Below are 72,089 nucleotides of genomic sequence, written 5' to 3' on the forward strand. Positions count from 1 at the left end.
CAGGGAAGAAGAGTTCTCAGCAGGAAGGCAAGGAAGGCTAATATCCCCCCCGAAAGAATAAAGAGGAGGAATGCTGTGCAGGATAAAACAGATTATGAAATTTTAGAGGCAAAATGATTTTTACAAATACTCTATTTTAAGTATCTCATGTTACAGATGAGAACCTGGTAGACTGCTTGACTTTCCACAGTTGTGTTGTAAGCAGTGACACCCGCAAGAAGAGAGTACTTCCTTCTGGTTGCTCCTTCTGAAACTTTGCAAAAATTTTTGAAGATAGTATATATGGGGCATGTTAAGGAGAAAGTTATTTGCTTTATTTATCTATTTGATTTATACTTAGGTTTTTCTATGGGATGCTTCCTTGTATTTCCTGTACTCACCTCAGCCCAAGCTTACGTCTACAGGAGTGTATGCATTATACGTATGACATACTGTGTAGCAGGTTCACGGTGCCTGCTTACCCTCTTACCTGAGTCCCATAAGACAGAACGCACTGACACACAGCATGCTGCTTGAAGTAGGTTTAACTCACAGACAGGCAGCAAGGGACAACAGAGGCCTAGGATTCACTGTGAGCCAGTCTCCCAAGGCTCAAGAAATCTGCTGAGGGAGATAAGAGTCTCATCTGAACCTACCCCATTCTCACTGCTGCTGAAAGCAGGTTTTATACTCTAGGGTCATGTGATTCTCTCAGCTACAGTGTTGAAAGATTTCCTGTTTTAAGGGGGAATTAGAACAGAGCCCAGGCTGTTGCTGCCAGCCCAGGATGTTGTATTTCCAGCACATTCTATGGTTATTCTTGAGACCTATAAGTGAGAAAGGAGGGAGAACTTCCTGCATGTGTGTGTGTGTGTATGTATGTATGTAAATGAGAAAGATAGATCAATCCACATGGTGATTCATTTATTTAATGCCATGAAAGATAAAGCAATTATAACATTTGCATCTAGAACTTAAAATTAACGGCCCTTGCCATTGAATAGATGACTTTTCTCTCTAAATTACTTTCCAGCAGTATTTCCACACCTGTAGAAACATCTCTCAGAATAGAAGAATGAGTTCAAACAGATCGTTACCACAAACTCTAATCCCATCCAGCTGCTTATGGTAAGACACAAATATGTATCATCCACATAGACCCACTGATGTGTATTGAAGATCCACATATACAATGGGAAGAAACATCCAATTTTCCATATGCCTTCTATCTTCCCCATTTCTGATCCACAGGCCTTGTAGATTGACAGAGACATAGAATACAATACACATTTGGCCTTGAAATCTTTCTAAAAAAGCCTGGAGTCACTGAGCTCAAGGAATGAGTTGGAAGGACAAGTTCATTAAACTGAAACACTGAACAAACACCGACGAAATAAACCAGAAGAATTTCGAATAACTAGACATTTTCTCTGAGCCATCCCTGACCCTTTCAATACCAGGTCCCAAATGAAGAAGTAAATACACAGCATTTTGAGGTAAATGTCAGCACCTTATTGCAGAAACTTCTATTGCAAAACGTATCTTCCAGATGTCCAATAAAGTGTATAACAACCCCAAGCATCACCTGATCTTATTGTCACAACTTTGAAAAATTTTGGAGTATTTATACTCAACAGTACAAATGTGTGTGAGCATAAACACATGTACACATATATAAATAACTTTGTATATGTATATATGGCAAAAGGTGTAAATATGTGATATATCCAAACCCACTCATACTCTTTGGAGAACTCAGCAGTAGAGAGCAAAGGTGTGACGCCTTCAAGATTCAGCAGGTCCTGCGATTCCACAGGAAACGAGCCAGTTCAGCAGTTGACAGGCACTGCATGCCTGCTGCCATGGCCAGGTGGGGAGGATTACCTACAACATTACAGAGCCAAGCGGAGAGAACCAGCAGCCAGCCTGACAGCAACTTGTCCTAATCAAAAGCATGGGAGGTTTTTCACATCTTGGTCTGTTTCCTGTTTAACACGCGATTTGGATGTTTTGGGGAAGAAATCTAATTTCAAAATTGTCTAAATAAGTTTAATGACAACTCCCATGCTGTTGGAAAGTACACCACTCTGAATGACATCTATCTTGTACGCTACCTACTGGGATGCCCAGCAATCTTTTTTTTCTGTAATAATTTTCTTTCAGCAGAAAATATGACACTGTTTCTGAATAACTAGCAGTTACATACTATATAAATTGTGCACTACATATACTATGCACTCTCTGAACCAACTGTATCATAAATGTTGGCACTGCACGTTTATGTCAAATTAATGTGATTTACTGAATTTTTCTAATCCCCTTGCAGGGTAAAACCCAACATATATAAATATTTCTCCCTAAGTTTTCCCTCTCTGCATAAGCTCCAAATAAACTGTAAAAGTATTTTCTTTATTTTAGCATATTTCAACTTCATGTGTAGAGACATGTACCTAAGATCTTGGCTTACCCTATCTAAATCTCTCACAACTTTCAGAGTAAAAACTTTGATAATTCCCTACCAATCATTACCCAAGAATAAAACTAAAAATAACTTGCAGTTATTTTTATCATGTATCTGAGTTTCAATACCAGACACAATGCTCCCTAGACTGAGAGAAGTTGCAATGAAATTCCACTGCGACAAGCGTGTCATTCAGGTAGGAGAATGCAAAGCAACCACACACTGTGGTCTTTGTTCCTTCTCAACCTTAATATGTGATTCAGTCTTTCCATAGTCTGGGAAATTCACCTAACTAAACCTAATGAGGAAAACCTATGTTATTGGTAACCAAATACCGAGTGGGAGATCAGAGCTCAAATTCCTGCTCTAAAAGTTATCAGCAAAAGAAGTAAGTTACATATCATTGCATTCATACACGTATTTATAATTTTTTTCTACTTTTATCTATCAACCAATCAACAGCTATTTTAATCTACTCTGTGAAAGGCCCTGTGCTCATCCACCTAGCAGATACAGAGAAGCGTAGAAAGAAGCCTTGTTGTCATGGAATTTGTGAACTAGATAAGAAGATACAGTGACAGCCCCAGTCCCATGTTGACATCTGTAAATGTCCTTCCACGTGCTTCTACAGTCAGTGCACACAAGTACAGGATAATTACAAGCTAGTGTAAAGCTATATGTAATTTATAAACACAAAATAAAATAAGCAATTAATGTTGTATGATCTCAGAGTTGTGAGTAATGTTTAAATTAATGCATGTAGAAGGTCAGACATAAATTAGGCTCTGTGGAATGTGCGGGGCTGATTTAAAGGTAAATGCCCCTGAAGTGTCCTCTCATGTCACTGCTGACTCTGCAACATCAATCCCCATAGGAATTCACATTTCTGGAGCTCCCTTTTGGGTTGTTTCCAGAACGGCTTGTTTCAAGAAAGTGAATTGGAATAATCATGGTTGGTTTTCAGTTGTATGCAACAGATCGGTTTTCATGTGATGACCCTTTGTGCTCTTCCTATGACCCCACACAACTACACAACTTGATTATTCACTTAAAGAAAGAAGGCTGAGTGAGCAAAGAGCGGCCACAGCGTCCTAGTTCATGAAACTTTGCAGGGACAGGAAAGTGAATTGCAATGTTTACTAGAGAGAGATGTGTCCAGCAAAATTCATCGAACTGCTTAAGGTGAGTTATTGTAGGAACTACATAGCAGCCTTGCCGAGGCTCGCAAGACCCCACACTCAGACCCTCCTTCCAACACTTCCAAAGTAGTCCAGCCTCAGAGCCTTTGTGCTTACAGTTTTCTCCACCTAGAACACCTTTCCCCAAGATATCCTCTGTTCTCATTTCCTCATTTCCTTCACTTTGGCTAACACGTCACCTCTGCAGTTAAGACTTGTTTTACGTCCATCTTAAAAATAGCCAAGGGCACAGCTGCTTTCCTTATCAATCACTGGCCTCACTTTATTTTTCTTCGTTGCATGTATTGAATCATGACCTTCTACTTTTTAAATCTGATGTTTCTGTATCTGCTCCTCTCTGTCACCACCACCTGCCCCCACACACATACCATGAAGCCATGGAAGTTAGGTATTCTGTTTTCCATTGCTCTTTCCCTAAAACCTGAAATATTGACTGGCACCTACCGGGGTCTTGAAAGTACCTGTTAAAAGAATGAACTACAAGCCAGCAGGAATCAAAAAGCAGTCCATTTGGGGGTGTGTGATATTTCCAAAACACTGAAACACTCCAGATCAGAAACCAGAAAACTGCGCGAAGGCTGCTGTTGTCACTTGCAAGTGTCTCTTTCATGGCGAAACACTTAATCTGTGAAACGTTCACCAAATCCCACCCTTTGGATACTTCGATTGATTTATTGTGTCTTGTATGTTGTTCTCAGTGATGCTGCACTGAATACCGGCACACCCAAGAAGGAACACGGGGTCATATAGACACAGGTTGTTTTTATCGTGGTTGTTAACTACATGGAGATGACTTGGAAATTGGATTGATCTATTATTTATACGAAAACAGGGTCTGTTTGCTATTACTGCCCCTGCTCTTCAGGGCTGCTCTGGTGTCCCTGAGAATTACTACATCTCCTTGCATGCTTTGCATTTTTGGCCCTTCCTTCCAGTTACCTTGACCATCAGAGGTTATTCTTCCAACCAAAGATCACTTGATAGGATACCTATAAAATGCTTTCCTCTTACTACAAAGAGTCACAGCTGGCTTTGTCTCCCAATCCCTGCGGCTATTTTTCCATTCTTTTTAAATAGAACTATAAAGAATACCTAGCATATCTACAGATGCTATTGTTTACATGAAAAGAAATTAGAATGTCTATATGGAATGCCAGAGACTCCTTCAAGTAAAATTATATTATTGTATTCGTGTATTCATTCATTCCTTCACTCAACAAACACTGATTTTGTCTCTGGCATGAGTCAAGTGCTATGGTAAGTGCTCATGCTTAAAGATGGATTAAGATGCAATCTCTGTTGTAAAACAAACCATTGTCTGAATGCAGGTGGGACTATGGTAGCCTAATTTCTTCTTTTTGGCGAAGACCCAGGCAGAAGAGTCCTGGAGCCAGAGGAGTCATTAAGTCAGCCCTCTCTCCTCTTCTTGAAAGCCTCTCAGCTAAGCAGGTAGTACTCCAGTGTAGCCACTCTGTGATATCTGATTTGTGTCCCTTTTTTGCCCTTGTTCAGTATTGGCCCATACTCCTTCAAAGTCACCCAGACCCTCCTTTCAGCCATCTGTTAAGGTTACAAAGCAATTCAATCATTCCTTCATGTAGTGACTGTCAAAGATGTTTGCGTTACATGTCACAAATTTAACCATTATTAAGGACTCCCAAAGTGCTGTGCTCTACCTCAACCAGGCACTTTTAGTGATGCAAACTTGGGGGCTCCTGGAAGACAGTCAATAAAATAATTTAAGATGAGGGGAGCCTCATTCTAAACATGATTCATCCTTCAGTACCACGGCGGTAATCTGCCTTTAGGAATCAAGTAATGTCTCATTGAAATTTGAGGCCAAGGCTGGAAGCATTGGCTTTTGCCTATAATCCCAGCACTCTGGGAGGTTGAGGCGGGCTGATCGCTTGTGTGCAGGAGTTCAAGACCAACCAGGGTAACATGGTGAATCCTGTCTCTACAAGAAATACAAACATTAGCCAGGCATGGTGGCATGTTCTTGCAGTCCCAGCTACTCGGGGACTGAGGAGGAAGGAACACTTGAGCCCAAGCAGTTGAGCCATGATCGTGTCACTACACTCCAGCCTGGTGAACAGAGTGAGATTCTGTCTTAAAAACAAAAACAAAATAAAAGAAAGAAAAAGAAAATTGAGGTTAAATGAATGCTACGTTGATCCTAATAGTTATTCTTAAAGGTACTGTCTTTCAATATCATCACCCATCTAATCCATAATGTTTTCTCCTCTCTTTAAAGTATTTCTTCAGTTTCCAGGAGGCAAAAAGATTACTGAGACTGCTCTGAAGGCCAATAGTCATAAAGAAAAATATAAAAGTGGCATCTCTGCTAGGCAAAATTTATATCCAACAAGGAGATTCAGGCTTTCACAAAAGACAAATTCATGGCTTCCTGTTTTCAAAAAGGGAAGTGAGTAGGTACCTTTCTGTATAGGTGTGTGTCCAGCTGGACTTGGGAGAAGTGTAACAACCAGGCAAGGGCCAGGGGATGGGGTAGAAATAGAAAGCCCCATTATCTTCACCTTTGCCACCTTCTCTAATTGAGATCTAAAATTTCTTCTTTTCTCTCATTCACTTCTGGTAAAAAATCCACGTACACCAGGAAGGCATGACACCTTGATAGAAGTAGTCCTTCATATTTCAGTGTGAATTTAAAAAGCTGATTAAAAGTTTAACAAAAGGAAAGAGTACGTCGGGAAGTGGTGCTCATTTGACAGGAGGATACTCCCTGGTAAAAAAGGAGCTATGAGTATAATAATAAGTGGTATTCAAGACAAAACACACAGGGAAGTTGCTGAAGAGTCACCCAGCTCATTGGAACAACAACTCAAAGATCATATTAAATGGTAAGCAGAAGTAATTTAATTCCTTACTCGAACGAAAGCTAACATGGCCCACATTTACATGCTTGTACTGCATTTCCAAAATGATAAAAACATTCCCCTTTTGTTGTCAAGATAGGAGTGCTTGCATTCAAAACAGGCTTAACTCCCATCAGTCCATTGAAGCTCATTAGCCAAGAGATGATTACTACCTTAGCACGAACGATGTATATCTTAGCATGCATTATTCAGCTAAAAGGAGTTTTAATCCTCACGCATTCTGACTATGATCTGATAAAAGTTTAATGATACATTAGAGTGGATGCTTTAGATTTATTTCTACGACTACCAAAGCAAGCCTTGGTTGAAATAATCTAGCCATTATCTTTTTGGGTCTTACACAGTTTTCCATGACTTATGTTATTATTTCTGTGTTTTTGCAGTTATCAGCAAAAAGTAGTTTCCATAACTTTATAATTGGTTATTTGTGTTTGTTGTTGGCCTTAAAATACTATATTAATTCACACAGGGACACAGACAGATGTATGATTGGATGTTGAGCTGTAATTTTTCATGAGCTGTTATAATAGAGTCTCATGGCTTCCGCTCAACCTTCATTTCCCTCTTCATGGTTTAAGTGAATATAAAACAAACACAAATGCTTATGTGCAGCAATTTTCTCTCACAAATAGGTCTACAGTTATCTCATCAGGAAGATATATTGTATTTAAGACCTGATTCACCCTCTTTCACACCCAGGCAAGGTGGTTTAGGGAGTATCATTGTATGAAGTAGAATTAGAAGCACTTGGAAACTTGCTCATCTTATGTATAAACCTGAAATTAACTTGTCGAATAGAAAGTAATGAGAAACTGATTCAGTTTATCTGATGCTTATTTCTTGTGACTAACCTATCATTTAAAAGAATTAGTAAAACAGGCATTTTTGGCCTGGGTTAGCTATATATTTACAATGGTTTTCTATTTCTTTTTGCACTTAAATATTTAGTTCCCTTACTTTTAAAATAGAATGTATTTTAAAAAATATTCTGGGAATGAAATGTAGAAAGAACATATTATACGCACTTCTATACTTCTGCCGAAGTTTGTAATATTCCACTTCTTAAATACCATTTATGATTTTACAATATTGTTATTTTCACATGTATATTTTACATGTATATCATTATAGTGTTTTGTGGATAAAAGCCAACATTGCATTCATTTGGGATCCTTCTATCACAAATAGCACAGCACATAATCAGTAAATAGTAAATAGCTAAACAAAATTTATAAAAAACATATTATTCTGCGTAAGTACTACGTGCTAGGCTCTGAATAAATAAAAAAAAAATTTTCAAACTGAAGCTTAATTATGACATTCGTTAACTGTCTTGCTTTTGAATCCATAAACAAGCAACTTATATGAAGAGGTTAAGTGATGGCCGGCCCTGGGAGCCTGACTTGCAGAGTGTCCTTCTTTGAGAGACTTTTTCACTGGAAGCCCAAAACCCTGTCCAGGGAAATCAGAGGCCAAATCCAGGTCCTCAGACGCAGACATAATGCTCTCTCTGTTAACTATGCATTATAGTCATTGTACCTCCTCCTGGTATTTTTGTGAAATTTATTTAAATGATCTATGAACCTTTCAGCAAAACCCAAAGAAGAGAGAGAATTCAATTTCTAAAGGAAAATCATACAAGAGAAAATAATTTAGAAATATTTAACAAGATATATTTACCTGACTCTGAAAACTCAGACCTGAAAAGAAGAAACACTCAGGTTTTTTAGTTCAGATGCTTTCGGGGGAGCACATAAACGGAAAAGTCACATACTGTTTTGAGATAACCTCCATCTCTTCAGAAAAACATTTGGGGGAACCAATGTAGCTTCTTCTTGTTTATAGGTAAAAGCTTTTGCCAATGATAAGTGAAAAGCAATATATTTATTATTTAAACCTCTAGCATGCCTTAAGACAAAATTAGCAATGAGGTAGTGAGGTTGTGAAGTGGCAATGGAGGTGATGCTGGTAGAAGAAATAAAGAAGGAGAGGAAGGAGAGGAAGATAAATGGCTAATGTTTAACGAGCACAAATTTTCTGATGGTCATTGTTGTGCTAATTTAGTCCTCCCTGCCATCCTGTGAGATAGGTTCTTACTTTTTTTTAATCTTCAATTAATGGATGAGGAAGCAAAGTTTGCAGCAGTGACCAAGTCACTTAACTCAGGTCATTTAGTTTGTTCTCTCTCGCCCAGGGTCCTGACTCTCTAACCTAAAGCATAGGCCCCATGTACATAGGGTTTTGCATTTTCCAGCATCTCTCATTTTCCCAGCTGGTTTTTATATTTTAAATGTTATGCCAAAATAATTTTCAATGAAGTAAGTGCCTCTCAACAGTGCTGTCTCCCCTGAGGTTACTTTTAACCCAGGGAAATAAAATTCTAATGATCACATTTGTGTCAAGGCTCTGGGAAGGTTATCTGCTCAGAGGAACTTTCTAAGAATTTGTACCTTTGTATTCCAGATGCAGTTGCCCAATTTTGTCTATTCGTTGGCTATTAGAATATTTTGTCTATTCGTTGGCTATCAGAGAATACTAAACAAGGAAACAAGCAAAAAATAAACCAACAGGAATTTTACTGTCCTATTATGTCCTAGTTTCTTAACTGTTTCTGTCTACTTCCCTCCCCACCATATTTCTTTTCATATGTGAGTTTTTTAAATATTTAATGATGGTGATGGTGCTGTTGAAGTGAAAGATTTATGCATCACTTTTATAGTCCAAACCAATGCAATTTTCTTGTGATGTTAAAATATTAAAGTCAACTATATTTAATTTTAGCCATCAGTCTTTCCCTAATCCTGTTTTCAGGATTTTTTTTTACAAGAAAAAATGAAATTTACTAGTAAACATTGTTAAAATTTTTTTAGTCAGATTAAATTAATAGAGTTTAATTGAGCAAAGAACAAGTTGCTGATTGGGGCAGCCTCTGGAGACAGGGTAGGTTCAAAGACTCCAGCACAGCCACGCGATGGAAGAAGATTTATGAACAGAAAAAGGACAGAGATGTACAGAAAATGGTCGAGAGGTGCAGAAACAGCCGGATTGCTTACAACTCTGCGTTTGCCTTATTTAAACATGGTCTGAACAGCTGACCCCCTGTGACTGGCTGAAACTCCATGATTGGCGCAAGAGTAGGTAACAGTCTGTTTACACGTCCAGTTAGGTTACAGTTCATTACATACAGAGAAACGTTTAAGCTGAACTTAAAATAAGTAAGGAGGCAGCTCTAGGCTAAACTTGATTTAGCAAAATAATCTACTAATTCTTTTTGTAATAAAATTATTTAATTTTCAGGTGGTAAGATGAAGTATCAGTCTCTGAGATGTGTCATACCCAATAGAATCTGGAGTGGATATTTGCTTTTGTGAATGGTTGTCACATTAGGAAAGTGCATTTAGGAAAATCAGATATTACATTTTCATGGTTATTTGAGCTTGACCATTTTCTTCCTTTATGGGACAAATCATGTGGTACAAAGATCAACTAGAAAGAAAGTTTCACGTTTTGAGTTTTTGGGAGGGGTTTTTTAAAATACTATTAAGACTACTCCTTCTTTACTTAGTAGGGGGAGGTAGGAGGGGCATACCAGAATTCAGAAGTGTGACCACCATAACCACTTCATTCTTCAATTCATTTTTCGGTTCTAGGACATGTAAGCAGACAAGGATGGTCTCTAGGAACCATAGGAGTTTCATCCATGTGAGCCATCCGCCTGGTTTACAGCCTCCTGCCCTGCAGGCTGGTCTTCCCTAAACCCTGGGTGGAATATAGTAACCTAGTTGGTTGGAACCAGTTCCTGACAGACCCTGGCAACTTAGAGATGAATCCTGGTGAATCTTCCTCATGTTTGTGTAACACCTCCATCCTGGAGGAACTGTAATTCCGTTATCATAACATGCAACCCGTGTGCTGCCATGATGACACTGTGTCTGTGCCCCTGGGACGCCTCCTCTACATGCAATGATGCACCCTCTCCCCTCTCCGTCACCCCATCAAACCCTCCTGTCACTTTCCCTCAGGGACACACTGCTTTGGAGAATACACCCAGTGCTCCCCTTGCTTGAGCCAAGTAATAAAACTGCTATTGATCAAAACCTGCCTTCTTGTGGAGAGTCGTTTGTTGCTTGACAGGTGAATGAATCTTGTTTGGTTTTTTTTCAGATAAAAGATATGAAAAATTAAACAAACAAAAAACCCCAGACTTGAGACTTTCCCTTAATAACAACAAAGAGTCCAAGTAAGAAGTCTACAGCTTGCCTTCATCTGTGGCGGACTTGCATGAATCATTTTCAAATAAAGATAATAACTCAGTTGGTCTTGTAGTCCAAACAAAATGTGCTACTTCAGGAACATTCTCTTCCTACGTGGCCTTTGCTGCTGAGTCAGTGTGAGACCTTGAACAAGTCTCTGTTTGTTTTGTACTATTCAGATTTCCTCGTCTGTAAACATTAAGTATCTACGTTCCCTAAAAGTAGTTCTGAATGAATGTTATTTAATGGTGCCAATGATGTTGGAGACACCCTGTGGTAAGTGGTTTAATTTATTTTTGCAAGTTGGTATAATATCAATACTATAATGACCTTAAAATAAATGGAGAATGTGGATATGTGGATGCTTTTGTTATTGAGAAGGGGGCTGACTGAGAGTCAAGGGCAGTTCGATTTGTTTTTCTACATTAGTCCTATTCATCTGGCAAATGTGAAGTCTCCATTTCATCATTCATGTTCCTAAGGCGGGTACTAGCTTTAGTTACATTTTCTTGCCAAAGTAAAACTTGCATCATATACTTAGGAACGTGTGGAGCACTTCTCAGAGCTGTGCTTAATCTCAGGTGCCCAGAAATGTTGAAACTTGTTTACAGAACTCTGGACTCATCTCTGATTTACTAACTCAAGTTATTCCCTGGACCTATAATTAACAACTTACCAGGCTGATATTTTCCTCAACCACTTAACACAAAAGAGTGATTACGGAGCTTCACATGCAACATTATCCCTTAAAACTGACTCTAAACAAGGATTTAAAATAAGGTTATTTCCATGCGCACAGGTGATCAAATCCATTGTGTGATAAAACTATAGATCTTTTTTTATGATGTATTTTCATATCTCTGTGACCTTTTTTGTTAGAGAGGTGATACCATTGAGTCTCGGCAGACTTGGGGTGACTCTTAATATACAAAACGATAAATACCTTCTTCTTCAAATAATTCCAAGCTTGTTTGACTCCTTTAAAATAATTTTTAGATATACTTGTCAAATTCTGTGAAATATCCATGTATGAATTTTGATTGAAACTTCATTAATGATGTATTTATCCATTTCTTTTTCTTTTTAACTTAAAATTTATATTTGTTTATATAAAAATTCTGAACATACTATTTTTAAACACTAGTTATAGCTACTTTAGAGTTTTTGGTAGCTATTGTGGAAAGTTTCCTTGTATTATTACTTTATTATTATTACATTATGTAATTGTTTTCATTGCAATATAGTGATATTTATTTGTATATTGATCTGGCACTGTAAAACTTGCGAAATTTTTCTTTTTGTTTTAGTTGCTTATTTATATATTATCTTAAAAGTTCCATGAGGATGGTCATATGAGTCAGCAATAACGATTTTACTAATACTAATTCCTGTATTAGTTTCCTAGGCTGTTGTAACAAAGTGCCATGACTGGGTGGTTTTGAACAAAGGGAGCTTATTCTTTCTTGGTTCTGGAGGTCAGAAGCCTGAAATCCAAGTGAAAGTAGGGCCCCCCCGCCCAACCAAAACTCCAGGGAAGAATCCTTCCTCACCTCCTTTAGTTTTCTCAGGGGCCCGCAGTTCTTGGCGCCCTGTGGTTTTGGGGCGGCATCTCCACCTCTGCCTCCGTCTCCACCTCTGCCTCCGTCTCCACCTCTGCCTCCGTCTCCACCTCTGCCTCCGTCTCCACGTGGCTGTCTTCACTATGTGTCTGTGTCCACATTTCCCTCCTAGGAGGAAACCACGGATACTGTGCATTCGATTATAGATCCCTCTAATCTATGATTACCTCATCATTAAATCTGCAAAAATCTCATTTCCAAATAAGGTCACATTCACAGGTTCCAGTTGAACAGGCATTTTTCCACGGAGGAGGGTGGCACTAATTAACCCAGTAAACTCCACCAGCGGGCGCCCCAAACTTCATGTTCTCTCATGTGCAAAATACATTTACCCATCCTAATGTCCCCCACATTCTTAACCCATTAAGCATTAACTCGAAATCAAACATGTCACGTTAATATCAACTCAAAGAGTTACAAATCTCATCATGGAAATGATCTAAATTAGGTATGGGTGAGACTCTTCGTTTTCATCCACAATGGGGCAAAATCCCTTCATCCACAGAACTGTGAAGCTAGAAAACAAGTTATCTTCTCCCAAAACACGATGGTGGAAAATCTGAGGTTGTCTCTATCTTGCCCTCATATTCTGAAGAATACATCTGTTGGATGTAGAACTGTGGGTTGGCAGGTTCTTTTCTTGCATTACCTTATCATATTTTTCAACTGTCTTCTCATCTCTAAAATTTCTGACAAGAAAAAGATATTTGAAACATTTTTTGGAGGTATGTAATATGCCATTTTTCTCTGGCTTGTGAAAACATTCTTTCTTTGGCTTTAAATACTTTGACTATTACATACTTGCTCGTTTTAATGATGTTTGCTCACACTTGGAATTTGCTGAGTTTCTATAATCTATATTTATCTTTTACCTAATTGAAAAATATTCAGTTTTTTTTTTCAATAATTGTGTGTCTGTTTCTTTCTGTTTTCTTTCTCTTCTGCTGTGGAACTGCAGTTACATGGATATTGGAACTTCAGAGATTATTTCACAGGTCCGTGAAGCTTTGTTCACTTTGCTTATCAACCTTGGTATTGTTCAGATTTTAAAAAGTTCTGTTGGTCTCTCCAACCCCTTTCTTTGTCAATTCTATTCTTCTGTGAAGCCCAAATTATTGTGTGCTTACTGCATATTTTGTATTTTTCCATTCTTGCGTTTCTTTTTTGTTTTGTTTGTTTGTTTTTGTTTAAGACAGAGTCTCACTCTGTCGCCCAGACTGGATTGCAGTGGTGCAGTCTTGGCTCACTTCCCAGGTTCAAGTGATTCTCCTGTCTCAGCCTCCCAAGTAGCTGGGATTACAGGTGCATGCCACTACACCCAGCTAATTTTTGTGTTTTTAGTAGAGATAGGGTTTCACCATGTTGGCCAGGTTGGTCTCGAACCCCTGAACTCTGGTGATCCGCCCACCTCAGCCTCCCAAACTGCTGGGATTACAGGCATGAACAACCACACCTGGCCGATTCTTGCATTTCCATTTGAGACTTTTTCCTAGTTTCTATTTTCTGATGAAACTATTTGTATTTTGATTATTAAGAGCATATTTCTCTTTACACTACTGAGTGTAGTTAAAATAGTTAAAATAATATCCTATGTGCTTATTTCAACATATATTCATTTGGATATTGTTTTCCATAGGTTGTCTTTTCTCGAGAATGAGTGAAATATCCGTCTTTCTTCACCTGTTGACTGGATTTGAATTGCTTCTTGAATATTCTGAAGATGTAGAGACTCTGAATCTTGTTACAATCCTAAATAGAGTATTGATTTTCTAAACTTTAGCAGGCAACTATCTTGGACTCAAGAACATTTTATTTCAAAATTCATTCCAAAGTGCCTTATGTATGTACGGTTTGAGGTTGGTTAGTTAATTGACTGAAATTTGTGCGTAGGATCTGGCTCCCCCTCTCTGGCCATCTCCTTTTTGGAACATCTCCCTCACTTTCTAGTGGCAATAATTATTCCAAACTCTGTTCTCTGGTTCTATAGAACAGAAAAAGTACAGATTTTCTATCAAGGATTTACTTATTAGTGCTGACTGCAATCTGCCTTGGGGCTAAACTCATTAAGAACACAGGAAAATTACCCCATGCCATTCTTTCTTCCAAATTGATTCCCTTCTATAATCTTCCAGCCTCTGGTCAATCTGCACTGCCTCCAGGCCGCTATTCAAAGTATTTATCCAGGATTTGGGTTGTTATTTGTGGTGAAATTGGCCTGGCGGGAACATCTTTGGCCATGCCGAAAGTGGAGCACATACACCATGCTTTTGCATTGTCTTTGGCTGAAGCCACTAATATTTCATCTTCCCCAAATATGTCTTCTCTTCATGTATAACTTGGGACTTTCACAGTTCTTTTGTATTATTAATTTGAACTACATATTTGTGCGAAGATCGAAGTGGAATATAATTTGTTGTAAAAAGTATTTTCTCCCCCAACTGAGTCCCATTCAGATGGCTACTTCGCTTGGAGTATTTTTGTCCCTATTCGGGGGCATTTTTCTGGTGCTCTTATTATTAATAGTCGCTTTTCAATAGTCCCCAAATTTTGCAAGTATGTCTTTGAAATTCAAGTATAAGCTTAAGACAGTAACTAGTCTCTTATCTCCTCTTCTCTTATGGGTATTAAAACCCCAACCATTGCACATTCTTCTTCTTTTCATGCTAAGAAAATTACCTTACACCCAGTAAATATGCAGAATCTTTAAAGGACTGAAAAAAATAGGAAAATGTTTAACATAGTTAGCAAGGTAGCTGCCTCACACAAGAAACTGCTTGATGATTAACATTTAAGTTTTAAAGCGGTAAAGATAGCCCTTGTGATGAAGGTGATTAGAACGTGATACAAATGACGTTTCAGTGGACCAGAGTGACAGTTACTGGTTAGTTCAACAGGTGAGACTCAACCACAAAGAGTTTACGGATCTTGCTGAAAATAATGGAGACAGGTACCATGGCAGAATCACCACCCTATGCACAACTGACTCTCTGAAATGAGTGCCTAAACCACATGGCAACCAAATGTGTATTATAATTAGTTTCTGAGAAAGTAGTAATAGTACTTGTTGCAAATCTTGATGTTGTTTTATTTTAAAAAAAACCCTAAAATATGATTTATGTAATATTAAAATAATGTTGTAAATATCATTTGATGTAAAGTTTATTTGCAGAATCAAAACTCCTATAAGGAAGCATTATAATACTGGGAAGAAAATTATTTCAAGACAGTGACTCATGAAAAAGTGTTATGTGCTATCTGTGAAAATATGCCAATACTCCCTTGTGTGAGAATATGCCAAGAAAATCTTTGTAGTTTTGAACATTGTCTTTATTACTCAATTAGCCACTTCTTATACTGTAAAATGTAATTTAAATGGCTAAAAAATGAATACATTAAGACAATAAGCACTTTAGGCATTTATTATGAACCTGCGGTATTTATGGAAATGCTTATCAGCCTATTATTTCTTTCAAACTCTAGTCAATACCAGATCTGATTTGTGATTTATGTTTTCCTAATAATGAATTCTTTATTGAATTATAGTTACATGACACTGAGAACAAAGATTTTGCCTCTGGCTGTTATCTAAGCAAGGAAGCTCAAAAAATATTATCTACATACTCTTAATTAGAGAAATCCTTTAAAATATTTTAAACTTTGTGAAAATTCAGACAGGCAGGAGATGCATTTATTATTAAGATTATTTTCAAAACCAAAGCCTTATTAATAAAAAATGAAATTAACAACTTGACTTTTGAGGTTTCACTCTGTCCACAGTGAGTCTATAACTTTGGAAATGTTATTTAAGGTCTCCATTTCCTAATTAGTAAACTAGAAATTCTATTAATGTCTTCAAAAAATTGTTGTGAGGAACATATAATATATGTATAAAATGTGGACACAGTATTTGGGCCATGATAGTAAATTGTTCAAGAAAAAATTATTTATAAGCTTTCTTCCCTACATTCACAATTTGTATTGCAATTTTAAATATATTTTTCAGAGTAAACCATGACATTTTATTATACATTTGTTTTCACTTCAAATGGATTTTAGTCACAAGGTTGTTTGAACAATATAGTCTATTCTAATCCATCAAAATAAAAGACCAACAAAATATAAACTTGAAATTTCATAATGAAACACACTAGCAATGAATTCAAAGATATAAAGAGAAATCTCTTGTAGGAAATAATAAATCCAAGTCACGTTGGCTTAACTGATTTCTGGAAATGGAAGAGAATAGGCCACTCTTATTCGCCTGGTATTCCTGGGGATAAATTGTGCCTTTACAATGAAACTAGTGGTGGCTTGCTCTGCCTGTCCTCAATAGTATAATGTCAGTGACTGCCAAGAATGCAGCTTTCCCAGGATCAAGAATGGAGCCTGCTTCTTTACCATATTTCCAGAATGATATGCATGTTGCTTAGCCAAGTAATTAAAGACTCCACATTTTAAGACTTGTTGTTTTCTCTGATTATTATAAACACAAAATAAAGAAAATATTTATTAGTCTGAAAAGATATGGTAATGGAATGTCAGGGGAAATGACAGAGTAAGGATCTCTGAAATTTTTCCAATCTATAAAAACAACGAGAGTGCTTTCAAAAATGAGTGGAATCAATCTTTTCAGTACTTGGGAAATTAACCAAAGGCTTGCAACAATTCAGCAGGTTTATTCAAAAAAACTAATTTAGTCTTGGTAAGAGCAGCACATTTTATTGAGTTTTAACATTACTTTTTTTTTTTCTCCTCATTTCCCACCCCCACCAGGGCTGGCAGTCCTAAAAATAGCACACAGTAGTGGGACAACCAGCAGCCTGCCAACCACTGGGGGCCAAAACAAGTTTGGTGCTTGGTCAAAACCCAATTCCAATAGAATCATCATTATTTTAATTGTCTGCTGGTTCCTGGAAGACCCTATTCACAAGGCTTGCTTTTATTTGGCCTGACTCAGAGCTTACTCAGAGCAACGGTCTTTCTGCAGGGCATGTATGGAAAGCAGTTAGGAAAACAGAAAGTCACATATATGCATACAGCTGTGGACGTGCTCTGAAATCATCTGAAATGGCCGTAAGCTCTCACCTCTGGCTCACCTTTCAGCCTTACTCAAGCAAAAAGTGAAGGGTAAGGCAGAATTACCAAGTGCCTGGTGGAGTCTTGAAGGCATGCCTGAACACATATGCAGAACCCATCAGCAAAGGCTGGAGGACTGATTGATTCCAGGCATTTAAGGAAATGTCTTTTGAATCTTTGGGTGACCACAAAGCTAAGCAAGCAGAGACTTCAGTGATACAGGTAACAAAGAACAGAGACTTGATAGAACTGATTTGGAAAATTAATTAATGAGAAACAGCAAGAGAAACAAGCAGTGGCAGCAACAAACACCAGGAAGGGAGAGCATCTGACGTCCAGTGTTTACACATTATATTATTTAAAATTTCCGTTTTCAGAAAACACTTTAAGCTGACTGTTATATATATGCTTGAACTAGGTTGAAGAGTGTCACCCCCAAATCCATGTCCACTCAAAAACTCAGAATGTGAGCTTATGTTAAAATAGGGCCTTTAACTATATAATTAGTTAAAATGAGATCATTCTGGGCTAAGATGGATCCTAATCCAATATGACTGGTTTCCTTATAAGAAGAGGGAAATTTAGTCTCAGATACATATAGAGAGAACACCAAATGAACACAAGAGTAAAGGCGGAGGAATACAATTACAAGCCAAGGAATCACAAAGATTGTCAACAACCACAAGAAGTTGGAAGACAGACATGGAATATAAATTCCTCTAGAGCCTTCACAGGGAGCATCACCCTGATGACACCTTGATTTTGGAATTTTAGCTCCCAGAACTGTGAGATGATAAGTTTCTATTGTTTTGAGCTACTTAGAGTGTGGTAGTTTATTAAGCAACCCTAGGAAGCTAATACAATGCACAAAGATCTAAATATAATCATGTCTAAATAATTAAAATGTGAGACTATTTAACCAAATAAAGACAATCAATAAAGAAATAGAAGTTATATTTAAAAAACAAATTCAAATTCTATAGTTTAAAATTGCATTAGCTAAAATAAAAAATTCACTAGAGAACATCAACGGGAGGTTTGAGTAGGCATATAAAAGAAATTAGCAAGCTAGATATAAATCAACTGAGATTATCCAGTGTAAGGAGCAGAAGGGAAAGAAAACTGGGAATATCCTCAGAAACCTATGGAATGCTGACCTGCACAGCATTATACACAAAACGGAATTCAGAAGAGAAAGGGAAAGAACGAATATTTAAAAATATAGTGGTCCCAAAAGTAACAAATATAGTTAAAAAATTTACACATCCAAAAAACTAAAAATATTATAAATAAATGCATACATTTATGCATAGAAACATTATAATCAAACTGTTGAAAGCCAAAACTAAGAGAATCTTGAAAACAGCAAGAGAAAAATATCCATTATGAATGAAAAAAATCTAAATAAAATTTAGAAATGACTTATTTTCAGATGCAAAGAGGCCAGAAAACAAGATGGAGACATAATCGAAGAGCAGAAAGAAGATACTTTCAACCAAGAATTCTGCATCCATCAAAAGCTATTCTTCAAAATTAAAAGAGAAGTTAAGATTTCTCAGAAAAACAACTAAAATAATTTGTCACTAGCAGATCTGCCTTATAAGAAATAATAAAGGCTGAGTGCAGTGGCTGGCTCATGCCTGTAATCCCAGCACTTTGGGAGGCTAAGGAGGGAGGATCGCTTGAGCCTAGTAGTTTGATACCAGCCTTGGCAACATGGAAAACCCTTGTCTCCACAAAAACTTTTTTAAAAAATTAGTCAAGTGTTGTGGCACACTGCTTTAGTCCCAGCTACTCAGGAGGCTGAGGTGAGAGGATCATTTAAGCCCAGGAGGTTGAGGCTGCAGTGAGCCAAGATTGCATCACTGCATTCCAGCCTGGGCAATAGAGTGAGACCCTGTCTCAAAACAAACAAACAAACAAACAAACAAACAAACAAACAAACAGAAAACTGAAGGTAGTTCTCTAGGTTGGAATGACAAGACACTAGTCAGTAATTCTAACCCACAAAACTAAATGCAGTGAATAAAGAGCACAGGTAAATATAATTACATAGGTAAATATAAAGAACAGTATAAATTCATTCTTGCTTGTAACTAGTGTAACTATTTTTCTTCTGTATGATTTATAAGACAACTACATAAAACAATAATTATAAATCTGTTTGACATGCATGCATAAAGATGTAATTTGACAATAGTTCAAAAGAGAAGTCAGGGAAGAAACTTACAGTAGCAAAACTTATTTTATTATTGAAACTAAATTAGTGTTAATCCTGACTAGCTTGTCATAATTTAAGATATTAATTGTAATCTTCAGGTAAATAACTAAGCAAACTTTTTTTAAGTATTAAAAAATGACAAGAGAATTAACATAATATATTTGAAAAATTATTTAATTTAAAAAGAAGGCAAATAATAGAGAAATAGCAGAATATACAAGCCATAAGATTTTTAGAAAACATATAACAAAACAGTAGATGTGAGTGATATATTAAGAGTAATTACATTAAGTGTAAATGCATTAATAGACCAATAAAAAGTCAAAGATTTGCAGAATAGATTTTAAAAAGTGATCTATGCTGTCTGTAAGATACAGATATTAGATGGAAAGACAGATGTTATAAAGAAATGATAGAAAATGATACAATATGTAAGCAGTCAAAAAAAGAGAGCTGAAATGGTCATGCCATGATCCAACAAAATACTTTAAAGCAAAAATTGTTACTGCAGAAGAGTATTTTGTAATAGAAAATGGTCAATTCATCAGGAAGATATAAAGATTAAAAACATATGTGCACCTAACAACAGAGCCCTAAAATACATATAGAAAAAACTGATAGAATTGAAAGCAAGAAGAAACAACCTGATAATAAATTACCAATTTCAATATCCATCTTTCAGTAATATATAGAACATTTAAACAGCAGATCTGCCAAGAAATAGAAGACTTAAAGATAATATAAACTAATCAGACCTGAAATGTATGTATAGTAGTGTCCATTTGATGACAGAAGAATACACATTCACCTAAAGTACACGTGAAACATTTTCCAGAATTGACTATAAGATTATAAATTATAAAACAATGATGAAACAAAACTATTTTTAAGTTAAAAGTATTAAAGTCATATAAGTTTGTTCTTTCACCACAAGGGAATGTAATTTGAAATCAGTAATAAAAGAATGAGAAGGTCACAAATATATAGAAATTAAACAACATACTCCTAAATAAACAAGAGATTAAAGAAGAAATTACAAGGTCAATCAGTACTCTGAGGTATATGAATTCAAAACTACATCAACTCTTATGGAATACAAGTAAAGCAGTGCTTATACGGAAATTTATAGCTGTAAATGCCTATATCAAAAAATAAGATTAAAAATATCAATAACCTAACCTTCTGCCTTAAGAAACTAGAAAAAATATTAAGCTAAACAAAAGCTAGGAAAGGAAAGAAAGTATTAAAATTAGAGTAGAACTAAATGAAATAAAGACTGTAAAATCAAAAGAGAAAATCAACAAAACTGAAAGTTGTTTCTTTGTGATAAGATCAATAAAACTGACAACCTATAGCTAAATTGACTGCAATGGAATGAATAATTGTGCCCCACACTCCCCAAATCATATGCTGGAATTCTACCCCTCAAAGTGGTAGTACTACGAGATGAAGTATTTGACAGGTAATTATGTCATAAGGGTGGAGCCTTCATGAGTGGCATTAGAGCCCTTATAAAAAGGGACTCTAAAAAACTCTTGCCCTCTTTCCACCATGTGAAGAAACAATAAGAAGACAGCAATCTGCAACCCAGAAGAGGACCCTCGCCAGAACCCAACCCAGCTGGCATCCTAGTCTTTGAATTCTAGCCTCTAAAACCGTGAGAGATAAATCTTTGCCATTTATGAGTCGCCCACACTGACTAAGAAATTAACTAAGAAGAAAAGAGAAAATACTGGAATTAATATTATACAGAGAGAGATAGAAGACATCACTACAGACCTTGTCAAAATAAAAAGAATTATAAGAAAAATCTACTAACAAGTATATGCCAAGAAAAAAATGCATAATCTAGAAAAAATAGACAAATTATTTGAAAGATATACAACTTCATTACTTACACAAAAAATCCTCAGAATAGAACTGTCACAAGAAAAAAGATTGAACTTATTATTTTAAACCTCTCCCCAAAATATGCCATACCTGCCTGGCTTTACTGGTGAATTATACCAGACATTTAGTGAAGAACTAACATTATATACTCACAAACTCTTCCAAAAAAGTAGAAGAGAACAAAGCACTTTCCAACTCCTTCTATGAGACAAATATTTCCCTGATACCAAAATTAGAAAAAAAGATTGTAAGAAAAGATCTACAGATAAATATTCCTAATGAATATTGATTAAAAATCCTCAATAAAACACCAGCAAACTGAATCTAGCCACATATCAAATAGATGTACAGACCATGATTAAGTCAGATCTATTCCAGGAATGCAAGGTTGGTGTACCACATGAGTATCAATCAGTGTAATATATCATGTTAACATAATAAGCAACAGAATACATTTATCACCTCAGTAGACACAGAAAATATAAAATTTTCATAATTAAACACTCAAGAAACTAAGGATATAAAGAAACTTCTTCAACTTGATAAAGAGTATTTCTAAAGACACATTCAATTAGCATCATAGTTAATAATAAAAGATTGAAAGCCTTCCCTCTAGGATTGAGGAAAAGGACAATGATGCTCCCTGACAATACATCTATTTAACATTGTACTGGAGGTTCTGGCCAGGACAACTCATCAAGGAAAATATATGGACAGCATCCAGACAACTGACTCTATTGCATATGACATAATCTTGTATGTTTTAAGACTTAAGGAAATCTTAGAGAATACATAAAAATACTACTACAGCAAATAGACGAGTTTAGCAAGGCTGCAGAAAATAAGATTAATATATACAAATCCGCTGAATATATAGAGTGGCAAAGAACAATTTTAAAATGAAATTAAGGAAACAATTCAATTTTTAATTCCATCAAAAATGATAAATACTTAAAATACACTTAACAAAAGAAGTAAAAAACTTACTCACCAAAACAATAAAACAGCACTGAAAAAAACTGCTAAACAGTATATAAACGTATCTGGTGTTCATGCATTGGAGGAAAATATTGACAAGATGCTGTGTACCCAAATTTTTGTACATATTTAATATAATCTCTGTCAGTATCTTAGCAGGCTTTTATTGCAGAAATTAAAAAGCTGATCCTAAATTTATATGGAAATACAAGGGACCTACAAGAGCCAAAACAATCTTGAAAAGAACAAAGTAGGACTCCATCTTCCTGATTTTAAAACTCTCAAAGCTACAGTAATCAAGAATGTGTAGTACTGGTATAGGATAGACATAGAAATCAACGACCTAGAACTGAGAGTTTAAAACTGTGACATATAAGATAAGCCAGTTTTTATAAGGGCACCAAGACAATTCAGTGGGGGAAAGAACAATCTTTTCAACAAATGGTAATGACACAAGTGGATATTCATATGAAAAAGAATGAAGGTGGATTCCTACCTCACATAATTAACTCAAAATGTATGTGTTAAAATGATAAAACTCTTACAAGAAAAGAGATACAAATCTTCCTGACCTTGGAATGGGCAATTTAAAAAAATAACATAATGCCTAAAGCACAAGCAAGAAAAGGAAAAATAGATAAATTAAACATCATAAATATTCAAATGTCTGTGCATCAAAGGACACTATTAAGAGTGAAAATACAATTCACAGAATAAGAGAAAACATTTGGATATCATATATGCGATAAGGGACTTGCATTCAAGACGATAAAGAACATTTACAAACTCAGAAAAAATATACAAATGATAAAAATAAACAAAAAATTTTAATAGATATTTATCTAAGGAAGATAACATGAATGGCTATCAAACATGAAATAGGAAAATATGTTTAACGTCATTAGTTGTTGTCAAAATCTCAATAAGATACCACTTCATACCCACTAGGGTAGCTATAATAAAAAAAAGACTAGCAATAACAAGTATTTGAGATGAGTGAAGAAATTGGGACCCTCCCAATTGTTAGTTACAATGCAAAATGGTGCAGTTGCTGCAGAAATCAGTCTGACAGTTAGATGGTTAAACTAGCTACTATATGACCTCGCAATTCCACTTCTAGATACACACCCCAGAGAAATAGAAACATATGTCCAAACCAAAACTTGGACATCAAAGTTCATAGCAGCATTTGTTTTTTAGTCAGAATATGGAAACCAAAAGCAAATACAGCCGAAATGTGCAAACGACCAAATGTCCATTTAAGAGAGAATGAATGGGTAAATACAGTGTTGTCTAGCCCTACGATGAAATATTATCCAGCCACACAGTAAGTGAAGTTCTGGTACATGGTAACATGTGGCTGAATCTTAAAAACATTATCTAAGATAAAGAAACTAGAAATCTTAATACAAAATGTCAGAAATAGTATATCCATAGAGACAAAAACTATTAGTGTTTGCCAGGGCTGAGGGAAGACGAGGAGTTACTGCTAATATGGAATTTCTCTTTATTGTATGAATACATTTGGGAATTATATAGTAGTGATGAATATGCAACTTTGTGAATACATGAAAACCACTGAAGTGTACACTTTAGAATGGTTAATTTCATAGTATGTTTTTATTTATATTAAAAAACAGACCAGGCAGGGTGGGCTCAGGCCTATAATCTCAGCACTTTGGGAGGCCAAGGTGGGAGGATCACGTGAGGTCAGGAATTCCAGACCAGCCTGGCCAACATAGGGAAACCCCATCACAACTAAAAATGCAAAAAAAAAAAAAAAAAAAAATTAGCCGGGCGTGGTGGCACATGCCTGTAGTCCCAGCTACTTGGGAAGCTGAGGCAGGAGAATCGCTCGAACCTGGGAGACGGAGGTTGCAGTGAGCCGAGATGGAATCACTGCACTCTAGCCTGGGCAACAGAGCGATTCTCTGTCTCAATAAACAAACAAAAAACAGTAGATGACAAAAATATAGCCGTGAATTAGGAAACAAACTTTTATCATTTATAGCTAGAAATGGACATATCTAGATATAGAAATTATTTTTCAAATAAGCAATGCAAACATTAACTTCTTATATTTCAAAGACCCTCAGCTTTGCCACAAAATCCACAAGGGCATGTCTTACACAATTGTTTGACAGATGTTGATTTAGTGAAGCCGATGAGTCTTCAATGTCCATTTATTTATGTAGTAATGGTTGAATTCCACCTAACGACTCTAGCTTTAATTATAACAGGATTTCACATATTTGGGCAATTCTTTATATATTTTTCACGTTACTTTATATCATCCTTTCAGTAACATTTTCAGTTAGACTCGGGCATTTTTTTTTTCCCCATTTTGTGTACGGAGAACCTAATGAAATGAGAACTTCAGGGTTTTATTCAAGATTGTGTAATACATTATGGAGGCCCTACCAGTCCTAAACCCTCATTCTTAAATTACTTCCGAAATACATCAAAGGGAGAACCCACACAAAGAAAAATATCCATGTTAAACATTTCATGAGAATGCTTTTTCCTGCTAGCTTAAAAAAATCAAGCCGATATGTAGTTTCACGGCAGTGAATGAAATGCTCCTTAGACTTTATTTTTAAAGCCATTCTTTGAACGGTTTGAAGAACCTGCAGCAACTCTCAGCTCTGCCTTGTGAAACAGAATGTTCATATCGTCTTGTTACTCTTTAAAAAGACATTTTGGCTCTGAAGAGTTCACAGATTAAAATAGGTTAACACGCAGGACGTTAATCTCTGTTTATAGAAAATACCGAGACAGATGGAGAAGTAATTATGAATAAAAATAGATCTGTTTCTCAAACAGATTCCTGAACAGAGGCATTTAAACATCAAGGAAACTGGAGGCAGGGGCAGGGTGAAACCTATCCCGTTGCTCTGACACACCATCCTGGAGTGACAAATAGGATATTGACAGGGGAACCTGTTTAAGCCTGGAGCCATAGCTAAGCAGGACTTCCAGTAGCTTCTATTATAAGTGGCTTTTTCTGTGCCACCTAGATTTACTTGGCTGTGCCACTAGAATTTTGGACTCGAACTGAATGAACACAGTGTTGGTCTGAATACCGCTCCTCTGCCTGTAATAGGATCCACTGACATTACCCAGGGTGCTGAGGCATGTGAAGTGCCTCTGTAACCAAACTCCACCCTTGAGTCAGAGCCTGGTAATCCCTGGAGACTAACAGACATCCACGTGTTCTGCATGATTCATGCAACTGCTATCTGCAGACAGTTGCTGGGTGAAACGCCCTGTTAAATGTTTACTCATTATGGCTACTTTGCCTGACTACTCTTGAGTTATTTTGACTTGGACTAGAAAAGAAAAAACGAGAGCCAACAAAATGGAACAAAGAATTCGCCCTTTCTCCTGAACATTAGGATCTTTGGTGATTTGTGTGTAGCTTCCCTAGGACAATATGAGACTCATGTTTACAGGGAACATAGAAATCTGGGAAACAGAGACAGAAGACATCAAAGTGAAGAAGCAGAAATAAAAGCCAGGTTGGTCGGGATAGTGCACAGATATGCAGTTAATATAATTACAGCAAAAACAGGCATACTTGTGCCAATCTTTAAAAAAGGATGTTTTAAATCAGGATTCCCCAACCCCCAGGATGCAGACTAGTACTGGTCCGTGGCCTTTTAGGGACTCACAGGAGGAGGTGAGTGGTGGGCAAGTGGACAAAACGGCCTGAGCTCTGCCTCCTGTCAGATCAGCTGCGGCATTAGATTCCCACAGTAGCGCAAACCCTACTGCGAACCGCGCATGCAAGTAATCTAACGGTGCTCTTTATGAGGATCTAATGCCTGATAAAACGGTTTCACCCACAAACCACCCCCCACCTACCACATCCGTGGAAAAAAATAGGTTCCTGCTACTATGAATATGGGGGACTGCTGTTTTGAACAATGCTGAATGATTTTATTCAGTTTTGTTTTCTGAAAAGACTGCTTCAAACTAACTTTTTGAAGTTTTCCATCAAGTGTGTGTGTGACAAGTAAAAGAAATATTGTTACAAAAATATGACAACAGACTTGCCATCATTTAGCATATTATTATTGCACAACAACATTTTTTCCTGGATGGTAAGTATTTATTAGATGTGGTGGTTACAGAAAAACATAAGCATGAACAGTATGCCTCTATTTGAATACATAAATGTGTTCACACTTGATTTCAGAGAGAGAAATTGAGAATGAGTTGAAGGGAGGAAGATAAAAAGGAAGGGGGACTCAGAGCTCTGCAGTGACCCAAATATCAACAAGACTTGGGAACATTTTGGATCCTGACAAGGGCTGTTCTCCAAACCACGTGTGTGCTCAGCGTTGTACACAGTTCAGTTTACTTCATGCGTTGGAATTCAATGGTGCCAAAGTACATTGGTACACAAAGTGGACACAAGAGATAATCTGCTTGTCAGCTAGAGACAGACAAGAGGCATGGAGAGGGGTGGCTGAAAATAGGGCTGTTGGCATGCACTCGGGGACTGGAGTGGAGGAAAGTGCTTGGGGGCACTGCAAATAGCACTGAGGGGGAAATCTAGGAGGTTGGGTCATGCCGAGTCTGTGAGCCACAGATCAGGAGAAAAACATGTGACAGGCAAACCCATGGGGTTCTGATGCAGATGCTGTGCCGTGTTCCTCATGGGACTCCTGGCAGGTGGCTTGGGAGAGGGGCTTGTGTGCCTGCAAAGCCATCTCCGGCGAGCAGAGCTGAGAGGTGTGCAAGGTAGCCTCTGACTCCTCATGGGCAGTTCTTTCACATACCTGCCAGAGGATGGCTCTTCTGCAGGAAAGAAAAGGAAGCACAAAAGGAGTGGAGGAAGCCAGTCCAGCAGCCAGCCCTGATGCTTTTAGTTCACTCCTTCTTTACAGAGTTCACACATCCACGCATGGCCACAGAGTAGGAGAGGTCACTGCTAGGGTGATCAATACATATCAAAACTACAATTACTTGCATAGTTATTGCCAAATATAGATTATAAAGTGACCTTATATACATACTCCTATCTGGTATACATCTTTGGTAAATTAGCTAAAAAGGAAATGTTGCATCACTGTATTCTTGGCTATGTTGTTCACAAAAACACTTGGATCTCTTAAGAGTAATACAAGCAAAATCTGGCTGTTTTCCAGCATGTAAAGTAGTTTAGTTGCCATAATATGACTTTTGTTCATCAAGTCACTTATTCTCCCTGCCACTGAATACTAACATTTGACCCTGAGACCCCCTGGCAGCAGACACAGAGCCTGACCCACAGTGGACTCTTGCTGTCTATATATTTTTTGAGACGGAGTCTCACTCTGTCTCCCAGGCTGGAATGCAGAGGTGTGATCTCTGCTCAGCCTCCCAAGTAGCTGGGATTACAGGTGTGCACCACCACACCTGGCTAATTTTTGTATTTTTAGTAGAGAAAATGTTTCACCATGTTGGCCAGGGTGGTCTCTAACTCCTGACCTCAGGTGATCTGCCTGCCTCAGCCTCGCAAAGTGCTGAGGTTATTGGCATGAGCCACTGCGACTGCCCCCTTGGTGTCTATTGATGGGTCCAGTCCAGTGATGCAATTGGAGGGAGCTAGAGGGAAGGAGGGACAGCAGATGGGGAGAGACAGAGATGGGAAGGAAGGGAGAAGAGCAAGAGATAGCATGGAGAGGGAAGGGGCAGAAGAGAAAGGAATGAAGAGGAGGATGAGACTCAGAGAGAGGGAGAGAGGCAGACAGAGGGGCGCAGAGAACAGAATTCTTTCAGGAAATCTACAAGGTGTCAGGCACACTGTCTTGGATGATTTATGGAAGCCTATAAACAGCTGTATAATAGACATGATGGGTGTGCTGGGTTTCTTATTACTGCCTTTTGTTTACCTGCATTAATTCTTCACCTTTTCCTATGTAATTTTTCAGTCAGGGAAGCTGATTTCTATAGATTGTACTGCCTGGGCTGCCATGTGGTAGGTGGGAGGAGGGAGATATTAGCACAGGGCGCGGTATTTACGCCTTCGTCACCCCCGTGGCACCAAGTTCTAACAGTGGTTAGGTCCCCTAGTGATGCAGTTTCTGTCAGGGACCCTGATTTGGGGGCTCCAGAGAGTTCTAGTAATAGAATAGAATTTTCTGTTATATGTCTAATTTATACCAAGAGCCAAGAGTACCTGACTATGGTATACAGGTTACAAAAATCAACCTCTCCATCAAAGGTGTTTTCCAAGAGTGTCCCTTGAAATGTGTTATTCTCAACTGACAAGACCAAAATGTAGGGAAACTGTGGGCCAATCCAAAAAGCTGCACAAAAAAGACACGACCAATTTTTAGATAAAAATTTTACTGTTAAGTTTGCTCCGCAGAGGAATAGTGGAAGGCAGTGTTTGTGAAACTTTTGCAGTTAATACACATACGAGAGTCACATTTCACCAGGGGTTTGAGCAAAAGTGAATTGACTAGGGGAGGAAAGAAAGCTGACATCCACCTCTTTCTTAATTCTTCCAATTCAGAAGCAGTGAGAAGCTTTTGGTATCAGTTGTTTAGATGGGGCTTCACTAATTTCATAGCCTTGTCACATTATTTATCTCATCTGTTCTTCACAGCATCTCATGCTGTGGTTAGAGCACCAATTGTGAAGAATATAGGATACCAAGTCCATCCTAGAAATGACTTCAGGAACTTCATGCTGTAGCTCCATAGTCTGGGAATGGCAGACAGATTCAGCACCAGGAGAACATCACATAAAGGACAAATGTGTATGTTTAAAAATGGCCAGTTTCGGCCTGGCATGATGGTTCATGCCTATAATCCCAGCACTTTGGGAGGCCGAGGTAGGTGGATCACGAAGTCAGAAGGTCAAGACCATCCTGGCCAACATGGTGAAACCTCGTCTCTACTAAAAATACAAAAACTAGCTGGGCATGGTGGTGCACGCCTGTAGTCCCAGCTACTTGGGAGGCTGAGGCAGGAGAATTGCTTGAACCCAGGAGACGGAGGGTGCAGTGAGCCAAGATTGCCCGCTGCACTCCAGCCTGTTGACGGAGCGAGACTCCGTCTCAGGAAACAAACAAACAAACAAACAAACAAACAAAAAACAAAAAAACAAAAAACAAGTTTCTGCTTGACTTACAAGACCTCAGCCAATGTATTTCTAAATCAAATAACAGATTCGTGAACTCACTTTTAAAGCAATGATCTCAGGTTTTCAAAACAGATTTAAGAATATGGTATCAAAATCCTAGTCTAGGTTTCAATATTTCAGTATTTACAGATGATGTCTCAGAAAGCAAAGAAGCCGTTATTGACAAGCGCTTTGCAGGCCAAAGGCCACTGCCAGGGAATATAGTGACAGTGGATTTGCTGCCAAACTGATGATTATTATCTTGTTTTCTTTTCAGCCCTATTGGTTCCTGGGCTCGGACTGTTGATGCAGCTATTTCTATTTGGTTATGGGTAAGTCAACACTGTATTTATCACTGTGCCCATGTTTTCCTTCAAAGAGGCACATGTAACTGTGTCCAATTGCAGCTGAGAGCATATTTTAAAAAGGAATTTGGCTTCAATGTCTTTAACTGACTTTAAATAAATTGCTTGTGAGACTGTAGAGCAGAAGATTTTACAATATTAAACCTAGCTCAGAAGAAATGCTGAATTTAGTAAATAATCATTTTTAAGAACTTAGATAATGTCACCTTTTAAAAAACCTGGGACTTCAAATAACTTCAAAATGAGGAAAAGCTTTTATCAGCTATAGAGTTAAAATGCGGATGTTAATCACAGGTTAGGGTCTTAATGATTTCTGAAAAGACAAATGCAGCATTATTTGTGGAAGTACATACAGTTGTGTATAGCGTAACAACATTTCACTTAACAAAGGAACGCATATACCTTGGTGATCCCTCAAGATTATCATGGAGCTGGCAAACTCCTGCCAACTAGTCAGGCAGTCGCCATTGTAAGACTGTAGCAAAATGCATTACTCCTGTGTTCGTGGTGATGCTTGTGTACAAGACTTATCGTACACATGACTGTCAGTCATACGAGAATATAGCACATACAGTTAGGTATAGCACATAATACTTGACAATGATAATGAATGATTAGGTTACCAGTTTATTTATTATACTGTACTCTTTATTGTTATTTTTGATTGTACTCTTTATGTCAATATATTATTAAAAAGTTGGTTGTGAAACAGCTTCAGGCATTTCCTTCAGGAGCTATCCAGAAAAAGGTATTGTCATCATAGGAGATGCCAGCTTAATGTGTGTCATTGCCCCTGAAGATCTTCCAATTTGACAAGAAATGGAGGTGGAAGACGGTGATAATGATCCTGACGCTGTGTCAGTGTAGGCTATAGTGGTTTGTGTTTTAGTTTTTAACAAAAAAGTTTAAAAATTAAAAAATTAAAAAATATAAGAGCACGTATAGGATACAGATATAAAAAGAGACAATATTATTATTATTATTGTTATTTTTTTGTTAAGACGGAGTTTCTCTCTTTTGCACAGGTTGGAGTGCAGTGGCACCATCTTGGCTCACTGCAACCTCCGCCTCCCGGGTTCAAGCAATTCTCCTGCCTCAGCCTCCTGAGTAGCTGGGATTACAGGCGCCCGCCACCATGCCAAGCTAATTTTTGTATTTTAGTAGAGATGGGGTTTCACCATGTTGGTCAGGCTGGTCTCGAACCCCTGACCTCGTGATCCACCCACCTTGACCTCCCAAAGTGTTGGGATTACAGGCGTTAGCCACCATGCCCGGCCAAAAAGAGACAATATTTTTGTTCAGCTGTACAGTGGATTTGTGTTTTCAGTGGAGTGTAATGACAAGAGTCAAAAAATTAAAACAAAGTGAAAAGTTTACACTGTAACAAAAAGTTACAGTGGGCTAAGCTTCATTCATTATTGAGGAGAGAAATTTTTTGTGTACGTGTTGTGTAGCCTAAGTGTACAGTGTCTGGAAGGTCTACAGCGGTGTTTACAGTGACATCTAAGTCTTTCACATCCACTCACCAGTCACTCACTGACCCACCCAGAGCAACTTCCGGTCCTGAAAGCTGCATTCATGGTGAATGTCCTACACAAGTGCACCATGTTTATCTTTTATACCGTATTTTTACTGTATCTTTTCTACGTTTAGATATGCAAATACCATGGTGTTACGATTGCCTACAGTATTCAGAACAATAACATGCTGTACAAATTTGTTGTCTAGCAGCAGCAGGTGTATAGTTGGCTCTTCCGTCTAGTTTTGTGAGAGTTCACACTATGATATTTGCATAACAACAAAATCACCTACGGATGCATTTCTCAGAATGTATCCCCATTGTTAAATGATGAATGGCTGTGTGTGTGTACAGGCAGGACTCTGTGTGTGTGTACTATATATACTATATATGCATGCCACATATGCACACATCCACACTATACTATGCACTATACATATATACAACTACATAGGCAAATATAAAACTACATGTGCATAAATACACAAACACACATACATATGTATGTATAAAAGGTAATGTATTGATATTATTAATAGTGACAATGTGTACTAAGCATATATTTATATATTCTTAAATATATATTATTTTAATACATACTAGATTATGTTATATACTAATATACTTTTTTAAAACTGAAAGAAATCGCGTTGCTTTTCTATTTGTGTTTCTAAATATGATGTCCATATTTTTTCTGATTTTATTACTGTAGCTGTGATCAGGTCATGTAACTTAATTTTGATGATGTTTCTTAGAGTACAGTCTGAGGGTATCCAGCCTCAGATTATCTGAGGATGTAGCTCAAGATTTCCTAATTTTGCAAACAGCAAGCGTCCCAGGAGATTCTAAGACTTGCTAACAAAAGGCGGGGACTCACTGGACAGTTACTGAAGATGGACAGTAGGGGGCAGAAGCGCCCACGCTTCTTTGATATGGGTAGCTTTGGTTTTTCAGTGACGGGGAACCCTTTGACTTCAGGTGCCTACTGCATTTAGAATTTTCAAATGAACGCTTCTTGCCTGTTCTCTTATTTTTTCTGCCTCCAAACATTATGATTATCATTGCAAAAGTAATACAAAATCACTGAACAACATGTGGAAAATACCAAATGTATAACAATAGAAATAAAGTAAAAAATGCACTACTCAAATTCCCATCAAGAAATAAACATTCTGATAATATTTAGTTTTATTTTCCTATATATTTGTGTGTATATATAAACATAAATCCAAAATGTGTTATAATATAAAATGTGTAAGATATATACAACAGTATAAACAAAATTATGTTGTATATGTCATTTTCATGTCATATGTCAGATATAGCATACTAATACTTATCCACTTTTTAAAAATGCTGATCCCTTTGAAATATCCAATTATCAATTGTGTTTCTTTCCTCGCTTAAGTTACGTTTTATGACTTTTGGTAGTGAAGAGATAAAATTCATTACAAAACGTGCCAGGCTTAAGCAATTTTCCAAAAGGATTAAGTAATTGCAGTGGCCTCAGGCTATGCACAGTTTTTTAAAAGGGGGTGTCTCTCATTTTCTTCAGCATAACTTGGGTCACAGAAACCCAGGTCTAAATTCATTACAAACTCATATTCTATCATGCCCTGACCCTGGTAAGTTATTTTGTTGCAAAATCCTTAGACAATTTGAGAATGTCAAAGCACATTTTCAAGTCTTAGCATGTCTCCATTGTCTATTAACTGCATGTATTTTATGCCTTAAAAAAACTTCATCTTCTGAGATCCGGCCACTGCACTCCAGCCTGGGCGACAGAGTGAGACTCCGTCTCAAAAAAAAAAAAAAAAAAAAAAAAAAAAAAACTTCATCTTCAGATTTTCTAGCTTTCTTCTGCAGTTTTTTTTTTTTTAAGAATATTTTTCTATCATTTTAATTCTCTATTGTAAAACTTGGAAAGCTCTAGTTTTGGACTGCCAAGAACAGTCTGAAATTAAATCAGTTTACTCTCGCTCTTAGTGAATATTTTGGGAGTGCTATGTACTGAATGAGTCCCCCAAAAGTTCATGTGTTAAAACTTAATCCTTCTGCCCCTATGATGAGATGAAGGGATGAATGAGGGCTCTGTTCTCATGATGGGATGAATGTTGCTATCACAGGAGTGGGTTTATTATCACAGGAGCATTATTGTTATGCATGTGAGCTCTCCCTGGCTCCCTTGCTCCCACTCTCACCATGTGATGCCCTCTGCCATGAGTGAGGCAGCAAAAAGGCCCTCACAGATGCCCGCACTGTTGACTTCCAGCCTCTAGAACTATGAACTAAAGAAACATTTTTTATACATATTACCCAGTTTGTGATCTTTTGTTACCACAACAGAAAAAGGCAAGAAGACAGGGAGGTTCAATTATGATGTCATTCATGGGAAAATGGTAGACAGGACAGAATCTTTGCTGGCTCCCTAGATGCTGCCTGGAATGCTACTCTTGGAAAACAGTGGCTACAGAGTGATGTCTTTCTCCATAACTTTAATTTACCTTAAGAAAAGCTTTGAGTGCTACTGAGTCAGGAATGAAAAACCTAGAGAATGTTCTGTCCCTTGGGAGCAAGGAGTATAGTCAGTCCCTGTACTACTCCCCAAAGAGGCATGAGGTTTCACCCTCCTTGGGCTCCCTAGTGACTTATAATGCCTTCCTGTAATTATCGCGCCAGTTGATTTAATACTAATCCACTTAATTCAGTTAACATCAGATTTTTCCTAGGGATCTTGTTAGATCTTTTTATATATTAAAAGAGAGAGAGACAGAAAAAAAAAAAAGACTTGCTTCTCTTTCAATATTCCTGGGAAATTGGATATCCATGTGGAAAAGGTAGATCTATAGCTCACAACAAATAAAAAATAAATTTTACCTAATTAAATGTAAAAGATAAAACTTCATCATTGTAGAAGAAAATATAGAAAAAGCTCTTTAGGTCTGTGAGGGAGAAAAGAGTTATCGAAATCAGACCATAAAGAAAAAGCACAAGTCATAAGGGCAATAAATATATAAATAGAGTTTAACCTCTGAAACACTTGACCAAATGTTCTGTGGTAAAAACAACAAACCAGCCATTGAAGGGAAGAACAGATTGACAGTGCATATAACATAGAAAAAAGTAGTGATCAAACTATTTAAAATTGTCTAATAAATAAAAAAGAAAATACCAAAAAAGAAAAAAAAAATGAAGGATAAGAATAAGCAATTGACAGAAGAAGAATTTGTAATGGTCAGTAAAGAGATGTAGTAATTTTTAAATAATAATAAACAATGGAAATAAACAGAATGCCCATTAGCAGGATAGGGGTGTGTGTGTGTGTGTGTGTGTGTGTGTGTGTGTGTGTATATATATATATATATATAGTTGTGTGGTAATAAAGTGTTATGTATTGTGCCCTAGATTTTTGTATTTCTGAAATTGTTTATTAAAAATGTCTTTGTCTCTTTTTCTAACAATTTAAACAAAGACACTAAAAGGACCTGGTGCTATATCTGTACATGAAATTTTACGTGCCAATGGAAATAATTGAATTAAGAATAGTTCTGTTTGAGTTTTTTCAAAGCAGTATATTTTTAAAGACAAAATAACTGAACTAAGTGAACTAAATTTATACAAAAGAAAATAGCTGTTTCTGCTAAACAGCCTGTTGCATTTGAAGTCTTTGCTTTCTCTGTGGAGACCAGGAGCAATCTAAATGGAAATGAAGTAACTTTATAATTGTAAATGTGTATTTGAGTGAAAGCTAACCTTAGGGAATAGTGGAGAGTAAACTGGGTATTCACAGGTAAAGAGAGATGATTTCTAGAACAAAAAATATGAGCCAGAAGAAACAGGCCAAATATTAGTGTCCTCGTTTAGGATTTTAATGAAGTTGTCAAATTTATGGGCTATTATAACTTACAATGGGCAAAAGAAGGTTAAGTAGTCTAGATTGGAGAGGGCAGAAATTACAACAACAACAAAAAAATTCAGCCACCAAATGATGACACAATCTTCCAAATTATAAATCTGATCTCATTTTTATTTAGTGACATTTGATATCTCTCAACTTTCCATACTTTAATATATTCAGTAGCAAATTTGATAGGATTGAAAAAAATGACACTGTAATTCCGAAGTCTTTTGCATAGATCATTTCTGAGAATCTGTCCCTAACCTAACCTCATCTCCAGAAACCTCTCAAGCTGCCCCATGTCTCAGGTGAGTAGACTGGAGAAAAAGACCCGATTAACTGCCCTAATATTTTATTTAAATTTAATATAAGTATTTGCCATTAGTTTACAAGTAAATGCTTTAATACATCAAGATTCATAGAGAAGATTCTGAATCTTGAATTTTGTTGATGACTCAGTGTTACTGAAAACCTAGAACAGCACGGTTCCACCTCACGGTGACAAGAGATGGAATGTCCTAATCTTCTAATTATTGGTTGTAAAACCTATCCCTTGGAAAAACAGGGAATCTTTTATGACGGCATTGTGTCTGCCTGCTAGTGCCCCCGGCAGCTTCACGGAGCTTCCCGGTGCTGATGGGATGGTGGAGACTGTTTTTGTGATTCTTTTCCAGAGTTTAGTTATTCATTCGTTCAAATAACATTGACTATGTGGAAATGATTATTTGGTGCCATTAAGAGATAGGTTGTGTCTCATTCTTAAAAGTTGTAGACTTTGTAAACAAATGTTATCATTATATTAAATAAATAGTAATATAGAATACAATAACAATTACATTATAATAAATAGTATAAACAAATAATAGAAAAATTATACATCTTTTCAGTCCAATCACCTGTAAAATAATACTACATGAGATGCTGCCCTAACGCTTTTCAAGTTTCGAAATTGAAATCGATTAAACCTGTTTGAAAACCTATATACATGCATTAAGCAAGGTGCTACAGCGTATTTCTCTACTAGCTGGCTGGGATTTTCCCTTTCATTTTCCCTATTGACTCTGTTAGTGAGGAGCCCTTTAGCTCGTATTTTAGGTCCACATTTATACATAGTTCATAACAGGAATTAGTAAATAAAAGCTACTGAGAGCAGTACTTTAATTTCTCCATGAAGCTCATTCATCTGGGTGGTAGCCAGCCTCTGTTACACCACAAACACCCAGCTCCAAGCTTCCCGCCTTATTTCAGAAGAACATCAGCCTCTCAAGTCCAGTTGATTATTTTGTTTCCTAAGCTACATCAGTGTAGAAACAGAAGGAGAAGTGGAGGAAGTTAGGAGAATAGACCCTGAGTGTAGCAAGTAGGAAAGGTTGACAATGTGCTGCAGGAAAGTCAGCATATGAAAGTTCAGAGACAGCTGAAATGCACAGTGCGAGGGGGTGTGGAGATGAAGGGCAACCCAGACAGTCCAGATGCTTAGCTGAGTGAGCATCCGTCAGCCCAAAGCCTCACTCATCTCAAACACCTTGATTTTCTACACCGTATACCCCACCCCTCACCATGAAAGGAGAGCTGCTGTGGTTGATTTCTCTCTTGAGTTACCATTTCTGCACATTGCACCAACAAGTACGTGACTGACTGTTTCAGTACTGACCTAAACTTTCACTCTTGGGGTCAGATAGTTTTCTCAATGAACTGAGTTTGAACCCCAGTGGCAAGGTGGGTGCCTGGCAGTGTCGACGGCAGGATAACCCGGAGCTGTGGTGAGTCCCCAACAGCATGGCCTGTGTGTCGTTGATGGAACATCCAAAGCATTGCATGAGACTCTCAGCCATAAGGGATGGTCAAAATTAGTCACGTAAGAAGGTACAATCAATTTTCACAGTCACTTCACTTTTAAGGAGGTAGAGTCACAGGTCCTGGAAAATAAGAGAAAACTAAGAGAAAGTGAAAATGAAAGCCAAAATGGAGTTCTTTGTGCAATATGTTCAGAGCATTAGAAAGTAGAGTAAAATGGTAATTCTCAGAACTCCTCGCCCATGAAATGAGTATTTTGTGAGCAGGTTAGTCTTTTTTCCATCTATTGAGTCAGAATCTGGGTGAGTCACACACTTCAGGTGGCAGATGCCAAAACGCCCTCATGATTAACCAAAGGGTGCTGCTTAGCCTTGCAAAGCAAATACAAATATTCAAACAAACATCTCTCCAAAAGGCACCTCTCCGCTTTCCGCTGACTAACCCTCTGTGTTATGTCTTTACCTAGAGCCCCACACTTGGGATGGGAATGACGTGGTCCTGTGCAGCCCTATTATTTTCATGTCAGAAGCCTGATTGGAGTGATGGAGAGGTTTATAACGTATCGTACTTTCCCCTGTAGAAAACACATTTCTCCTAACGCCATTTAATATTTCATTGCCAGGATATCCAGTGATATAAAAATTCTGAAACCCTTTATTTTCTGTTGTATAGGTAAGAAAAAGAAAACATCAATTTACAATTTACGTATAAATCCCACAGATATCACTTAAAATCAAGTAGTAGGTAATATAACCTGGCAGCCATCATAATGCTCAGCGTTTTATGATTCAAAAACTATAACAATCAGGTTAAACAAATAGTACTTTTTATTAAATGTCACTCAATCCCAGGGCTGAGAATTCATTTGTGTTTTCCTCTTAGACTCAATCACTGCAGTCGCAATCAAAAGATGGCTTGAGCTGGAACCTGGAACCTGCTAATCCTGTTGGGCAGCCTGTGATTTTGGAAGTGAAGGGAAAAAAAAGAAAAAAGAAAAGAAAAAAGGGAAAATTTCACATAAAACTTCCAGAAGACTAAGAAGATGGAAACTTTTGTGTTGTGCATTCAGTAACGTGTACTTTCATAAGCAGATGGCAAAGAAAGAAAGCCTGAGAATCTGGCCCGACGTTTTCATTTCAGAACCCTGCATTTCCCACATAGAGGAGATACAGCACATCCGTTGCATGGTAGATCCAGCTTGCTCTCATAGTCGTTGTGCAAATAAACATACATGTGACAAAGCAGTGCAGTTTTCAGTTGTTAAAAGTTGTGTCATTCCACGAGATGGAGCAAAGGACATTGGCGATGTAAACAGGCAACAGGACTCTGACTCCACACCCCTCTCTGCACGGAGGATGCTCAGTCCTTATACCACAAAACGTGAGATGCTTCCGGCCACCTCCCGGCCCTGACGCCTGAGCTCTGTGCTCACCCCACTGGAGCTCCTGGCAGTTCTCTGAGCAGGCTGCACCTGTCCGGAGTGATCCTCTCCACGTAATGTTAGACATTAATTTCCCTGTGAAATCTGTTTTGACTCACTGAGGTTATGAGCACTTTATCACAACTATCATCATATACTATTAAATCTCCAATTTTCTTGTCTCTGTTACTAGACTGGGAGCTCCTTGAAGGCTGGACCTGGGTTTGGCACTGAGTGGCACTCAGCACATACTTCTTGAATAAGAGAATGTACGTACACAGTGGCATGAAATTGATTTGATTTTGTCGGTTTTCTTAAGTGCTAAAGTTGTAGACAGTTCAGTAAAAACTATAAAGCGGTTACCCTGTAAACCATGAGTACTATTAATTGGAACCGCCTTTCTTACGTATCCACTTGTGCTTCTGTTAATGTTTCCAAAATAAATAAAGAGCAGGCTAGAGGGAAATCTCCAGTCCTTAGAAACCATGGCATGAGAATACATCTGTATTTGCACTCTGAGCGAGGGACTTCCTCTTGTTGTGTATGTTTCATTAAGAGATCTGGGAAAAATTAGCCTTGTACCAGGATCTGAACTATAGTTTGAAAGTGTTTAATGGGTACCAATGTTCATGTCATCATTTTTGAACAATATACAGTACATTTTTAAACACTTTCCTTCCGTTCCATTTTTATACTTTCATTATGTTTGCCAGCATTGGGCAGTTGGTTGCATTTATTGAAGTTTGAATAAAAAAAATCTAAGATGAGTTACCCAAAATACCTACTAAACACATCTTGCAAGATTGGTCAATAATAATTTTTATATTAGAGACTCCCCTCTCTATAGACCTCCAATAATTATTTTTAACATCTGTTTTTCACTTCCAGTGTTATTTTAATTTTACTTCTATATAGGGTTTTATGGATGTCAGATGTTTCAAAATGATTTTTAGTTGTCATAAGCAAAATTGTGGTCATTTTGATAAAATTCCGACATTGAATTCCAATTTATTCCTTCAAAAATAACATAAATTGCTGGCAAAAGTCAGTAGAAAATATTGTATTTATATTTACATGGATTAAGTTGCCAGGAGTGCTATCAGAAAATTTAAATTAACATAGAATGGGATGAAATTTCCCCAAGTCAAAGATACCAATGGAGAGGCAAAGAGAGGTGGTCAGTGGTTAAAGACAGATGAGCAATTAAGATATTTTCTTCTTAATAAAGATTCAGTTTGTACTTTGTCTTCTTGAAATTTGGCAGAATATTTCACAGTAGCCATTGGTGTTTGTAGTTTTGGATTTCCATATTTGAAAACTATGCAGTACCTCCATCAGATTTGTTATAACAGATCCAAATTTGGAAAGTTCTTTACATATTTAAAATGATACATGAGTGGTTCCAGATTCTCCATGGGCCTGATTTCTGGCTGACCAAGGGAATCTCTATTTGTGTCCTTCTCAGGGCTTAGATGCCTGCTGTGCTCACTGCTGCCGAGAGGCATGGCCACCATCTGCAGTTCCTGGCTGCACTTTCTAAACAGCTGCCTGGGTCAGTTCTTTTGAGTAAGATATAGCAGAGTTGTAGAATTTACAAATGAATGGAAAATCATCACCCTACCAAGTCTTAAATGGTTATAACTCCACCACTCAAGAAACTTCAGAAATCCACCTTTGGTGATCAGAAATACACTGGAGGGTCCATGTAGTAATGTTTGTGTGTTAGATTCTGTTCCGTTGTCCAATGTTCTCCTCATTTTCAGTCAACTCTTTATCTCTGCAGTGGTGGCTTTAAAACATGCCTGCAAATTCCTTGACTGTCTTTCCGGTGGGAGGCAGAGTCTAACTCCCTGTCCCCTGAATGTGGGCTGGCCTTTGGGATGAAAAGAATGAGGTTGAAGTGATGCTGCCCAACTTCTAAACCTACTTCCTAAAAGGCATCTTTGGCCTTTCTCTCTCGCTCACTCTCTGTCTCGCTCTTTTCTCTTGGGATGCTTGCTCTGTGGGACTGGCCATTCTAGTGTGAAGAGGCCCAAGCCATCTGGAATAACCAAGTGTAATATTAACATTGCATTTAATCATAATATGAATGCTGTGTGTTTAGTCCTGGTAATGGAGTAGAGGCCACGTGTTACCTTCCTGGGTAAAACAATAAAAAAAATCTGTGTCTCTCTCTTTCCAAAGCAAAGGAGAGTTGAGAATGGTGGACATATGGATGGTGCAGATGTTACCTTCATCCTGAGGATTTCCTGTAAGACTAACAAACACCTGTACAAGTCCTTGGTTTCTCGTGCCTTGATTTTGTTTTTTTTTCTTTTTGAAACTGAGCCTTGCTCTGTCACCCAGGCTGGAGTGCAGTGACACGGTGACGTGATCTCGGCTCACTGCAACCTCCGCCTCCCTGGTTCAAGCAATTCTCCTGCCTCAGCCTCCCGAGTAGCTGGGATTACAGGCACATGCCACCATGTCCGGCTAGTTTTTGATTCTTAGTAAAGACAGAGTTTCGCCATGTTGGCCAGGCTGGTCTCGAACTCCTGACTTCAGGTGATCCGCCTGCCTCGGCTTCCCAAAGTGCTGGGATTATAGGTGTGAACCACTGTGCCTGGCCATTTCCTTGTTCCTTAATTATTAAACTTTCAAAGACAATATACTGAAATATATGGGAATGTAGGAAAATAAAAAATATAGTCAGAATAAAAACTCTACAGCCTTACTTTCTGCTGACATCATCTGGACACACCTTTTCTCAAAAAATGCTGGGTATGTTAAGCCATTGTGGCAATTGATTTTCTTCATCACAAACGAAGTTTGCTTTTTGTATTTTACTTCCACTTTTAAGTCTAAATAGAAGATAAATTATATGTTAGATAGGGTTTTTCATCTTTTGGTACATCTGTGTCGGCGATAAATATAAATTGAAGAATTGGCATGCCTTTCCCACTGTCAGGAATGGAATGCATTAACATTTAAAATCCACTAATTCTATTGATCTTTGGCTGGAAAAGATTGTTTAAGTTGTTCTTACTCCTATCTCTGACTCGTAGGCCAGTGAGAAGCAAACCACAGCAGGAAGGAAGAACATGATACTTATTATGCTTAGAAGGGAAGGAGTGGGAAGAGTCCAGTTTCCTTTTATTTTATTCCAAATTCTTCGTTTTTCTCTGCTGTTTCTTTTTTCTGTGCTGAGAAATTGATTATTCTGAATCCCCTCCTCACCCCATCTTGTGCATTACATATGATCAGCAGTAAAAAGACCACACATTTGTCCTCAGCTGCTTACCTGCCAAGAGAATCCAGATGAGCTCCAGCATTGCTTTTAATTTCTATGGAACTGGCTGTGTAACTCTATTAAGACTGATGACAAAAGAACTATTTTTGGTGCCTCTTAGAAAGAAACACACTGGAGCCTGTTATTTTCAGTAATCCTGCTGTTCAGAGAGAAAAGCACCAACAAAGCTACTTTTTTATCAAATATCACTAAATTCTCCTGCCTCTGTGGGTTTATCCTTTAGTCTATGCACTTGACCAAAAGTGCAGTACATCAAGGCTGAACAAGCTCTGCTGGTTGCCTGATTCCAAAAAAAGGAATCGAGGATGTATTGCGCCTTTTGTTACCCACAGATTATGAATCTTGAAAACTTTCTTTTCTTGTCATTAAGTGTTTAACAAGGATGTCATTTTAGGATCTTATCAGGGGAAGTGGCTTGGAAATTTTATCTTTATTCTTCTCAATTCCTGCTTCCACAAACACAAAACCACTTTTGCAGATTCAAATTAAGGTTTGACTGACTTCACCAAGGAAGCTGCAAAAAAAACCTATGATGCCAGAATATTAAGATTTCTCATAAACCATTCTGTGTATTCGCAACTCAGTGGTGTGCATGTAATAACAGCAGGCTCAGCCTGTTCAGTCATTAACAAAGACTGGTGAAAAAGAATACATGGGCTAGTAACCTAGCAAGAAAATATGAAGTTGAGGGAGCTTAAGTCATCAATGAGAATGGAGTGAACTTATATTAAATCTCTAGCACTACTGTACAAGATAAATGTAAGAAGCACAATGGAGGTATAATTAAGATAATTTGGAGCGTAATTTATGTCAGTTCTGAGAACAGAAGTTAAAATAACTGCAAGGTTTTAAATTTGGGTGAATAATAGACTGCAGTAACTCTAAAAGAAAAAAAATCATCAGAAAGAGATGTAGAAAGATACAGTATAGATAAAAAAAATTAAATTATGTAAGATTAGGAAAGAAAAAACTGGTGATGGCAAATAATACTGTTTAAAATATTTGAATAGTGTAACAGAGAGCATTGTAAACTTGTTTCATGTTTTATAGGAGAAAGATTTAAGAGGAATAAGAAAAATTAGAGAATATGGATCAAAACATTAAAAAAAAAATCTGTTCTAGCAAAACAATAAATTGAGAAGCCTTGGCAAGAAAGCTTCCTAATGAACAATACTAGTGATGTCCAAGTTGAGGTTAATGGGCTCTGAAGTCACAAAAAGAATCTTTGCTTAAAGTGGGAAGCAAGTCATCCTTCGCTCCTCCTCGTTCCTGATATTTTGTTCAGATCACACATCCAGTCCGGGACAATGTCTTGCTAATTCTGTATGGTTGGGTAGTAAACTAGTATTTATTGTGTGTTGCACACCAAGTCAGGTACTCAGTTTGCACTGCTGAAAATACACAGACGTTTCCTGTTCTTACGGGACTTTCATTCTAGTGGGAGGGTGAAGCAGTATATAGAGAAACTCATACATAAAATTATTTGGGGTAATTATAAGTGCTGTGGAGACAAAACAAAAAAAAAGCTGGCTAATGAGTTAGATGGACAAGGGTAGCTATTTTGGATAGAGTTTTCAGATATTTTATCTGTGAGAAGTTGGTAAGTGAGCGGAGGGCTGAATGTGGAGGAGGAGCCAGGTAAGCACATCTCCGAAGAAGAGTTTACAGGCAGAAGGCTCATCCTCTAAAGGGCTTGAAAGGAGACTGGGAGGTTTGAGAACAAAGACTGTTCTGGTGCACCTGGAGCAGAGTAAGCAGCGAGAGCGTGATGGAGATAAGATTGGAAAGACAGAAAAAGCACTCAGTCAGGCAGGCCAGGGACCACTGCAGCAAGTCAGATGTTACTTTAAGTGGTGTGTTGGAGCCACTGCAGGACTTTTGGAGGTGGCAGTTATGATTCTGGTCACTCTGACTTCTGTGTGCCCATCGGCTGGAGTGGAGGGTGGGGACAAGAGTGAGAAGAGAGTGAAGGGCGAGAAAATCTTTGCAATGGTCTGGGTGAACATTCACAGTGACTTTGAGAGGAAGGGCAATATGGAGAAGATAATGAGGGATGAATCACTGCCGCTGAAACAGGGATATGTTTTAGGCAATTGGGCCAAGACATCTTGATAGATTGCCTATATGTGTGTGAAGAGTCTAGCCAGGAGAAGGGTGGAGAGGGAAAGAAGAGGAACCAAAGTGATTTTAGGTATTCGTCTTTAGCAACTGAGTGATATCGATAGAAACGAGGAAGAATGGGGAGGAGCAGGCTGTGGGTGTGGCAGGAATTGGGAGAAGATGCAGCTGTCTTGGTTGAACCCAGTGTGTGGAGCTTACACAATATCCAGGTGGAGATATACAGTGTATCTGTATCTATATCTGCCTATAACTCATGTATATCTATCCACATACACGGATTTTTTATATTGGATATTTAGAAAACTGAGACTTAAAATATATATATTTGGTATCGTGAACCCAAAAGTATCTGAGACTGGTCTCAGTTTAGAAGGTTATTTTGCCAAGGATAAGGACATGCCTGTGACAGCCTCAGGGATTCCTGATGACATTTGCCCAAGGTGGTCAGGGTACAGTTTACCTTGACACATTTGAGGGAGACACAATACATCAAACAGTACATGTGAGATTTGCGTTGTTTTGATCTGGAATGGTGGTAGAACTTGAATCAGAAGTTCCAGGTCATAGGTGGATTTAAGCATTTTCTGATTGACAATTGGTTGAAAGAACTATTATCAGTAGAAAGGAATTTCTGGGTTACAATAAGGAGTTGTGGATACCCAGGTTTTATCATGCAGATAAAGTCTCCCAGTATAGGCTTTAGAGAATAGACTGTAAATATTTCTTGTCAGACTTAAGGTTTGTGTTGATGTTAAATGCTGGTCAGCTTTTCCTGAATTCCAAAAGGGAAGAGAGTATAATAAGGCATGTCTGACTCCCCTCTTCCCTGGACTAGTTTTTCAGATTAACTTTGGAATGCCTTTGGCAGAGAGGAGGGGTCCATTCAGACGGTTGGTGGCAGGGGGCACTTAAAATTAACTTTGGTTTACAGTTTCATCAGTGTATAGAAGGGAAGAGATGAAATCACCAAAACAAAGATTGACAATAACAAAGAGAAGCCTCAGGATTAAGCCCCCTGAAGAATGGGATTCCCTAGATGAATAGGATGGTCCCAAGGAGATTGCGAAGAGGCACAAAATAAGAGTGGAAAACTATTTTTACTTTAGCAACATGGAGTCAGAACAAGATGGAAATCGAAGATTGGTTGTTGGACATGGTAAAGTGAAGTTCCTGTGAACACTGAAATGAAGCAGTTTTGGTGGAGCAATGGGGTGTTTGATTGGAGTGTGTTCAAGAAAGAATAGGGAGGAAGAGTGTGGGGGGCTTTAGCAAGGAGATTTGTTGTGGAGGGAAGCAGAGGCTGTAGGCAGCGGTGAAAGAAACAGAAGGCCTGTTTTGAATTTAAGGTGAGATGATGTCTGTACGTAGATGCGAGGCAGAAACTGATGATGCGATTATCATCAGAAAAGAACGAATTGCTAGAGCAAAATCTTTGAGTGGGCAAGAGGTTATGACAAGGAGTATAGAGATCAGCAGATTTATGGTGGGCAGATAAGGCAGATAAAAGTTTTCATTATATTGCTTTACTTCTTAACGAGGTAAAAAGACAGTTACTTGGAAAAACATGAAAAAGGGAAAAGATTAAATGCATACGGAGAAAGAGGAAGTTTTGAAATCATGTAATCAAAGAGGGGAAAAGAAAATTTGCTAAGGAAATGTAAAAGAATTGCTGGACAGTACTGAGGGTTTAGTTGATATATGTGATTCAAATATAAAGATGAGTCCATTCATTATGCTTGCATTTAAAAAATATATTCACATTCAGTTGATCCAGTATGGGGGTAAAGTAGACTGAGGTATACAATTAATTGAGTTACAGTTTCGCCAGGCCGGCATGCACACAAGAGGGAAGAAAGATAATGGAAGCTGTTTGTAAGGAAAGGATTGTATTGAGTATATTGATGGTGATATACCTAAGTTGGGAGGAGAGGAAATGAGGATTCAAAATGGAATATGGACATGGAAAAATTTGCGTGAGTGTGGTAGGTAGAATTCTCAAGATGGCCTCCTTGTGTTGCTCTGGTGATACGGTTGTGTTAAATGACAAAAAAGATTTTGAAGATGTAATTAAGGTTAGTAAGTCATTGACTTTAAGATAAAAAGATTGTCCAGGTGGGCTTAAGTTAATTTCATGAGTTCTTTAAAAGCATAGTTTTCTTTCTCTGAGAAAGGAGAAGTTTGAGAGATTCCAAGGATGAAAAGGATTTGATGCACCATAATAGGGTTGAAAAAACATGTTAGGAGGAGTGTACACAGCCTCTAGGAGCTGAGACTGGCCACTATCTAACAGTCAGGAGGAAAGGAGGACTTGAGGCCCATACCCACTAGGAGCTGAGTTCTTCCAAAAATCTACATGAGCTTGGGAATGTATTGTTCCCTGAGTCTCCTGAGAGAGCCCATCCTAACTCGCACATTGATTTCAGCCTTGTGAGATGGTAAACAGAGAACCCAGGTGAGCCTGCCTGGATTTCTGATCCATAGACCTGGGAACTCAATGATAGGTGTAGTTTTAAGTCATTATGTTTGTGATATCTTGCTACACAGCAATAGAAAACGAACACAATGACCAAAAGATTGTAGATTTTATTGGATTTGAAGGTAAGAAAAAAGGAGGAAGTATTCAAATAATCAAATGCTTAAAATTGTAATTTTGGAAGTGATACCGCTATTGGTGTTAAAAAACCTTAGAGTGTGAAGAAAAAAAGAGATGTTGAGGCAAGTTGTAGGAAAAACTACTTAGAAGACAAGATAAGAAGGACTGTGGGTGCCAAGAGCAGAGAGAATGTGGAATCAGACACTGGGCCTTTCTTCCAAGTGACCCCCAACGTCATCTGCCCACCCGCCCCATTCTACCTGCATTTCTGGTCCTCACATATTATGGCCCTAGACAGCCTTCTTTGTCTTCCCCAGGACAAAATGTGTAGTTTTGTTCCTCCCAAAATCTGATTTCAGAAAAACTAACCAAGTAAGACAGCTTGTTCGTTTACTTGTTTTATAAAATACCTTATAAGTGGGGATTGTATGCTGTTCACCATCAATATCCAGCACTTGATCAGGATTTCCCATAGGATTGATTCTCCTTTCTAAATCTAATCCAATGTTTATCAAAATAAAAGCATATTAGTGAAAATTCTAAATGTCTAATACTGCATAAGTTTGTGTACATGCATAGTTCTTCCTACTTAAATTTAAGTTATTTGCATTAGCTGAATGATTTCCCTTACTTCAACAAAGCTTCATTGTGTCAATTTTGTCAAAGCTCCTTGGGGGCTCTATCACAAACTAATACATACTTTCTATGTCTGTATTCTATGTGTTGTCACAACTAGCACATACCTAATGTCATATAACTACTTACATCCTCCTAATTTGGATATACACTGGTCTGGCCAGAGTGGCTTATTCACTACCTTGGCAAAATCAAACAGATTACATGCACTTTGACAAAATAAATGGAGGCACATTTTAAATATTTGTTTTTCAAAGCACACCAAGCATATATCTGTATGGCTTAAAATATTAAATCAATTAATCACAGAAATTAAAATGATAATAAAAAGAAAGCACATAAACTGGAGACACACTCAAGTTTCAGTATATTACCATTATAACTCTCATGGCCATTTCAGCAACAATGTAGTGTCTATCTAGAAACAGACTACACAAAAAAATGAAAGCAAATTCATTTTTGTCATGGGGTAAACTTATAATTCAAGTTCCTATCTGTAATTTCCTGTGCTGATAGTACATTGATCTCAACAGGATTATTGTCTGTGAAATAACAGGGTATGAAATAGAATTTCCCACTGGGACAACAAAATCCTATTGAATAACCCTGAAAGGTGACATCTACCCTGAAGTTTATTGTAAGTATATATTCCCATCAGATTTGGTCTTTTTTACTCTGAAAGCCCTGCTTTCACTAGGCCATGTAGGTGGAACCTCAGGCATTAGTATTCCCAGCACAGATGTTCAAGGGAATTAAAAACTCAGAGCCTACCAGAATGTTGTGCATACAAGAGGAACTTAATAAATGAACATACACATCTATGCCTATACAGACACATTCTTGTCTTTCTTGTAACCTGACTGGGTGACTTCAGTCCTTTAAATATGTTAACTCTAATTTATCCAAGAAGAATTTGTCCTAAGTATTTATAATTATATGTATTCGTTTCACCAAAATAGTCCATTGTAACAGAAAAAATAAAATGACATATCCAAGGCATGCAAAAAAGAAAACACACATTTCTAAGCTGAGTGTGTCTGCCTTAATAAAATATTATGGTAATATTCCCGTACCAACAATCATGACCCTACAATTATTATGTTATGTTGTAGAATATCTTAATGGTTGCATAATATTTTCCTTTTTCTGTTAAACATAACAAAGTTTGGCACTTACTATAAACTTCCTTCCTGAAGTTCGTGTTGTGTAAATGTAAACGTAATATTGGTATAATCATTACTTTATCACACATACTTTTAGTGTCGTCGTAACTCCTTGGATAATTTTGAATCAGTCTCATCATGCTGACTAATAATCGACAGGAAAAATGTTCTATCAACTACTTATTGTATTGAAGATAGCATTTATTTTGTCAATAAGCATTTGTTATTGTTATATAAACAGAGAGTTTTGTGTCAGGAGATTATTCACGTCTATGCAGAGTGGTATTAGAAATACTAACAGAAGTTTCCTGTAGGACAATAACACCACCATATAGTGAATGTATCGGTAAGAAAAGTTCTCTTTCAACTATTCATTCTGTATGATAAATCATCGCGGGTTTTTTTTTTTTTTGACATCAACTTGATTTTTCCAAGAATTGCTTCTCTTACCCTGAACCTTCTAATCTTGTCTGGACTTTGAAGCAGGTGCCTTACCCTCTTCAAACCATACCTGGGCACATGACTTGAATTCTGAAAGAAGTGGCTTAATTTCTGAAAATTAGAGTGAACTGCAGCAGTCTGAAAAAAGTGATTATTCCAAGTCTCTAAACCAGCAATCTTCAGAGCTGTCCCAGCTCCCTTCCTTTCTGAGACTGGCTTTGGCATTTTCTTATTTATTTGAGGTACGCCATGTACTTCCAACACATTCCATTGTTCCTTGTTAGCCAAGTTTCTTCATGTTTCCTGCCAGCAAAGAGCTCGAATAGGACAGGCCCTATAATTGGGCAGGAGCCTATTAGCATGATCTCCAGAGAGGTCTGTAGACAAACTCTCATTCCAGGCATTCAATTCTAAGCTCAGAAACTGATGTGCACCATGCTCCATCGGTAGGGAGGCTGTTGGTGATAAATGGAAAGAAATCTGTTCCTAGCTGAGCATACCGTGTCAGACCTGTGCATGATTATTTTACCCTGAACAAATATCGTGCTGTGTGATTACATATTGACAACTTACAATTAGCCCTAATAAAGGGCTCCCTAACACATATCTATGCTGCTAGCCTACATGAAGAACTGCCCCAGATTTGACATATATTTTCTATTATGTATGGGTTTAAAAGAAGAGACTTCTAGGTCTAGAAGGTCATTTGCTCACTCAGACATCATCATGCACAACCATGTAATTCCTGGTGATGATTTTGTCTTCTGGAAGTTTAAACTTCTGTTCCAGATAAATATTGATTTTTCTATCAGTTGTACATATTCCATGGCCTTCCTTCTGCATCTTTATGTATGCAGACTTTGTTTGGTTTTAGTCTTTTAGTTTGAACAACTTGTAAAGTGTCAATCCAATGGTTGATCACTTGTGATTTTTACATATTGATCCAATTGTAAGTAATCTTTTCATAATTTTATGTTATGCATTATTTCCTACATTTGACCATAGTAGCCTGCTTATTGTAAGGAAATAATTCAAATATTTAAATGTTAAAAAATTGCTCTTACTGGTGGTTGTTTATTTGTTTATTTTTGTTTTTAAATAGAATTAGTTACCTATAAGACCTGGTTTCTAAATATAGCCCTTTCAAAAAGCCTTGTAACCATTAATATTCAAACTTAGATGCATTATTATTTAAGTAGATACTAGCAAAACCTGCTGTGTTAACTCACAGAATTGTTAAAATTGAATGCTACAGAATCAAAGATTTCTATTCCTGGAAGCAAATTTAGATTACAATAGTCCAAACCTGTCATTTTACAGATACAAAATTAAGGCCCAAAAGTGTGAATAAATTGTCAAGATTCTGAAGCTTTATGGACCCTTTAAGGATATAAAGTGGATTCTAAATGTAATATGCAAACCAATGCAAAACAAAACAAAACAAAAAACCCCAGAAACCGTAATGTGATGTAAAATGGAAGATTATATGCTTTCCATTAGTTCTTGGAATCAGTTTATTCCTAATATGGCACATAGGATGATTGAGGAGTCAAATGTGATTTGTGAAGGGAAAGTACCCAAATGCTGAGAACCCTGTCTGACAGAATTATAGAGATTGAAAGGAAACCTTTAGGAACGTTGTTTCTATTTGACATCGATCACTTATTTTTGTATCTTTTCTATGAAATGATGGCATCTGTTAAAGTTGGAATAGTGAAAAAGAACAGGGACTTCTGGATAAACTTGCGAGTGTTTACGTTTGTATTTATCTTCATTCTTTTCTTAGAAGGGAAAATGAATTTGATAGATTGCCTAATGTGTTTGACCTTATTAAGAGATGTTTTGCATTTATATGGACGAGTTTGAAAACATTAGAGATCGATGGTTAGAAAACTAAGGACATTTATTCATTCATACTTTATTTTTTTCCCTTTGACACATTTTATAGAGCTCCTGCACCAGGCATTATTTTAGTACACCAACAAGACAATGACTGGGTGCTAGATGGGGAAGGGGTGTAGCTGGCATTTTGGAGGAATGGCAAGGGGGCCAGAGGCTGAGGCACAACAACATTCAGAAGGGCTACAGATAGGCAGAGGGCAGTGAGCCCAGGCTGGTGTAGGGCCTCCACTCTGGTGTAGGGCCACTCTGTACACCACTCTGGTGTAGGGCCTCCACCAGAGTGGAGGTGGGAAATCTTGGCAGAGCTTTGAGCAGAGACTTGTGTGTCAACAGGATCATGCTGGCTGCCCTGTTGAGAATGGAATGTAAGGGCAAGGACAGAAGGAATGTGACGGGTGAGCAGGACTATGTGTGACCTGAAGGGAAGAATTGTTTGTGCCTTGGATGCAACTGTGGTGAAAGGAGCCCAGACTGGGGACATATCTGAGGGTAAACCTGCCACAACTTGCAACCTGGATATGGGATAAAGAAATGAGTGAAGGGAGAAGTCAAGTTTTTGGCTTGGGGAAGAGGCTGAAGTTCCCATTGACAAATGTGAACAATTTCCTGCAAGAGGCATTTTGGGACCAGAGTGGGGGTCCTGGAGGTGGTATAAAATCAGAAGTTTCATTTGAAGCATAGTTACAGTAAATATCTATTAGTCATCCAAGTAGACATATAGGGTGGATGGTCCAATATTCAAGTTAGGATCCAAGAAAGAAGTCCAGGCTGAATACAAAATATGGCGTTATTGGCAAGGAGATGATATGTAAGCCTTGCATGCAATCCAAGTCAGGAAGGGTGTAGGCATGGGTAGTATAGTGGGCTGGTCCACGGGCTGATCCCCACATTGCTCCCCAGTCTTTCGTAGGTGAAGAGATAAAGGAAAACCAGTGAGAGAGCAGAAGAAGTCACCAGCGAGGTCCAAGGAAAACCAGTGTCCTGTGGGGTTTTAAAACAAAATAAAGTGTTTTTAGTGAGGGGCAACTGATCAACTGTGGCAAATGCTGTCATTAGCTCATGTATTAGGAAGATAAAAATTATCACTGGATTTAGTAACCTTGTTAGGAGCAATTTTCCTGGAAATGGGGCAAAGCTCATCTGAGTAGGTTCAAGAGTGAATGGAAAGAGGATGTAGAGACCGCAAGGGCATGAACTTATTTTGGGAATGTCTTTGAAAAATAAAAGAGCAGGGAAATGGAATCATAGAAGCTGAAGTGGGGTCAGGAGAGGTTTATTCATTTATTTTTGGTATGCCTAGATACTAAATGGAATTACTTAGTAAGAAGAGAAAGGAAATAAAAAAATAATTGCATCTAGTTAGTTTTCTAATGAATATCCCACAAGGTAATTTTAACTTTGTAGGTCTGCAAAATTTCTCAGCCCTGATCAATTGTTAGACAAAATTACATGTCCACAGAGAGTTGGATGGTCAAAAACGCTCTAGCATGATACAAAAGTTCATGCAATCATTTTCATCCTTATTTCAAAGCTATGAATCGTTCTCCTGAGTGGTGACATTTATGGGACTTTGTGCCAATTGGTAAGAGTGGGCTTTGCTGAGAGCACAGGATGTCCAATGAGTGTGATAAGAATATCAGGGTATAACCTTTGATGCCAGTTTGGGTTCTCATTCAAAGGATGCAGATCATCAGGAGTCAGATGGTAGGCAAGAAACATTATTAGTTGCACAAAAATGAAAGAAGAAATAGGTCCAATATATGGCTCAGTTGTAAACAATGTCCATAGGGATAAGATGTAAGCAATGAATATTTATTTTTAAAGAATTATTATTTAACAATATTAGAAAAAAGATGAAGGGTGTGACTGAGTTGGGTAAGGTAAGAGTTAAATTCTGATACTTCATAATAGGAAATCACAGCTAATATCTAAAATTGGCAAACCAAGTAATAGCAGTGTGAAATAAATATTCAGAAATAGAGAGTGCCAGAGGAAGCTGAATGGAGAATTGCTTTCTCCTGGGAGTGGCGTTAGGGGCAGGTGGTGATGGGCTAGGAGTAGGAGACTGCTTACCATGAGGTGTGTCTTATACTGTGGCTCCTAAATTAAATTTAAACATAGAGAAAGAGGAGCAGAAGCAAGTCTGTAAAGTGTGGTGGACAAAGTTCTACGTATGGGACCTTCCACTCGGGCCTCGTATTTTCTAAGTGAAGAGAGGTATTATGTGAAGTCCTACATTCTCCGTATATGATGCGTTTAAAGTTGACGCAATTACTTCAAAATGCATTCTTAATGTTTGGGTATATGGGACTTACTGCATACCTACAGGGTCACTATGAAGCAAGTGAAATCTTAAATTTTATTTACTTTCAATCTGCATTCTTGTATCCAGATTTATTTATAATACAACTTATTTAACAACATTAGAAATTTTCTCACTGAGCCTCTACATGCAGTAGCCAAAAGGTAAAACTTGATTGTGACGTTTTAAATAATGAAAGTTAAGTAGACTCTCATGTGTTAAGTGGACTTTCCCCTTTTTTCTACCTATTACATTTTCTTATTGAAGGTTAAACAGAGTAACAAATGATATGCAAAATTTTTTCCTGTGACAGTTACCTCGAGGTCAAGTATCATCAGCATATATTTGAAATCCCCAGAGAACAGGTTCTGGTTCTTGTTTCCTTAAAATCATAGGTTTAAAAAATTCAAAAAGAGAAATGAATAACAATTACACATTTAGCTCATCGGAGATGCTGAGAATTTAGTCATAGTCTCGTGAAGCCCTTGAATTCTGGGGATTAATCTTTCTTTTTTCTTTTCTTTTTCTTTTTTGTCTTTTTTTTTTTTTTTTTTTTTTAGAAAACAGTATTAAAATAACCTGATATTATGGCCTTCAAAATGCTTATCCAGGCATTCTGTAAAAAGTGAAAATGTCTATATATAATTGTGGCCAAGAAAGAAAAGAAAACTATCAGTTTCTGGCTGTTTGAGCATAAATCAGAAGTGACTGTGTATCTATGTAAACGTAAAAGCAAAGGTGGAACGTGTCAGACTCCATGGCGCCAGGCTGATCACGGAAGAAAGTGAAGAAATTCTCCCTGCACAGCCGATGGTGCCTGTTGCTGAGACAAATACAGAAAAAAAACTTCTTACTATTTTCTAACATTGTAGAGTCTCCTTTTTTTTTTTTTTTGATTTAAACAGTTCCTACACATGGTAGATATAGCTACAAATTGGGGAAAGTAGTTAGAATACTAGCTGGTTTGCTCTATCTAAATTTTTTAAAAAGATAACGCTTCTTGAAAATGGTGCTACACATCTAGGAAATTGTTTATGTAAGTGGTTTCTTCAAAATGAAAGAAAAAGGAAAGAAAATATTGTTGTATATTTTGGAGTCAATAAAAAGATAGTTAAATGCCCCATAATCCCTAACGTCTCTGTCTTCCATTATGATGATAAATAAATTTTCGAAAAGCTAAATCTCAAAAGGAAAACTCTGGGAAACTGCAAGACTATCATATATATATCATATATATGATACATATGTGTATATACACACATGCATATTTATGCTGTACATATATGTGTACATATATCTTAAATTAGCTATAGGTATTGTAACACAGAAAACAATAGCACATGAAAAATTATTCAAAAATGTTTTTGATAATCCCAGTTGATCAATTAATCAAATTCACAAAACTTTGAACAATCCAACGCCAGGTACCCTGGTTAAGGGTAAAAGGATCAGCGTGGGCCTCCTGACTTGCCCACGTTCAGGGCTGGTCACAGGTTAGATGATGGAAGAAGTTTTTATGACCCTTTCCAGAGAGAAGCATCCCTGCCTCCTTTGAAATGCCACTGTAATTAATCTCTGTCTTTCTGATGCTAGAAATCGTTATCTACACATTTTGGTTATGTTAATAACTTAAGGTTATTAAACTTTTATTAGACTTGAAGTTATTTGATAACATCCTTCCCTTTTTCTCTGCCACAGTTTCTGTAAGAGAAAGAAGAGGATGTTCCCAGCATCTGTTTTGTACAAGTTGTGCTAATAGGTTTTTGTTTGTTTGTTTTGCTTTGCTTTGTTTTCTAAACATTGATTGCCTCATTTGGTCCGCAAAATCAGCTTGCAAAATGAAGCACCTGAGGTTTGGAAATTGTGTGTTTAAGGCATGCATAAAAACAAACAAAAAAATTCATTGCAATAGCTTTTAGGGATACAGGCAGCTTTTTGTAACGTGGATAAATTGTGTAGTGGTGAAGTCTGGGCTTTTGGTGTATTTGTCACCCAAATAGTGTACATTGTACCCAGTAGGTAGTTTCTCATCTCTCCCTCGCCTCTCACCCTCCCCCGTTCTCAGTCTCCAAGGTGCATTATAATCCTCCCTGCCTTGAAGGCATTCATTTATTGTGCTATGCATCCATGTTTTTCTCTAGCTGTGTCTCGCTTTGAAGCCCAGCTCCCACCTTTCTAAGGCAGTGTCTCAGTGACTTAGGGGAGGACCTGTTCAATATCGTTGTCAATCCATGAATATGAATGCCTAAGTCACCTGCTTGGCTCCATGGTCTACTCAGCGCACCCTCCTTTGTTTTAGAGGCTACCATGGTGATGTTTCTTCCTCTAGTGACTCATTTCCCCCCCACCTATTTTCTCCCCATTTCCTTAGTTTCCCCTAAGACTAGAAGAATGCAGAGAATGGAGATGGGGTTGTTAAACTCAGCGCTGCTGCTTCTGCTCCTGTTTTGCTTGGCCACTGCCTTCATGATCACGTCTAACAATCCCGTCATTCTGTTGACTTCAGGACACCTTCCTTGCAGCACTCACCACAGTTGCAATTTGCACTCATTTTTCTTTATATTGAGGACAGTTCTCTCCCTCATTGAAGTGCAAAGTCTCTGAGGTCCAGGCAGCATCTATTTTACTCTAACATTTGACCTTTTGATCCTTGCAGCAGTGTCTGGCTCGTGGACCTGTTTACGTAATAAACCAATACACAGATCATTGTTGGCACTCTGAAAACAATACCCCAATGTGAAGGCCTCAGCAGCTTCTTCAGACGCAAAAGTTTTTCTTTGACCTTCTCCTGCCCTCCTGTCTGTCAGTCCCATTTCCAGAAATCCAGCCAAAAAACCTAAACAAATACTCTATGTAAAAACGGGCCATAAAGAAATGATCTGACCTTCTTTGTGTGACTACAGGTCATTAGAGCCTCATTCCTCAAAGGGCCCTGCCCCCACCCAGAAGGAAGCAGCGCTGCTCAGAGAGGCCAAGAAGAATCTAGACAGACGGGCCTTGCAGGGTTTCCCCACTCAGTCTATCAGCCTCATGTCAGGCCTTTTTTGTGTCATCATATTCTGTGTAGCTGTCCATACTTTGTTGAACCCAAGGATACATATGAACAATTTTCCATATATTTTTGGGTCTCCCTTGTGAAAGCTCTCATGTAAACATCGTTAAGTACATTTCTGTGCCTTGTCATCACGTATTAATCAACCTGCTTCATGTCAGTGATTTTGCTACAGGACTTTCTTCTTAGTTCAGCTAACAGCCGGGTTCTTATCATACAACCGTAAGAGATTAGTCTCGCAGACACTCTGAAGCAGGTGAGAAGGGCAGGGCTTACTGGGTGAAAAGGGAACAAAAGGGAAACAAAGATTCTCAGCAAAAAGAGTCCTAGTAAGTTGGCTTCTTACCTCATAGATTGAATCTCACGTTACCACCGCAAGTTACCATCGCAAAACAGGAGAGGTCAGGCTCCTCCCTACTGCAAAACAACGGCACAAACTTCCTGAGGCTCCATCCCATTCTCCCCGTGCCCAGTGCACAGGCTGGTTGGAGGTTCTCTGGGGACCCCTTTATACTTGGCTGTCTCAATCTTTCAGTGAACCAAGGCCAAGGCTCTTGGCCCTCACATCATCTAAAAATGAAAGTTGCCTGTAGGAGTGGGTCTATTTTCACAATTCAGTATTTTATATTTTATTTTATTCCCTGTTTCTAATTTTTCTAGTTAGTATTTCCACAAAAACATATTAAACCCTAAAGACGATTGCATGCCTCCTGACTTGTTTTTGATTTCACTGAGGTGTTTGCAGCCGTATACCATTGAGCCTAATATTGGATGTTACTTTGAGAAATGTTTTTATCAGGTTTCAAAGATTTCTTTTTCCTTCTGTAGGGATACATGCTTAATATTATCGAAGGCTTTTTGGCAATTGTAAAGTGGTCCTCTGGGGCTTTTTCTTCTCCATATCAATATGGGACTAAATTATATATTTTAAAATATTGAATCAGTAGTTCTTGGGGATGAACTGTACCTGGCTGATACATTATTCCTTTGATATACTTCTGAAGTATAATGTGTTTCAATGCTCTCTTGTTGGTTTTTTTCTTTTTAGTCTTAGGTTTTTCTCTTTCACTTTAGACTGCTTCCTGTTCTTGGTTTTGGTATCAATTTAATTTGGTTTCACAAGAAGAATAATTTTACAGCATTAATTTTTCCCTGCGTTCTGGGTGAATTTCTCAAAATGAAGACATTTCCTTTTCTTAAAAGCTTGAAAACAGTTGTTCATTACATTGTCTGTGGTGATGCCATTTAGAAGGACAACTTTTCAAATTATCTCAGGGGTCTCTTTAGGTATCTCAGTAATATTTCAGTAATTGTGTTTCCCCAGGAAGGCCTAGAATCATCTGTTTGATTCAGATTTTTGAATCTGTCTCATGGGCTTGCCCCATGCATCTAGTGGGCCACCTTGTAATTCTTTCCACTTCCTCTGGTTCTGGATGGTTTCCCCTGCTGTGTCTGATTCATAACCTGATCTCCAGCCCCCTACAATCTCCTTCACTGTCTGGGAGCTGCCTGCACAGAGGGGAGCCTCCTGTAGGAACCTGGACCACCTCCCTGAGAGGCGATTCATGCAGATAGTTCACATCAGACAGCTCCTTCTCCCAACATAGACCACAGGAAACACAAACCCTAGACCTCTGCCCCATCAATCTAATTTAACTGGAGAACTGAAGAATGTTGCACAAGGCTGGAAACTGCCCTTTATTTGGACACGTAGAGTTTCCATGTCTAAGTTCTTCCCAGCATTGTCTTCATAGTGATTTTAATTTTATTTTTGCTGGGGTCCATGCAGTTGTGGCAATGGCAAACTCTACCATAGATACCTGTTCTTCATAAAAATGCACTCATTCAAGCATTTCTCATAAGACCAACCATCTTTTATTTCTCATTTCTTTCTCATGAAGGCATTGCGAGATTCTAAATTAGTGTGAAGCCATGCCATGAAGGATTCCACGTTTCCATGATGGGGCTCACATGTGCAGGTCTCACCTCGCTCCAGATGTATAGTGTGCGGTATTCATAAGGTTTCAAAGTGGAATGTACTGTAGAGCCTTGCAAGGTTATTTAATACTTGAGAGCCTACCATTAGCCAGCTAAGGAAACAAAGGTAAGTCTAAGCGGAAAAATTGTTCCCAGACTTCAGGGAGCATACGCTTTTGTAGGAAACAGGCAATAAAAATAATCAAACCTTGGTAGTGTGCAAAGTGTTAGAAAGAAAATAAATAAGATGATGTAATCGTAAGAGAGCAGGGAATAAGCCAGTGTGTGCTACACAAGATGGTCAGGAGCAGATGCTCGAAGGGTGGGAATACCAGCCCTTCATATCATGAGCTGTGGCTGGTGTTCCCACCCTTTGAGCATCTGCTCCGGCAGTTAAGGAGCTGCAGGGCAGAGTAGTTCAGACAAGGTGGAGAGGGTGGGCAGGACTCCACTCTAAGTGTAGCGGGAAGTCCTTGATGGGAGGATTTTGTCTAGCTCAGTCTCATTTCACTGCTCCTAAAGAGGGGATTCTGAAGCAGAGGGAAGGGTAGGAAAGTTGCTACAATCAGTAAAAAATCACAGTGAGTGGGCAACAATGCTGGCAGTGAGGAAGAGGAAGAAGGCGTTGACTGTAGAAATACCTTGGAGATGAATCCTATCAACCTTGATGTTTAATGTCAGAGTTAAGAAACGTGCATGGCATTCACTAAGATGTGAAAGGCATGGCTTTTTAAAAAAAAATAGCAATAACTCTTTGAGACTCATCAGAGGTCCTAGGCAGCAAAGTAGACACGAGAATTGGGGGTTCTGTTTTTTCATCAGCTTGGAAGTGACATTTTGCTAAGTCCATCCTTTAAGGTTTTCTCTCAGGCTGTCTTATAATCATTTTCTTCATTTTGCCAATTTCAAAATGGGAAATTGTCTTGCTTTCTACCGGCCATTTCTTTATGAACTCACAGCACTTTGTAGTCTCCTATTGGTACTGTCTCTCTTTGTTCTATTACATACGCTGAGCACATGTCTGTACAGATAGGTTAGATTAGATTAGCTGAGGTTTTTTTTTAGATAAAAATATTCTAGGAAAAAGAAGGGATCCAGGTAATTTAGTGTTAGAATACCTGCAAATATTTACTCGTTAATTTTTATTTTAATTTTTATCTAACTGATATAACTTTACAGACAGACGTAACATTCACATTTTGTATGTAATAGACAAGAAAACTTTCAAAAACACATTATGGAGAAAACAACATAGTGTTATTAGTTTAGTATTTTTTCAAGTAAGAACATTAAAAGCATAAAACTACAATTTTGTGACACCATTATTTCAAAAAAGTAATGACGCTTTAATACTTACAAAGGAGGAAGGGCAATAATTTCTGAAGACAGTTTTTGTTTGTTTGTTTCATTCAAGAACTGTACATTTATTTTTTAAAAAGTCATAATGTTGCTCTCATTTTGCCCATTTCTCTCTTGATCTGTGAAAACATCCTCCTAGAACTTCAGTCCAGGGACAGGAACTGGTATCAGAGAGTAAGAGATGGAAGAAAACAAGTGACATATTCTTTACTTCTGCTTAGAACTGCTGATTTAGATTATCATAATGACAATACCCTATTGTCTTCTTCATTCTCCTTATCTTATTATTGTTATTATTATTTGAGATGGAGTCTTGCTCTGTCACCCAGGCTGGAGTGCAGTGGTGCAGTCTTGACTCACTGCCACCTCCACCTCCCAGGTTCAAACAATTCTCTTGCCTCAGCCTTCCGAGTAACTGGGATTACAGGCACCCGCCACCAAGCCTGGCTAATTTTTGTATTTTTAGTATTTTACTTATAGAATTCCATGATGCCAAATTATATTTTGTAGATAACAAATAGAGAGCTGTGTCCCCTGACTTGTCACCCCTACAGAACACATCAAGATAACAGAAAACAACCATATATTCTGGAAAGAGAGGAGGCTGAATAAAGAGAGATGATGACCCTTGGGGGAGAGATTTGAGTGTCTATAGTGGAAAAAAATGTCACTCCTTCCTGGGAAGAAAGGTCAGGTGTTTGAGTGTGCGACCCCTGAATTTCACAGTAAGGGGGTCTGGTTTGGATGCAGTTGAGAAAGGCCACTGGCTACTGATGTAACCTGAGTCCAAAGGGCAGCAAGTGGAGCCTGTTAGTCACAGAGATTGCTGAGGACCACAGATGGGTGCCTCAGCATTGCAGGACTGTGAGTGGAGCCACTGCACAAGAGCAAAAGCGTCAAAAGTGACCATCTTGAGCTGTCCTTAAGTGCCAGCGTCTGCTCAGCTTTGTATATGATCACATTGCATCCTCATTGACAACCCTATAAGGAGGTCATAATTACTTGCTCATTATTGAATAGCTTTGTATTCTAATTAGGCTGTCTAGTTATCACTTAAGAATCTGTCCCAAAGCTGCTTATTGTTTCCAACAGCAAAGTTTTGAAGTCTTTTCAAATAGGAAGCTTACTGGCATATTGTTTTCCGAAGGACATGCATTTAATGGATCCTAGGAGTGGGGTGCAGCAGAATAAAGTTTTAGCTGCTTGTGCAAAGCTAAGTGTGCAGGAAATGCAGGGCCAGGAATCAAGGTAGGCCTAGCTGATGCCTCCCTGCCTTTAGCTGCTCCCTGTGTTCTGCCTAAATCGTTTAGACTGGGCTTGCACAAGAGGAATGAGTTTTATGATGAAGGGGAACCAATGACTTCCCAGCTTCATGTCCCCACCACTGAATGAGTGTGGCCCAGCTGTGCCCACCCCTAGCCTGCAGGGTGCAGTGGAGGCAGGGCCAGCTCCCAGGCTGTTGTTGGGATCATAAGCTCTAGGCAGAGGAGAACTGGAGAGGAGAGGAGGGAAGGGGAGCCCAGAGCAGGACCACCTCCACATGGACTTAAGGAAGGAGAAGCCCTATGCCCATGACCTTGCTGAAGAGGACAAGTGGAGGGTATTTCAGGGAAGAAGAGATAGACATAGAGGCCAAAAGCATCCCTACAGGAAGAGGAGCCAATGACACAGTCATCGGAAGCCATTGCTGTTTCCATTGTCCCATGATGGTGAGAGGCCACCCTGGGAAGACAGCCCATGCATGGCCCCTTCTTACACCCTCTTCCCCACTTTCAGTAGAGATGTGTTCTTGAGAAAACGAACCTTGAGGAAGCTTCTGTGTACAAGGACCTAAAAAATGTGCTGTTAGAAAGAATGTGAAGCTTTGGCATGCTAACTAGACAACCTAATTAGAGTCTCAAAATACACACTCATCTTAATGCAGGAGATGTCCAAATACCTGGTCTTGTGGTCCTGTCCAGTAAGAATGAAAGAGGAAGCAACAGTTACCAATTGCAAGGCTTAATACCACGTGTACATTTGCGCATCTGTCCATTGAATAATCACAAGAACATATGTGGAATTATTTACCAATCCAAAGAAGAAAGCTGAAGCAGAGATAAGTTAAAAGTAGAAATACACAGGACCTTAACTAGAAAGTGAAGGAGTTGGCCTTCAAAAGCTGCTCTGTCTGACCGAGGAGTCTTTTCTGTGTAGCTACTAGAGTCATCCACACTGTCTATTGGCCAGTATGGAAATTTCAAGAACGTTTTCCTTTAGATGAAGAATCCATAAAAATCCTAATGACCCCTCTTATGGTTTGGCTGTGTCCCTACCCAAATCTCATCTTGAATTGTAGTTGCCATAATCCCCAAGTGTCATAGGAGGGACCTAGTGGGAGGTAATTTAACCACGGGGGTGGGTACCTTCATGCTAGTCTGGTGATAGTGAGTTCTCACGAGATCTGATGGTTTGAGAAGAGGCTTTCCCCATCTCCACTCTTGTTCTTCTCTCTCTCCTGCTGCCTTGTGAAGAAGGGCATGCTTGCTTCCCCTTTTGTCATGGTTGTATGCTCCTGAGGCCTCCCCAACCCTGGGGAACTGTAAGTCAATTAAACCTCTTTCCTTTGTAAATCACCCAGTCTCAGGTATGTCCTTACAGCAGTGTGAGAACAGACTAATACAACTCCTCTTTCCTACAATGTTTCCAATCACACATAGCCCTTGGCTGCATCTGCTGAGTCAATCGAGGGGCATAACCTGACCAGGAGCAAAGTTAGGTCTCAAAACTACTCACACTTCCACTATCTCCTTCTGCCCATCTTTTTCAGAGTCCTGCACAACATTCCTGATCTATAAACTATCACACAGACCAAAATCACATACAGCAGGAGCTTAACTGTGATTACAGATGTGCTGACCTAATCGAAACTCTCAAACCCCAACTGCTTTTCTTTAAAAGAAAGTGTAGCGTGCATCCAGGGAAGTGCAATTTCAGCCATCTCTTTATCTAGTGTGAAGTGAGAACGTAGTGATGTCCAGTTGGTTTAAAAAAAGGGAATGTTTCTAGTAATTTTCTTGGAGAGCGACCTGTGATCCAGCTTTATGTTAGAGTTTCTAGAATATGCCTTCTTGTTCATCAGAGCTTAAGCGTAACTTTTTCCCCCCAGTGGTGGCTAAAACTTTGAGAAATCTTCCACCAACTTCAATTGTTAACAATGCAAGCTAACCTGAATGGTGAAATCAAAGTCAACTATGCAACTTCAAATTGAATGTATTGCTATATTCTTCTACAGGAGGAAATTTTTGTTTGTAAAAGTTCCTGGTCAGGTCAGGGAGGGAAGAAAGAAAACTGGCAGAGAGGGAGTCAGAGAGAAGAGAAAGAACAAACAAATGAACAGTCCTCCTGTTTACCAAATGCTAGGGCACAATCCAGACTGTTTCCGGTATTGAAGACTACTGCCTGGATAAGTTTACTGTGCAAATAAGTGGAGATCTAAAAAGAAAATATTAGGTTGATGCAAAAGTAATCGCACCAACGTAATATTTGCAATTACTTTTGCGCCAACCTAATAATTGAGAAAATATTTATAAGCTTAGAGTATGTGATTGCTATTCTTACTGCCACTACCAACAACTCATTCCTGTGAATCCACCACTTTCCAGAACAGTGATTTTATACTTTTTAAATGAGAGTTCAAGTAAGAAGGAGCAAAAATTTCCACAATCCAAAATCTCCTTTTCCCCACTTTTCTTTGAAAAAGCTATCAATGACAGACAAAGAAATGCCATGTCCAAAGAAATTGTTGGGTGTTAAAACTTTCTTAATAATGAGATAAGGATGCTGAACAATTTTGCCATTACACACACATGTTTAAGAGTAGTTAATGAAAATTGATAAAATCACTTTGTAGATTAACCAAGTCACAGCATTTATCTTGAAAATGATTAAAGCGTACTATTTAATTTTTTTAAATGGAGAGCTGCCATTTTAAACTCCAATTTAAGAGAATATTGATACAAACAAGAGCCAAGTGTCCTACAACTGCAGAGGATCCCCCGTGGCATTGACTAGGAAGCTGCGTTGTCCCCCATCAGTGAAGTGGGTGGACTTTCTGGAAGGTTCGTTAATCGGAGCCCTCTATGAACTCCACAAATATGCTAATTTTAGTTCAGGAATAATGCATTTTAATAAACCTTAATAACTCAGTAGTTAAGTTTCAAATGAATAGCCCTTATCCTACAGAAAAAGAACATCAGTGGAATGAAATTATTTGCTGACGACCATACTAAAGGGGTGAGTTGGGGCAGCTACTTGACAATATTTTTGACGATTAAGAGAAGCTATGTAGACAATCATAAGATTGTCATTGTACTTTGGTGGCGGACTCTGCAATCAAAACTATACTGAAAAAGAGCCACAATGTATCACATTCCTCCCACGCAACTAGCACAACTAACACATTATTTTATGAAAAGTCACAACCTGGAAATCAGTCTTCAGTAAAAATTCCACACCCATCCAATTGCTTTAAGATTTTAAGTTTTTCCTGGACAGAGAAAGGAAGTGTTGGAAAGAACAGTCTGGTCATTCAAGGTTTTGCCCTGCCCTGTAGTGGAAGCCAGACTTTGGGCCGGGGCTTTCCTTCAGTCCTTAGTGCGGTCTCCTTGTTTAAAGGAAATTTGATTTACAAGAAGGGCCAGGCAGGAGTCAGAAAACAAAAACAAATAGCAAAACCGAAAAGCAAATAGCGTGTCGGTTTCTGACTGTGCTGGTGAAAGGCACAAGGATGAGAAGTGAAGGAGGAAGAGAAGCCGGGAGCAGCTCCGGGATAGCAGCTCCAAGGAGCAGCCAGAGAAATGTGGTGACTTGGAGGCTCGTTCACAGTCTTCTCTCCCCAAGCGTACTGAAGGTGAAGCCAAAGAGCCATGGCTTATTAGTCAGAAGAGTCTCAATGAATACAAGTAACATTGTCTTTTGATTTTACCCAATTGTCTGAGAGAGAATTTTACAATAAATAGTTTTCTTAGGGGGAAATTGATGTGATGGAGGTTGTGTTTCACACATTTCCAGCCCAGTTGTGCTCACAGGAAAATTCAAAGCAGGAGCAGAAGGCAGTTCCAAGACCCCAGTGAGAGGCAGAGGTGCTCATTTTTCAAAGCTTGAGCCTTTGTGAGCAGTGGAGGTGGGAACAGGGGCACAGAGGCAGGGAAGGAAAACAAGCATCATTTTAGCAAAGAAATCAGAAGAAACAAGGGGGAAAGAAATTTAACAGCTGCTGTTAAATTACACACAGAAGTGTGAAATATGGGGGAGAGTGAGCAATGTCTGAAGAATATTTTTGGCAATTTGAGATATGTGGATGACTATGTCACCCCCTGATTCACCACTTGAAGAGGATCTAAAATAAGTGGGTAGATTATTTTCCAAGGACATTAACTTTAGATGATGATGTCTTTAGTGTGATGTTGAGCTGAGATTGACCTGGGGAGACCTGGCTTTCCACAGGCTACACACATGTTCATTGATGAAGCTTCCAAAAAGAAACATTCTCAAGCATAGTCACGGCTGCCCATGTCTATGCTTAATCTCTCCCCAGGTCAACCAACCACTCCAGGTGCCCTTATTTTGTTGACGGTAGCACTAATTTTCTATGAAAGAAATGATGTCAGCAGCTTCCTGATTGTCCTGAGCTTGCCATCTTGTTAGTCCTACTGCCAGCAGGGTAAGGGAGAGAGTTTGTGATGATTTAACATTGAATAAGCATGGTGTTGGAATTTGTAATCAACATTAATCATTTTTAGCAATGCTGACTGTCTTCTGAAATGCAATTTCCTCAGATAGTGTGTTCATGGAATACTGCTACGGTGTCATATTATTACACACACCCCTAGATGTAGCAATGTTAACAAATTACATTAACGTAAGAATATTTGTTAATTATGTTATAAGTTAAATCTGTTAAATAAGTGTGTCAAATCTCTTATCCCTGAGCTGAAAGTGCTCCCATTGTGCAAATGGTCATGACTTTGCAGATGATTCCTAGTATTCTTTAGGGATTGCATCACTGTAACCTCATGTCTCCATTCAGGGTACAGTTGTGAGAAGTACCTCTCTTGGTTTTATGCAACTATATTATCTTAAGGCTTATTTTTGAATTCCTATATCCTATTACTTAACCTCTGTCTCTTTTGCTTCTTTTATTCATCACAGTTTTATTTTATTTTTTTTCCTTCAGGAACTCCCTAGCAATTTAGTCTTACATCGCTCTTTTCTTTGATAGGTTCCTATATTTTCCATCTCACTAGCAGTCACAATTTGTGGATTTGGGGATTATGTCCTTTTAAAATTCCTGTCATGATCACATACATGCTGTTCTCACATCAGAATCAATGTTTCCTGGCTAAACATTATTGCACATGTCAGAAGTTCTTAAGTTGGTATATACCGTCATACAAAGAGCAATGACCAAGAATTCAAAACGCCCAAGTTTTATGCCTGACCTTGCCCATGAGCCCTTGTGTGAGCTGCTACGGACATGGTGTCATCAGCTGTGGGATGAGAATAGTCACATTTACCTCACCCCTTTTATAGATCTGTTGTTAGAGACTTCTTATAGCGATGTAAGCTTGCTGATCAATCAATAATTGTTTCAGAATCTGTATTACTGGCTTACAGTTGAAACGTATCCGGGTTTAGGAGCAGTGAGAAGCCAGAAGTGATACAGAAACTGAGAAAAAAACAAAACAAAACAAAAAAAACCTTACATTTGGCAAATAGTCACAAGCACACTTCTCAAACATCAAAACATCAATATAGGTATTTTCCGTGCAAAACTAAATATGTAAAAAATAAAAAGAAAGTTAACATAGGTAAATGGATAAGTGGTAGAATCTTTTCTGCTTGAAGACAAATGGACTTTTTTTCCATTACAGAAGTCATCGTGATTATAAGAAAAGTGATGTAAAATGTATTAACAAAAATGCCAGTTTTTTCTTCATTTCATTATGTGAAGAGTCCAACACATTCTCTTTACATGTTAGAGGTGAGTTTGATTCCTAAAGTATATTCTGCTCCAAATTGTATTCTACTTATATGCAACCTAGAAACTCATTTATTAAATTTATTAATTCCTATAGAATAATGATGTTAAAAGTTTTTATAAAGAAGCTATAAAATTGTCAAGAATAGACAATCATTTTGAGACATTTATGTAATAATGTGATAATGGCATGTTGTGCAGAGAGAGTAAGAATGAGAGAGTGAGGGAAAGAGAGAGAGAGAGACAGAGACAAAGAGAAAGAGACAGAGAGAGAGAGAGGCTGAATATTTCGCCATAAATCAGAACTCAGAATAAACCGTGCAATGTAGAACTCATACTGGGAGGCAGTTTAGTAATTCATCGGGCCTAGTTTCCCCTATCTGAAATTAGCATTGCTGGCAGCTGACACATCACATATTTCAAAGTCTTCACATGCAGAAAGGTTCTTAACTTTAGTAAAGGTATGGCTTTTAGCAAATCTCTTGCACATGATCAATGATTGTTTTAAAATTACAAGCTGGAGATAATCACCCGATATGATCTATTAGAGTTTGGGCCTTTTCCCTAAATGCTTTTAGAAGTAGGAAGGGCATCATATTAATTCTTCTTGATATTTCATTAGTTTCTTGTCACTTGTTTCATTAGTTATATGCTATTTCACATTGGTGTCAATGACACAAAGCTAATTTCTTGACACATACTTTTTTATGAACCTCATGAATTGTGCTCATTATGGCAAATGGGCTGAATTTTTTATTGGTTTATCCTGAATGAATGATTATATTGAAATAATTTACTTTGTAATTGTTGCCAAGAAGGTACTTCCACAAAAGTGTGTACATTTCTAAAGAAATGGTTTGGAGGGAATAAAATTTTACAGTATTTGATAGACAATGAATATGAATAATGTAATTGCCATGTTCACTGAAACTCCCTCTCAAATCCTGCCTCATAAAATAAAGGTGATTTTTATAGTCTAACCTAACTCAAGAAAATGTTTTATTTTTAAAACCATGGAGAGTGACAACATTTTAAAAGGTGGAAGAAAGGCCTCAAATATTTGACCTGAGAAATTTGCCTGTAAAATATATGAACAAAATAGAGCATCAATATGTTTAGATGGATATAAAATTGCTTTTGTGCATTAGAACCTTAAAATTGTAACTACACTATAAAAATAAGCATACTCTTTAAATTTTTAAAATGTGTTTAAAGAAATAAGGAATTCACTGATCACGTTTTGCAAATTATACTATGTAGAAAAGATGCTATTTATTTTATTATTAAAGGTATTTTTCATTGATAAATCATAATGATACATGTGTGGGGTACAGTGTTATGTTTAATACATGTATACAATTTTCAATAATTAAATCAAGCTAATTAACATATCCCTCATCTCTCTTACCTATCGTTTCTTATGATGAGACATTTGAAATTTACCCTCCTAATTATTTTAAAATATACAGTAGAATATTATTGACTATAGTCACCATGCTCTACAATAGATCTCAAAACCTACTTCTCCCTTCTACCTGAAACTGTGTATCCTTTGATCAGCAGCTCCCCATTCTTTCCCTTTCCAACCCCAGCCCCTGGTAGCCACCATTCTACTCTCTACTCTATGAGTTCAATTCTTAGATTCCACATATAAGTAAGCTCATGTGTTATTTATCTTTCTGTGTCTGGCTTATTTCACTTAGCATAATATCCTCCAAGATTTATTCATGTGGTCAATGACAGGATTTCCTCCCCATTTAAAGGCTGAATAGTATTCCATTCTGTGTATGTACCATGTTTTCTTTATCCATTCATTCACTGATGAATGCGTAGGTTGATTATATATCTTGGCTATTGTGAATAATGCTGCAATAAATATGAGAGTGCAGATATCCTTTGATTTCAGTTCCTTTGGATATAAACTTAGAAGTGGAATTACTAGATTACATGGTGGTCCTATTTTTAGATTTTTGAGGAAACTCCATATAATTTTTCACAATAACCGTTTTGAAAATTGTTTCTTATCTCTTTGTCACACTTCTCATTTTGTTCATAAATAGTTTTCAAATTTTATTTAATTTTCTATTCATATTTTCTTGGAGTTCGCTGAACTTCTTTAAAAGGACTATTCTAAATTCTCCGTCAGTCTTTTCATGGATCTCATTTCTTCTGAGGTCTGTTATTAGAGCTTTATTGGTTTATTTTGGTGGTGTTATATTTCCCTGAGTTTTCATAATCTTTGTTTCCTTACATTGCTGCCTGTGCATTTGAGGAGATGGTCAACTCCTCAGGCCTTTGCAGGTGTCCTTTGGTGGTGACAGACCTTTATTTGGTCTAGCCGGGGATTGTGGATGGGTCAGCTGGCAGCAACCCTGGACAGGCAGAGAACCCTGGCGTCAGGTTCTCTAGTTGTGCTGGGTCACTTCCTGTGCTCTGATGTTGAATGGTACTGCTGACCGTGCTCCATGTGCCGATGATAGTACTGGCCGGACTCTACCAGTTGCTGTCTGGGCTTTGTAATTATCTCTGAGCAGGTTGTGCAGGTTGTTTTCCTGGCTAGGCAACACTGTTTCTGGGGATCTGTAATTGGGCAGAGCCCTGTGCTGGGGCTTCAAGGCTGGGTCAGGTCTCTGGGTTTCAGCGTGGTCACATCGGGGGTTGGAGTCAGAGGCTATGCTCCACAAATATGTGTGAGCTTGGGCTTGCCTCTCAGCCAGCAGCAGGCTTAGTAAGGCACAGAGGCTGGGTAGAGTCACTGTTCAGCAGCTGTTGTTGAGTGGGGCTATATGCTCCTTCTGTGGGTAACTGGTGACTTGCACTTGCCTCCTGTCCTGTGGAAATCTTGAGGAGAGCACCAGGGCTCTGTGGAGAAGCTGGCCAAGGACCTGAGCCTGGTAGACCCATGGACCATGCTTTCTGCAGCACAAGGCTGTTGGCTTGTCTCTGAGTTATGGTGCCTTCGTGGACTGGAATGCAAAACAACAGCTGAGGTCCATGGGCTGGCCATTGTGAGCCCCACTCCCATTCTTGTTTCTAACTCACCGCAGGTAGTCTAGTCGTGCCAGTGCTCCCGATGGTTTTCATGGGAAAAGACAGGCATGAGGCTCCAGCAAAGGACCCCAGAATGACGGGGAAGCTGAATGTCCACCTCCAACTCACTTTTCGCACTACAGAAATCCTGAAAGGAGGGGAATCCTCTGTGTGCAATGTTGTGCTGGTGTGGGAGTGGGTGGCAGGGTCAATATGACTTTTCTATCTGAATACGGCTTTTTTTCAGTTTTTCAGTTCAAGGGAGTGTTTCAGCCTCATTCTCAAGTTCTGAGATGTTTATGAAGATATTTTTTTCTGTGGATAGTTCATAATTGGATTTCTGTTGGGGGCATAAGCAGCCAGAGAACCCCTATTTTGTCTTGCTGAGGTCACTCTTTCAGAGGAGATGCTATTTAAAAAGAAAGCTTTCTTATTTCTAAAGCAAATCTGTGAGTGTGATGATGATTTTCATGTATTTGTCTCTGCTTTTATAACTACCTTAGTATAAAAATGAGATATAAAAAAATCACACTTGGAAAATCTTATGTTGGTAGTTTACAGCTATTCTACCATTTACTATGTGTGTTTGTGAGTGTGGCCAAAGCAACAGAAAGGGTATTTTCTGAATGCTGCTGAAAGGTAGATGTTTTATCTACAGTATGTTTTCAAATGACTTACTTTCTGTTGCTTACTATTGAAAGATAAATCCTGTTAACTTAGAAGGTCATTTTTGTTACATTATGATTTTTGAGTAAATTGGCTTAGAAATAGACATCTGGAGAATTTAAAAAGTGTTAAGTTTTCAACCCACTCTCTATGATCCAAAATTTAAAAGTGCTAGTGTTGGAGAGCACAACTAACATCCAAAATACAGTAATAACACTACCAATGGTGTCTAAATTGTGCTTAAGTTTTTTTGAATTCCTTTTGGATGCTTTTGATAACTAAACTTTACATAAATACTCCTACATTTATTTTATGAAACAAAATAAACAAAGCAAAAATAAAGATAAAGGCTTTCAGTAATACTGTCTCATGGTCTTTTTGATACTGACTGTGTGAAGGAGTTATTGAGATTTTTTTTTATCATAACATGAGTTCTATCACTCTAGTTTATATAAATTTTATTTCTTTACAAATGTGCTATGGAAGTTTGCTCACCAAAAACCATTTGTTGTTCTACACTGGGGAATGCATAAAATATACAATGATATCTGTCTGCCTAGATTTTGAACTGGGTAGGGTTTTCGGCATAGGGTAGAAATGAGTACTTGCTAAGATAGAGAAATGAGAGGTATATCTTAGCATCAAGCTACATGAATGTGATGGTACACACATTAGAACTGGGTATAACTTAAGTCTTTTGAATTTGTAAGAAGTATTATTTGGGAAATATATACATAGTAAAACATTAAAGAGGACTTGAAAGGTTGATATTACCATTCATTGGAGATTTGTTAAATAAATAACTTGATTTTACCTTTTTAATGTCTCCCATGGTTTGCCAAAAATTTTAGTATATATAAAAATATGACTCAAACACAAATATTTTAACACTATTGATTCTATGAGTTTGGTATTTGGAATTAGAGAGAGGTGATTATTTCTCTCATTAGCAAGCAGTGTGATTGGTGTGAGCTTGGGAAGTTTCCTGAGAAAATTTTCTCGTTTGTTCCATAGTGATGAAAGCTGGCATTATTTTCAGGATTAAATAATAAGAACCAGTGTATAAATAATTGGCTTTGAGCATAGTGACTCTCATATATATAACATACAGTATGTTGACAATTACCATTATCCAAATGGTTAATTAAGAATGATTTTTAGCAATGTTAGCAATATGGCAGAGCAAGGACATTTGAAACTCCCTTCACCTGTAAAAACATAAAGAACAATGGCAAAACTTGTCAAAATCCACTCCTTCAGGATCCTGGATATTAACTAAAGTCTTGCAAAAATCCAAATAATGTTTATGGGAAATATAATTTTAATAAAATATACTTTTTTGGCATTTTAATTTATCTTATTCCTAGCCCCTCCCCTAGCTCTGTGACAGCCTTGAAAACCAACAGCCTGAAAAAGCAGCAGCACAATCAGAATAGTTTGGAGCTCTCTAAAAGCCCCTGCCACAGAGAATTGTTACCGTATGACTTGTCTAGGAGTTCACTGGAAAATCCAATTCACAGGGTTTGTTTCTATTTGACCTGACTTAGAGCTTACTAAGTTAGAACATAGATGTCCAAAAAGGGCTTTGAAAAGCTCCAGCATATTCTTGGGTTTCTAGATGGTTACATGCATATGCAAGGCTGGACAGGAAAGATTTGAGAAGACCTTACAGTCATGTACAAACAGGAAGTGAAGGCTAAATCAGAGGTAAGAAGTGCCTCCCAAAGCATTAGATGCGTGCTGCAGTAAACTTAGAGAACTTGGGAGACTTAATTATGCAAAGCGCTAAGGCAACCAAGAAGAGATTTCTGGGGTCACTTGTGCTATAAAATACAGACTCTCAAGAATT

At 38.0% G+C, this 72,089-nt stretch overlaps 1 long non-coding RNA gene across 2 annotated transcripts; it reads left to right on the forward strand.

The window, feature by feature from the left end:
• Positions 1-10,934: 10,934 nt before the first annotated feature.
• LOC105490786 (uncharacterized) lies at positions 10,935-39,293 on the forward strand. 2 transcript variants are annotated; one of them, XR_011607531.1, is made up of 3 exons: positions 10,935-11,065; positions 29,967-30,021; positions 38,151-39,293. It is a non-coding gene; the product is annotated as an uncharacterized lncRNA (long non-coding RNA). The 2 variants fall into 2 exon arrangements; XR_011607532.1 differs by lacking the exon at positions 38,151-39,293 and adding an exon at positions 31,080-31,439.
• The last annotated feature ends 32,796 nt before the right edge of the window (positions 39,294-72,089 follow it).

Source organism: Macaca nemestrina, chromosome 9 (assembly GCF_043159975.1).
Source record: "Macaca nemestrina isolate mMacNem1 chromosome 9, mMacNem.hap1, whole genome shotgun sequence".
Lineage (NCBI taxonomy): Eukaryota > Metazoa > Chordata > Mammalia > Primates > Cercopithecidae > Macaca > Macaca nemestrina.